Genomic DNA, 72089 nt, shown 5'->3' on the forward strand with positions numbered 1-72089 from the left:
AATGTATTTGAGGCGAAATGCAATGGCTACTTCAGGAGTGTATGAAAGTGAAGCTGAAAAGGCTAAAAGTTAATGCAAGCTGAGCAGAGAGCGCTATGCACAACATGAGGAAGCCAGAGAAACGAGCTGGTGCTAGCTGGGTGCTAGGCTGAAAGCTAACCCTACCAGACCCTACTACAATTCCTACAGCTATCTAATGATCAGTCCAAAAGACCAAAAGACAAAGAAAAGATTCAGCCACCTATTTTAAGCAAACTGAGAAAAACCAAGGGTTGTTTTTAAGGAGCTGAATTTCAGAAACAGGAAAAATGCTTTCAGTCTCGCACTGGTCTCAAACAGGTCTTTAACTGAGTCTTGGAGAAATATTGAGATTTAGTCTGAATGCGGCATGTCATTGATTTTTATGGACTCTGCGCTCCTGTATCATTACAGATTCCGTCTCTTATTACCTTCTGTAGAACAAGCTGTAAAAATAACCTCAGGTTATTTTCATTCCATCATATCCTGTGGAAAAGCAGAAAAGGTTTTTTTTTTTTTTTAAATATGGAGACGCTCAAGGATGCATTATATAAGTCTGTGACAAACATTTGTCAAATCCAGAAGACCAACCAAGGGACTCCCCAGAGGCTTGGCATCACTGGCAGCTTTAGGCAATTCATGTTATAAATACGTAGCTGCTGATTTTCTAACTAGAATTGCATCAGTACTTTAAGGGGGCTATAAGGTCAGTTTTTTGGAGGTGGCGACAGTGCGTAAATCGAGTTCCCACTCCCATATCAGTCATTTATGCCATGATTTCTTATCCCTGTGTGACTCGGGTCATAACTTTTACAGACGTTACTATTTATACACCATAGAACAACTCGATAAATGCACGCAATGGCATCTTTGTCTTTCACAGGGCAGTGAGTCAAACAGAGCCCACAGGCTTTAGTGCAGGTATTAACATATTTATTACACAGTAAAGAGTACAACAATACCAGAATCATACTGCAAGGATTCACAGACTGACAGACCATTGATTATAGTCCCCCAAATAAATCAAAAAAATGAAAACAAAAAGAAACAGAATAAACAAGAAACCACAGTTCTGACATAGTAGACTCAAAAGCTCAAGAATATACTGACAAAGTGTGATGAAAGAGCACACCCCCAGTGTCAGTCTACCATTAACCTGTGGTTCATGTTTCAATTAAGTATTGCACAACAACTTTCATTTATTTGAGTTTTTTTCTTTCTTTCTTTTTTTTTTTAATTTTTAATTTTTTCACAATAAAAATTTCTTAGAGCCCTACGCCCACCCCGCCCTGCGCCCACCCGGCTAAACCAGTTTGCTTTATTTCCTCTGGTCCTTCCATTAGCCAAATGTTTAAATCGCTTTACAAATTGCAAAATGCATGTATATCTCCCCCCTTTACATATTGGCAAAAACGGGCATGCGCAAAAAATTCACCAGCCTTCCTTTTTTTTTCAAACACACCTCATGTTTAGTATGACTCTAGAACATGAACCTAAACGACACTGACAAGCGGCCTAGCGTTTCTTACAACAGAAGAAAAAAATGGGGGGAGGGAGGGAGGGGGGAAAGGAATATATCACGTATCTCACTCGACCACTTCTTGAATTATACTGTATATCAAATGGAGTCAAAAGTCGAAAATCATTGTTTTTTTTTTTTGTTTTTTGTTTTTTACTTCAACTTTGATTTCTTACAAATCAAACCCAGCGTGATCTGCATGTGTGACAAGCATAAAGGAACGTAAAAAAAGTTTTTTTTTCTTTTTTTTCAGCATATTTATTCTATTCATTAGGTTTTCTCTTTATGAGGTCTGCATTGTTACCAAGTAGTGATATGGTTTTGCAGCTGTATGAGCTTTTAACTTTGGATTTTAGTCCTGTTCTCGCGTGCCCATTTGGTTTGACTAGACCAGTTTCTGCTCAGCGACTGGTGCTCTAAACATGCTGTCAGAGGTAGAGTGAGACTTTTTGCCACAGAGAAAAAAAGGTCGTAGCAAAACAGACATATTGGAGAGGGTTTCTAGGTTTTTTTTTTATTATTATCACTTAACACTTTTCCACAGTACTTATCGTTTGTTTTACCCAGCTTGCCCTGAATACACCGACCACACGAATTGTGTACATTTTTTTTTCAAATGCAGTACACTAGTGTTTGAAGACAGCTTGGCTGCCTCACAGCTTCTGTGATGTGAATGGGTGTCACACACCGTCTTCTTTTTTTTGTTGTTAACTTTTTGGATTGTTTCACCTCAGTGAGTCTAAAGCGAGGGAGAGAGAGAGAGAGAGAGAGAGAGAGAGAAAGAGAGGGAAAGGGAGAAAGGGAAGGTAAGGAAAGGAGAGATAGAGAAAGTCCAGAGACAGCTCAGATCCAGCCTTTCTCCTAGATGTTTTAGCACCATGGTTTCGGGGAGAGCGCTCCCAGTGCCAAGGGATAAGTGCTCCTAAAGCCCCCTTTACTTTCTAAGCCATTCCTGACGAGGTTTTGTTCTGTTTTGTTTCAGTTGTTTCGTTTAAGTTCAGGCATTTCGTTTTAAACTTCAGTGGTTTCTCTTACTACATTACATGGCTTTACTGTATCACATGAGCAGAAGCGCTTCAGCGTTTGGATATGTTCTTCATGAATATGTGCTGCTTCAGTTGGACTATTCCAAATCCCCTCATTGCCGTGTACCCTTCTGGGGTGATACTCCAACCAGTTAAAGCTGATGAAGCAAAAAAAAAACAAAAAACAAAAAACCAAAAATAACCTTCAACACGCACTAATATCCGTCTAGGAACACACTGATAATGCAGCTGAAGGAGAACCTCATTAGAGGTCCGGGTGGGGTTGGGTTCTCTGATAGAGCGGGTTAGTGCCTCCTCCTCTATTTATTGCTCATTAGGTCAGACTGTAATCGCACATGCAAGTAAACCTTGAGCCATCTACAACTACAGTGGCTTCAGTGGCTTTGTCTCCATTCAAGCTGAGCATGGCTGGTCTTGGCTCTGGACAGGAGAGTGTTAAAGGTTTTAAAATGGAAACGTCACTGAAGTTGGTTTCCCCTGATGAACATGTGGATAAAACAAAGAACAAGTCACGGTGCATTTGAATGAATCTCTTTTTTTTCATGTTTTAATATTGGATAAAATCAGGTTTTGGTCCTTCATGTCTGTCTTTGGCTGTCTTCCATGTTAATTCTTTTGTAATACTGTGTTAACCTGGTGCTTTGCAGTGTTAAAGCTGTCTGTTTACACCTCTGCATTTGGAAAGTTAGTTTTCTTACTGTTTGTTTTTTTGTACATTTTCTTTTTCAATTTTTTATATAAAAAACAAACAAAAACCCAAACCAAAACAAAACAAACAAACAAACAAAAAAACATACTACAACGTTCAGTAATGTGCATGCACTGTTCATAACTAGTCAAAGCAAAGTTATGACTTCTTGCTATTGTGTTCAGGACAAAAACGTTACTAACGAAAGCAGGTTGTGATACTATTTCCCCTTTTTCTTTTTCTTTTCTTTACAGGAAATTAAAGTCACAGGTACATAAAGAAGCACTACAGAGAAAATCTGTGAAGTAAGGCTCTCTACTGAGAAACTCCAAAAAGAAGCATGCTGAGAGGAACTTTGTGACAGTGCAAGTACATTTATGTACGTCCCATGTACAAAACATTTATGTTAGCATTCCGTGTAACATGCTAGTTCTCAGAAAAGATCGGAGTTAGACTGAAGCAGCAGCTCTGAGAGATAGCTCTTGTCTTCTTGTGGACTATGGGAAAAGCCTTTTTCTTTTTCATTTTCCTCTTCTTAAAGAACTACTAGGGAACTACCACGAACACTCACAAATAGGAAAGCAGCTCAAGATAGTATGTCATTTTGCACCAGCTAGAGGGATGAGCCTAAAGGTATGACTGTTTGTTTTTTTTTTTTTTTTTTTTTAGTATTATGCATTATTATCACAATTGTCCAACACATACAATAAATAACCATTGGAGACAGTACAGGACATGAATGTTCAACACAATGAAAGCTAAGAGGGGGCAGAAATAAACAAGGGTTGATGGTAGGGCCGGAGCTGGACAGGACAAGGAGAGGTTCCTCTCCAGAGCAGAGCAGAGGAACTTGCCTGCAATGTGTGTACGGGCCATTTTTCAGCCCTTTTGTTCCAGGCCGCTGTCACAGTGAGAATTTGACAGTCCTGCTCGGATGGGCTGATGACTTCACTTCCGGTCTGGGAGCGCCTAGGATCGGGACCCAGGGGCACCTTTCCTTCATTGGCGGAGCTGTGTGACGCTTCACCAATCACGTAGGCTGCTCGGTCCTCAGCGCCTTTACATTCCTTTGTGAAACAGACTTTTATTTCTCAGACCACTGACCTGGATACGATCAAATGTCTTGCAGAAGCTTGGGGAAAGAAAAAAAAGAGGGATGAACATCTGTGTTCTTTTACAATCTGCTGCACATCTGCACACTGTGCTGAGGGTCTGCAGAGTTCAGTAAGTAACCCAGAGATGCCATCCATCTTCCAATCCACGGTGTCCTGCCCTGATGCCATTCATGGCAAATATATTTTTTTCCTTCATTATTTTTGTCTTGATTTCATGGAACGTCTTTTTTGTGTCACATATTTGTGTCTTTGTTTAAAACAGCTATATAGTTAATCCCTTGGTTTGTTGTTTGGTAAAGTGTCGTCTTTCAATGAGGTCAACCAGTTTCATATCCCAGCTACTGGAGAGGGAAAGGAGCATTGAGGACAGGAAACAAATAAAACAAACAAACAAACAAACAAACAAAACAAAAGTAAAAAAATAAAAATCAAAGGGGAGGTCAAATGTGCTCATCCAGAGGTCTCAGCTGTCTACTCAGTTTCTTTTTCTTCTTATTTACAGGAACGTAAGAGAGCGACGACGACAGTAAACATTAACAAGAATAATCAATAGTAGCTATAGTTACCAATAAAGGACACTGAGAATTTCAAACAAAGAATATCTTTGCGTTCTCTATCATGGCAAGTCAATATGACCCGATATGGACCTCCGGTGGGTGATCGTTCTGGAACCAGTCTCTTTTCTTTGTTAGCATGTTAGCTTTTTACCATCTTTGAGCAAGCGAGGCAGAGAAGGCAGTCCCAGTGGGCTGTGTATGATGTGTGTGAGCTGGCCTCTGGCTTTAGCGCGGCGTTGGCTCGATGGTGGAAGGGGTGCCGGGCGTGGCTGAGCGGGGTGTGGCAGCCGAGGGAGTGTCTGCAGGGCTGCCGGCGCCGCTGCTGGGGGTGGCTGAGGAGCTGACCGTGGCGGGGGTGTCCCCTTGCTGCTGGGCTTGCAGGGTCTGGCCGCATACGTGGTGGTGCTTCTCCCAGTCTTTGTGCTGGCAGAAGGAGCCGCAGTAACGTGCCGTGTTGCAGCCACTGCAGGTTTCGCTCGCCTTGCGTCCGCAGTTCCAGCAGCTCTGCAAGGGAAAGGGGTATAGAGGGAAGATATAGAACATGCTTAAACAAGCATTCCCTTATTTTAATAAGCATTTCATAGGAAATAATGGTACAATAGGATGTCCATTCAGAAAACCAATAAGATGTGCTACATTCTGAAAACTGAGATTTCCCATTTGTGCGTTTTTAATTTAAAAGAATTCTAGTTCATTTTTCCTGACAAATGGCTGCACTGAGAGCTTGGAGACAATAAGGGGCAAAAAAAAAAGAAAATGACTCACAATGGAGTCATTTGACCCTGTTCCACATGGCAGAACATGAGGACATATTTGGTACAGGTTAACTCTGAAACGCTCAGAGATCCCAGCGCTGCTCAGGTTCCAGGCAGGGCCTCTTTGTGTATGTCTTCAGGCCAAATAAGAGCAATTATGGCAAAGTTCTGAATGTAGAGCAGAAACAGGAAGCCAGAGTTATAAACAGCTACCGACGCGATCCTCCGGGGAGACGTGTGCATAAACACGGCTCACGCAATTAAACTCAGATGTGTGCGCCGTTTCCCCCGCTAACTGATTAAATGAGCCGAACCCCCCACTGTGCTCAGTAACAGTGCGCTCCTTTCCCAATATCCTCCCTGACCAAATCGGTACCACCTTAAGCTTCCAAATGTCTTATCCCTGCCTCAGGTGACAAATGACATGCTGCCACATTCTGAATGACAGCAGCCTGCATGAGGAAGTATCTAGGACATGCTTTCGGTCAACTTCTCATCCACCATAACAAGATCCAGAAAACAAAAGCAGCCACTGAATAGATTCCTATGAACACAATCAAGAGTGTAACACTTTAGAGCACCGGACATGGTGACATTCATTAGAATAATCACACACGTACCCCTGGTATACCCCTGGTATCAAAATGGGTTTTGGGCACAACTAGATATTGATGGGCAGGTGTTAAACAATTCAGTCTCATTAAAATACAGTTAAAATCAGTTCTGTTGAACCACCTCCAAACATAGTTAACTAGATTCTAAATGTACTGTTCTGACAGCTTTGAAGAGTGTGACAGCTTATACAGAGAATGGGAATTTGATCACCTTGTTAAAGACAGGTGGTGTACTGGTGGAGGTCATAGATGTTTCTAACATTTTATCATTTTATCTTTAACATTATTTCATTTACCTCGCTGGAATCTTCCTGCTGGTTAATAACCGACAGTGCGTCCTCAGCTGCTTGTCTCTTAGCCTCAGCCACAGTGCGCTCCATCTTAGCTCGCTCAGTGCTGATCATATCATGGGCCTTGCGTTCGGCCTCAGCCACAGCCTTCTGCAGCTCAGACATGGCCTGTCTCTTCACCTCGTTCACAGCCTCTTCTGGAAGAAAAGCCACAGGGTCATGAAACACCTACCCCAACCTACATAACCTCTTTGCTGATACTGCCAGAACCAGAGCTGACCATTGCAATAATCTAGAGCAAATTGTTCTGTCATAACTAAGTATAGCACAAAGCCAACAGGGACTTAAGCTACACCAACAAAAAACTCTTCCACTAAATAGATGGCGGATTTAAATATGTAAATCCAAAATGTGCATGAGTTACTTATTTAAGGTGGACATACTTAACCAAAAACAACATTAACTGTAATTATTTACTTTTTTGATCCACCATCTCATTAAAGTCCTTTTTGAAGACTAATTGCAGGATGTTTAATTGATGTATTGGTTTGATCTGTGAGAAAACCAACAAAGGGCATTTTGGGATTAATTAGAAACATCCATTTTGGTTTGAACATGACTGGGATTTTCTGTTTGATGAAGATAAATAAACAAGAAAAATAAAACAATTGTTTTTGTCTTGCTTCAATAAAATGTATGAAAAGTTTTGTCATAAAATAACATATCCTGACAACACTGCCTCACAGAACAGATTACATGAAGAGTGGTCTACTGATTTTTCACCTACAAAGCATATAAAAGATTTTTTTTTACACTTTATCAGTGCTTGCGTTTTGTATTGTTATTGCATTGATGTTAAATACTTTTGACACAGAAATCCATCTGAGCAGCAAGACCAGGAGATGGGTTTATTTTTTGTTGTTTTCAGCATTCAAAGCTGCACCTTGTCTAATTATATATGTAAATCAGGCAATTTATATTTAAATTATGCATTTCAATTGTGCTCCCAAAGGCCCATGCAGTGCAGGATATGAAAACTGGTAGGACATAGCATGGAAAGGATATGAATATTCATTGCCTAGTGTAAAGAGGTGGTCTAAAACAAAGGGCTGATTCTACTCGCTGCTCACTTTTTAAACCAGAACAGGTACTTGCAGCACACTCTGTGATGTGTTTTTCATCTCTATGAATAGGAATGTGTCGAACCCGAATTCCTTTGTTTACCACGTACATTAAATACCAAAGAACAACGAACAGGGACATAACCGTTCAGCTAAAGTGTCTAGATGCATGTGAGTGTCGTTTAGGGACTAAATTGTCATGAATTACAGTTATGTAGATGCCTCTTGTGTTAGAGAAATAGATGCTCGTGGTCACACAAACCCTCCTCCTCAATCATAAATGTGATTGCAGTGTGATTGCAATGTGGAATTGCAAAATTGGGACCAATTTTCCTCCGGACTGGACTGAATTGTTAAACCGCGGTGGTTTGGTGCATCCAGTCCTTCGTTTGACGGGCTGAGGTCATGGAAAATTAACTATATTCCCTGTTCCTTTTTTCTGTGATTTTATTCCACTGTTCAGATGGAATTTCAATCTGCAGTGATTCGTGCAGGGTGGTAGTACAGTGTTCTGATGACAATGCCTCAACCAAAATATAGTGCAGGAGCATCGTTTGCAATGTTTTACTTTTTTTCTAATTGGAAGACATTAGTTTGATTGCTCTTAGGAGGCCTTCACTTAGACCACAGAGCTAAGATGGCAACTGCTTTAGCAGATGCCTTTAAGTGAACAGAAGCCAGTGTAAACAATCTCCTGTTACAGCATCCATCAACTGTCATAGTTCACGCAAATCACCTACGCTTTAAACAAAGCCTTTTAATCATGCTATCTATTTTTTAAATGACGCACAGATAAAATGGTGCCGCTGAGAGAGGGGAGCCAGCCAGCTCCTCCTGCTCTAATAGCAGAAGTAGTTAAGTGCACTAAAGCTTGGGAGCACTAACGCTCTCTGATCGCTTGCTTTATGATCTAACGTCACCACTAAAATGTGTACAGGCGCTCTGCTACAATAAAGCCTAGCACTGGGCTGCTCAGAGTAGGAGTCCACACAATATTCACACTAGAAAGACTCTAGTGCTTAAAACTCAAAAAACATGGACAATATTTCAAAATTGCAGAGATTTGAGAGTGGTCTAAAGCACAGTGTGACACAAATTCACAAATTTCACCAGCACTGTGAGCTGAACTGTGAGCTAAAAAAGCTCCTTATTACCAGTGGGACCCAAATTATGTCTCTTCAAATTTCCTTGCGAATGTGTGTAGAAGTGAGTGGGGAATTGGAGGGAGCAATAACAATGGGGCAAAGGGAGATTATTCACCTGCTTTCTTCCAGATCTCTTCAGGAACGTAGCCAGATACTGGCCTGTGGAGCAGCTCTCGGTGGATCTCTGAGACACAGAAGGAAGACCATGGTCTGTCGTTATTACTTGCCTAGCACTGTAATACAGTATGTGGGCAAAATATCTGATGTACAGTACCCTTCATGCATTTTAAAATGAGATTAATGTGATCTTGTTTTAAACTGTAAATTGTCTATGCAATTTAGCCAGTTTTGGTTTTACTTCCTTGCTCGAGCCATTTTGTCAGTGTAGCCCAGTTCAGACACTGCTCATAGTCTGACTACTGCTTACCTGTAGGGTTGCTTTCCTGGCTGGCAGGGCTTTGCTGTCTAGACTGACTGCTGCTGCTGCTGCTGGAGCTCTTCTTCAGGTCCTCCGCGTCGCTGTAACGGCGAATCCAGTAGTTCAGTTCTTCGCGGTCTGCCTCCTGACACCGCCTTAGCACAGTCAAGGAGCGCCGCGTCTTCTCCACCATGTCCATGATGCAGTTTAGCAGCTGTGGACCACACACACGCTGAGTACACGTGTATAGCTAGGATCAACAGCACAAGCCAAACTACAAAACTGGGTAATTATAATAAAATAAATAAATATAGTATATGAAATGCTAGCTGCCTTTTACATTGTGTGAACAGTTTATGACAAATGGGCCAATGGAAATGGTCCACAATTGCCCAGAGCAAAACCCTGATGCATTAAAATACATAAAGTTTAATAATGTTTCTCGTTCTCTTGTAAAGTTTTTACTTTGGAGGTGGGTTATGACAGCAACAGTGTGTAGTATGTATATGCAGACATTCACATACACAGAAGCACACATTCAGAACTGACTTTTCATTTTGAATAATCACATTACGTAAAAAATTAAATGTCTACCTCTCTCCCACTCACATACACACATACATACACGTACGTGCTTTGAATAGTAATAAAAAATGTTATTACTTTTCTTACATGGTCAAGGTGCTTCCACTCCTCGGCCCATTCTCTGTCTGTAAGTCTGTGATCAATGACCTCCTCCTGACGTGTGCCTCCATGCATCCCTGCATGAGAGAGAGAGAAAGAAAGAAAGAAAAAAAGAGAGTGAGAAAGGACAGGACTCATTACAACTGATTATCATGCTTTCCCATTTCTCCTACTGGCCCTCAGCAGCAGAGTTGTTTCAGGAACTCGCCAGTTTCAGAGCTATCACTCAGGCCCTTCATGACACTTACCATCTCTCACACACACTCATGCACTCCTCACCGCTCACACACTTACTCGCCCCGCACCCCCATCATTCCTCACTCTCCTCCACAGTGCTGCCCCGTGGGCACAGTCTCTCTCTCTCTCTCTGTGAAATTAGGCCTGCCAGGCTCAGATATATCTCATTCATACATCATACAGAAGCACGCTTATGTATTTTTAGTACCCTATTTGGGTGTGATTTGTCATGGTAGTATATACAAGATCATAAGTATTTGGACAGTGGCCCAATTTTTGTAATTCTTCCACCACAGTAAGCAATCAAGATGTGAGTGACTTTCATCGCTTTAATGAAAAATACTGCAGTTGATTTGAGGTGCTTAATTTACATTTGGTAGCTGTTTATGGCAACTCTCAATATGTAGACCGATCAGGTGTTAATGCAGTTAAAGTAAAGGTGGTCATTACTAGGCTGAAAGAACAAACTAAGACTATCAGAGAGATAGCAGAAATGTTAGGAATGGCCAAATAAAGAATTTGGTACATTCCTAAAAAGAAGATAAGCACAAGAAGCACTGGCGAGCTCAACAATTCTGAAGGAAAAGGCTTAGAGGATCACAGACAACAACTAGTTGCGGAACTCTTTCTGTGGTGAAGAAAAGACCCTTCACTAGGTCAAAAGCACTCTCAAACTTTTAAGGTAGGGATTTACCAATTGATTTTAGAATGTTTGAAATGATTGCTATAATATTATATAAACTACTGAAAATCTGAAATCAAATTTGAATAATTAAAAAATATTACACTAATCACAGTGTCCCACAAGCCCCTCCCTTGCTGAACATACCGAGGGGCCTAGGACGTTCACGGAGCTCTCTGTGATTTGGATGGCGGTAACTGTCTCTGTAGTGGTGGGCAATGGCCATGTCGTCCAGGCGGTAGTGCTGCGGAGGGGGCGGTGTGGGGTGAGGCAAGCCGTTGGGCTGGTAGGAGATCCCGTTGGAGGGGCTGAAACGCTGCCCAGGGCTGATGGTGCAGGGCCGCTTGCTCGGGTGCTCTGGATGTGGTGGCTCCCTCTCAAAGCCATTCTCTTTGGTTCTATAGAGGAAAGAAAAGACAATTAGAGGGTTAGTTTAAGTTTAAGTGATTTCCTTGATCAAAAACAACCAATTTAACTTCTCTGTTATTTGGCAGGTTTTGTAGTTGTGTTAGTGTAGTGAAATTGCCCCTGATGTAAACAGCCAACATGTAATGAAAGAAAAAAAGGGTTTTAAATGACAGCAATAACAAAACACAGAGGGAGTTTTGGTTCTATTGCTGGTAAAAAGCTGACAACAAGCTGACACTAAGAACAGTGTAATGTTCACGTCTGTTCTGTTCTTTACTTTAGTCTGAGTTTACTTTAGTCTGAGAGCGACTTGAAACTACTGCAACTTCACCTAACTTCAACTAAGACACTGTTTTCTGTCAGTTCCAACCCTCTACATCATGGCACTTTACAAGCAGAGGAGGTGAGCGCTGTATTTTCAATATAAAGGATGTTTTGATGGTGTGTGGTCTGAAGACCTTAAAGGGTGTTCACTCAGTCAAAGCACACTTGACACACTCGACCCTACATAACCCTGCTGGGTGAAACCCCTGGAGCTTTGGCAAAGCAACGTCCTTCACTCCTTTCATGTGTCAGTGCGTGGCCATGAGTTAAGTGAGCACTTGTTCTGATACTTGCATTTGTGTGTGTGTGTGTGTGTGTGTGTGTGTGTGTGTGTGTGTGTGTGAATAGGATGCGTCTGTGCTTTGAGGCTCACCTGCCAACGAAGTGGAGGTCCCTGAGTTACCACTCAAACATACTGAACTTCCTAATGAGCCACTTTGGACTCCTAATGCTCGTTTACTGATGTCCATATGCTCCACAGAGCCCCCTTCCCCCAACACACATTGCTCCACACCTAGAAATATGACTGCTGTTTTTCTACCTGCCCCTCCTCCAGTTTTCATTTATGGTAGTTTCTAATTCAACATTCTCTGTTTTCCATCTTACAGGCCTCATTCGTCATTCATTTATATCTTCACAGACAAGCATGGAGCGTTATTCAAAAGATGTTCCAGTTTTTCCTCACTTTTCATAAGCAGTTTTTTTTATTAAACACTCCAGCCATTGGAGGACTATATCTTATAAAGGCAGCATAATAGCTGATTCTCAAATATGTGTCGCATCACACAAGATTCTCTAAGCTGGGCTCATTTAAATAACATTTTTCCCCCTTTACTTTTCACACACACATATATATATATATATATATAGAGAGAGAGAGAGAGAGAGAAGTTATGAAGCACAATAAAAAATTTTATTCAGATAGGTCTCCTCACATTTCTTTTCCAAATGAAGAGAAAAGCACTATGCATGCATTCTGGGGAGCACTCTTCTCTGTAGGCGAACTTTCTAGCCCCTTTGATATTAATCAGACTGCAGTGACCCTCCATTGTACTGCGTGATTAAGAACGGCGTAGATCCCATTCAAATTCCAATATTATGTTTGCTCTCCTCTCTGCTCATAGTGCGGTGAGGCAAAGCGAGGCGTGCAGAGCTAAGCAGAAACAGAAGCGCTTAGCCAGCCGGATGGGAACTCAGCCTCATCTGTATGTGTTATCAACCATTTCCCCAGGCTCACCTCGCCAGGCATTAGAGTTCCCGCGAATATGCAGGTATTACAGAAAAAAAAGCATAGGAGGACCGCATGCTTGGGCCTTAAAACCACGGGGACTTGAGGTGATATGTATTAATATCAGATACTATTTTTTAATAAAAAAGTACAATTTATTTGCATCTTTTTAGTGCTAAGAAAGAGGAAAATCTCAAGCTCCTGGGAGTGGTTTTCATATTAACAATTTGACTGTTTTCCCCTATACTTTCTTATTTTTTCAAGAACACATGCAGATTTTGGGCCTGCGTTAGTTTTATAGTGCCAATCCTAACTGGCCTGCATGACTCAGTGCCCATCCTGAGTAAACTGAGTAAAGGGGAGTCACTTTAGGCACAGAGTAAGAGAATATGGACACCCCCCTGCACACACACATACTCAAGTCTGTCTGTAATCTCCAGATGTGTCTCTCTCAGCCTCTCCTCTTTTGAAAGTTTTTGCCTCATTAAAACACGCTGCAGGGAAAGCCAATGGCGCATGACACTGCAGTGTACAAAGACTGGCTTACAGTACACCCCAGCAAAGACTATCCAAGCTCACCCTTAACACCTCTTCTGCTCCAGCAAGTACAGCCATAATCTTCTAGTCTTCTAATGCCAATTGGCAGTAAATATCCTTCGAGATATCAACCTCCACTTTAGATGCCACAGTTCTCTATTTCGATCTTCATCCATTACATATTTGCCCCAGCAGTGCAGACTGACCTGTCTGGCGTCCTCCTCTTGCCGTTCTCGTTGACATCCAGCAGCAGCTCGGAGGAGTCGACGGGGGAGGTGATGCTGGTGTCCAGTAGCAGCTGCTCATGCTGGGCCAGGTACTGCGCTGGGTTCTGTTTGGCCAGCCGAGCACAGTGCAGCAGCTCCCTCTGCAGTAGCGGTAGGTTGGCCTGCAGGGGGAGATAGTGGTCAGCTCTGGCAGCTCTGCTAGTCAGACAAAAGACAGCATGTCACCATGCACTTGGCCACATTCCAGTGTTTTTACAAGCATTGTTTACCCATTACAGTGATTGTGGGGAAGCTCTTTGGAGGTAAAATGTACGGAGCCACAGGCCTTACTTTGGTGCTTTCTTGCTCAGCTTCGTCTCGCCTGTGACCCTAACCATGCATTAGTGCTTTTAGTCTCCCCACTGCCTGGCACCGGGGCATGTAAAAATCACAGTCAACATGGAAAGTGCCATCTTCAAAGCAGGTGGTTTAAGAGTGGCCAGCATTATCTCTCTTTCTCTCTCATTTCCTCCCTGTCTCTCTCTCTCTTAGCACTGATTACTAGGAGGTGAGCTGGCTTTCTCCAAAAAGCACTTGGAGGCTTTGCCACTTCAAAGCGTTGTGGAGGAGCATTTCTACAGCAGATGAAAGGTTTTCATAACTATCTGTCCAGAAAGCAGTATGTGCATTATAGCACCCAAACAGCATATTGGGTAACTGTGCAAGAGCACTCTCTCTTTTTCATTTTTTCCCCCTCTTTCTCTGTAGGCAACCACAGAATGCCATTTCAAAGATGTCAAGCCCATTAGGACAACTCTGAACAACTCTTCGTAAAACATGCATGAAGCATGTTCCTAATTCATTCTCAAATATCACTTTTGGTGTATTGGCTCAAACTAAAAGGACTGTATTTAGGGCCTTTCGTGGAAACAGTGACATAAGCTGAAAAAAGGCTGCCCCTGGTCAGTGGCTGGCTGAGGTAATGGTGCGTTAACAGCTTATGATGGTAATTACCAGAGGGGAGAGAGATTGCTTTGACTCCCATGACCTCAGACTTTCAATAACTGGAGGTCATCACAATTAGTGACAGGTCATCCTTAGTGGCAGCTTGTGTCGTGAATTATGTATTTCGCAATTATGAACACAAAATGTCCATCCACAAGGCTGTAAAGGCCTGTTCAAGCACTACATGTCCAAATGTTTGTGGACACCCCTTCTAATAAACTGTCCATATGATGTATTTAGCCACACTGCACAACCACCATCATATATAACAGAACAGCTGAGAGCCATAATAAATGTACTGTTTTATAAAGAATGCTTAAAAGCTCCTGTTTAGCCCTCTGGTTTTGTGTGGTCCGTTAGAACACAGCTAGTTGGAAACTGCTGTATCAAAGACAAGCCACGAAGCAATGAGCCACAGATCTGTGTAATCTTCACTTCCTCCCGCTGCATGTAGTGGAACACTACCTCTGCCCTGCTGCGTGTGTTTCAGAACAGGCTGGCATGGTGCTTCAAAGAGACACATAGAAGAATCTTCGTATTCCAGCTAAATCTAGCATCTATGAAAACACCCATTTAGAGAAATCAGATGCTAAATAAATAAATAAACAAATAAATAAATAAAAAAAAACCCTATCAACACAAAGGCAGTCAGCTGGTATTGACTCCAGATTACATCATTAGCATGGTGCGCATTGCCCTTCCAGTAAGCACTTCTCTACAAACCCAACACTGAAGGGAGGGTCGTTAGATGACATTAGCCTAATGAAAAAACGCCTCTAATGCACATTGTTGCAGCTGCGCTTCTGTGCACTTATAAAAGCCCCTGTTCCCACAGCCATATGGTATTTGTCATTAAAGGCTCCTTTGAGGAAAAGCACTAAAATTAGATGAGAGAGACAGAGGAAGAGAGAGGAAGAGAGAGAGAGAGAGAGAGAGAGAGAGAGAGTGAGAACACAAGTTGCATCTTTGATAGCACCCCTCCTGACTGGATGATACAGTAACCATATGGCACGGCACGCAGAGACGGAGCGGGGGGAAGTGTCCCTGTATGCTTCCCTGCATCCGTCAGCGACCAGCACAACCCCTAATGGGACCAATTTCTGCAGCACACAGCCGCCCAGGGCTGCCAGTGGACAAGACGAAATGCCGAAGAATGCCACTCGCCGAGAAAGGGGCCATGTTCTTCTCTCATCGAATAAAGGGACCCCATTCCATCATGCTCTTATGTAGTAAACAACAAGCTGGACTCGAGCCATTTCTAACAACCGCTTATTTCACTGTTAAAGGGAGAGCGTGTGTGTGAGTGTGTGTGCGCGAGTAAAACAAGACTGAGAGCTTGTGAGGATATGTATGTAGGTGTGACTGTGTGTGTGTGTTTGAGAGAGCAGAGAGACAGAGAGATAGAGAGAAAGGGAAGGATGGTGAAGGGGGAGGGTATGAAGGTTATACAAAAAGGAAGGTGTGCTGGTGTGCTGTATAACAGCTGTCACTTCTAAGCAGATGAGGATGAATGAGTGCAGGGCAAGAGCGAGGGATATAGTGATATTCAAACACCGCTCATGTGACTCGCACCGACAATCAAGCACCGTTTGTCTGTTTTAGCGGTGGTGTCACGTAATAAATTTTTTGATACAGATGTTTTTTTTTTTTAAACAGATGTTTTACTGTTTATTTGCGCATTTAACATTACAAAAGTATGAGGACTAAACAACAACTCTCCCAATGTAACATGCTAGCCACAAGCTAATATGTCAGCAATGAGCAAATGCAATAGCCACAAGCTAACGTGCTAGCTGTGATGTAATAGTACAATATAATTACAATTTAAATAGAATTCTAGTGGTTGTGAATTTTGACGGTTACTTTGCAGGATGGGGGCATGGAAGGCAACATAAATGACCTTTAATGAACTAAATCTGTATAATATATAATTAAAGGTTAATAAAATAAAAACATTTAATGCATAAAAGCTATATCAGTGGGTATCCTGTCCTTTCGGCACACATGTATCACCTTTGTTGATTTACCCCAAATGCTGTGTTCACTATACTATGTGGACAAAAGTATTGGGACACCTGCTCATTTATTGTGCCTTCTGAAATCAAGGGGATTAGAATTTTAGATTTTTTTTTTTTTGAGATTTTTTTTTATTGCATTCAGTGACCACCCCACCTCAAATTAGCACCATCATTTTTTTAAAGTTTAAAATCCTAAAATACATGCACTGTTACAGCCATGTATCCCTGCAGGGCACATATTCAGTGACTTCTTTATTTTTTCTGCATTTAAAACTGTACTGAATCGAGACACATCAACTGCAACTGAATTCTGAATGTTGTGTATCGTCACCCTCCTAATGATAAATTATGGTAAGCTGTATTGTTCCACCCTTTATCTATTTGTATGCAACTTTCTTCAAATACTAAAACTTCACCCTGCTCTGTTCAATTTCTAAACACAATTCTACCCATTTGCACCCGTGATCCATTTATTTCTTTAAGCGTTTCACTTTAAGTGGCCTAATATAAACAGACACAAGCCACTCTGAGCTGTAATGAAATAAGTAGCCCACTGACAAATGGAGTGAGACCAGGGCATGGGCTGGTGTACTTCCAGAGCAGCTCAGCGGCTCATGTTGCTCTGCTAATGGTTTCAAACGCGTGCTGCCCTCCAACATCTACCCTGTAAAGAAATCGATTACGAAACAGGGGACTCCATCAGGCAGTTTGAACAAAAAAGAATACATTGTGCTCTGAGCCAGAGCATGCACTTTTACACTGGGGAGCCCGTGTGGATTCACATCCCTTATTTCCACATGAAATATTACCAGAAAAAGAGACAAAAAAATTAGCTCCCAGTGAACAGGAAATTTAAGGTCTTTTGACTCCTGGGGAACTCATGTATCCATTTATGCCCGTTCTTTTCCTTCCCTGAACTCAGAGACAGAAAAAAAGGAAAAGAAAACAGAGAACAAACTAAGAGAAAAATGCACATCTGTGTCTCAGCTCCAGAGCTGTTTAAATGCTTTCCAGATCGCTGGCTTGTGCAATACCTTCAGAAATGGGATGACAAAAGGTCGGAGCGGGAAGTTCGTTGCTTCTTGCAGCTTGGAGTGGAATTCCTCTATGGTTAAAGTGGAGTTCTAGAGAGAGAGGAGGAAAGAGGGGAGGGAGGGGGGAGAAGCACAAGCATGAGTACATGTGGAAGACATTATATGATAATATTACTTATTGGAGGCAAAACTATATCCTGCTGCAGATTGAATGATTTGAGGGTTGAATGGAAGGCATATGGAAAGCCACGTACGTGGACGTTTGCCTTAGCCGCTCCTAATGTGTGCAAATATTGACCGCGCCATGAGTGTGAACACACACGATAATAACACCAGTCTTAAACCTATAGTGCAAGTTAACTGTGCCTCTGGTGTCTGCCTAAAAGATACAAGATAACGTACGTATCGTAACACGCATGTAGCAGGCTGGGCACTGCCTTACATGGGGGTGGAGGAGAGGCGGTTTGATCTGTTTAATAAGGATATTGCTTCTTGCTAGTCTCTGATCTCTGCCGAGCTGGCATATATCGCCCCTTCCAGCTGCTCCATGCCTGCCGTGCGACTCCTATCGCAATGAGAAAAAAAGGGAAATGACTAATTTCTATCTCCCACTCTCGCTGCTCTATCTCATTTTAACAGACTGACAGGATGGTGACACTATTTTCAATTTTCAAGATGTTATTTCCAAGAAGGAGCGCGAAAAAAAAATAGGGGAGTGAGACAGAGAGCGAGAGAGAGAGAGAGAGAGAGAGTGAGAGAGTGAGAGAGGGAGCGCATTGGAGAAAAATACACAGCTTTTTCCTCATTTCCCAGACCTGAATTTTGTTACATTAGGCTTACATCTGTTCGCCCAGATTGCAGCGGCCTGTTTTGACAGCCAGAAAGCCTCCTGAGCTTTTCTCCAGCATCGCCGGCGCTAATTAAGTGTGTCACTCTTTTCAATAAGGCAGAGAGGGGAGCGTATTAAAGAGAGCTATGGAAGCCAAGGGGACACAAGGAAGCCTCTGCGTGTAGACACTGTGAAAAATAAACAAACACACGCCAAAAAAAGAGCCTTCCTTCAGAGAGGCTAATTAAAGCAGCCCTCCTCCGGTACAGGCAGTTATTTTACCACCACTTATTTCATAACTAGATGTTATTCGCAGAAATACTTTCTCCAGCCATAGCTGCATATTCCGTCAGTTGGATTTGGAGCCAGGTACAGTACGTCGCTGGACCCAGCTGCAGACGTCTATATCCAATTTGTTGGATGAGACACAATTTTTTCCCACAGTTTTTGGTGCCGACAAGACAAAATCTTAATAAAGTGGAGGAATAACACCACAAATCCATTTCTATTGTATGTGTTCACCTTTATGAGTGTGTATGGGTCTGTATGTGTCATTAAGGCATATTTTATGCAAGTTTACATTTCAGTATTTTAGTAGAGGAGGAGAAAAGAAATGTGCTTGATGTTATAATGAACCAAACCAATCAGACCCATGTTTGTAATAGAGAAGCATCAATATTTTATAATGATTCAAATTCCTCTAACATTCATTACATTTAAGATCTAAATGCAGCCGAATCTATACAAACAGCAGTCTGTGGACTTACCACTAGGCCCAACACTAACGTGCGGACGCGCTCGCCAATTTCAGGTGAGATGTCATTGCCAAACTGCTGCAACGTGGTGAGAAACCGCTTCAGCTTGCTGAGCTGCCGTGCACCACAGGCTGGCGGCAGCTGCTGGTTGGCCAGAGAGGATGAGGATGAGGACGAAGGGCCGTTGCTGAAAGCATTAGGTGGGGAGGGAGCTCCATTTAGTGCGGTGGGAGAATGACTGGTGCCGTTTGTTACTGAAAGGCAAGGACAACACAATCACATGCCATCACAATCAAGCCTGACAACAAATACATCAGTCAAACATGTCTGAAGCTCCTTATCTAGTCTATTAAAGAGCCTAAAAAGCACTGAAATCAGCCATCAAGCAATGTGTGATTGGGACCCACAGACAATGCCTTCCTCTAACTTCCTATAATCTCTAGCAACGCAGCAGCATTTGCTTCCAATCAGCCCTGGTGGCCTTAAGGGTGTAGCCATGTGCTCTTGTACTGCACATCAGACATATGAAATGTAGCAGGGGAGAATGCATGTGGTCAAACGTGCCCAGTGTGATGATGTGAACCATACGCGAGGGGGGGATCCAGCATGGCGTCAACGTCTCTCTAATGAGATTAGGCTGTGTGATAGCCTCGCCTGCCTGGCCTCTCTCCAACTGCACAGAAACGAGATACTTCAGCTGCATCTGGTAACAATTACATGGGGGGAAATCAAAGCGCTTGCTTTGTTAAACCTTCAGCATGTGTAATTAGAGTCTGCCTTTAAAAGGCTCCTCATTGCTTTGGAGCCAGCTTGCTGTTTTTTTCCCCCCTTTTTTTCATAAGCGCTAATTGCAGAGTCCGAGTGATCTGTTTTTTAGGGATCTGGCACCAGAGAGGGAGAGAGGAGCATGTTAGCGCTGCTGACAGCACAGCACTACTCAATTACCCTCAGTCAGGGTTGTGAGGGAGCGGTGAGCCTGGCTTTGATACCGAGTCGCTCAGGCAGTCCCCTGGGTTCTCATGCGTGATGCTCTCTCTCAGACACCAGTCAGCAGCCTGCTGGAGACAGCATGGAGCGAGGCTGCTGCTGCACGGTCCTTCAGCGTCGGCCAGTAAATCATCTGCCTTGAACAGGTGGAACTTTTTTAGTGTGTGTTATGCATGTGGGCAGGGATATAAAAATGCATGGACGCACTGGAATGTTATAGTTGATATTGAACAAAGTATCTGCTTATGTTTGGGTCAAAGTGAAATTCTCAGGCTTTATACAAATGATAAAAAGTATTAGCCTATGAACTGTAATGATAATATTCCCTTATGTTAATAATTCCTCCAATTACATCTTTGTATTTTAAAACATGATTCTTCATTGTATTGTGATGAAATTTGACATTTCCGGATGTTTTGACAGCTTTCAGTTCTTAATGACTGAAACCCAATGTAATTAATAGGTGTGGTACTCACGTGTGGTAGGCGTGAAGGAGCTGGTTCGGGGAGCTCCCTGTGTGCTAGGGGGAGGAGGCATGGTGGGTGGAGTTAACCTGGACTGTGTTTTCACATCGGCAGGTGAGTCGGGCATGGTGGAGCGCTTCTCAGTGCGATCTACAGCAAAACAAAAAAGAGGGAGAGAGAGAGTCAGAATTCAAGCTGTGATGTATATATTTTCCAGACACAGGGCATCCTCTTTCCTTCACACACAAACATAGAAACACACTTTCTTCCCACAAACAAGATCACGTGTATGTGTGTGAGAACATAGGGGGTGTGTGGATGGGGGCAGAGCTGTGGCAGATGGGGGGACGGAGGGGGCTGGAGCAAGAGCGCCGTGAGAGAGGCAGTGATAGCCTAAGCCTGTTAGATAAGCAGGGCTTTTAAAGCTCACTCTTCAAGCAACGCACCAGCTCCATGACGACTGCTTTAGTCACGGCCCTGTGGAGCCAGTCGTCTCAGAGAAAATGGAGATGTCACACTCGGGCCCTAAAGTGTGTTGTTATATTTAGGGGATGGATTTCTGGGTCAGCAGTGATGTTCTTCAGCTATGTAGGAATCACTCAAAGGATTGATTAGTTTCTTGTGCCTTATGAGTGAGTGCACATTACACAACTGCAGCATCTGATGAATCCAAGGCCTTCTTGCCAAGAGCTCAATGCTAGTGAGGAAATGAGAAAACAGATGCACTCACATCTGGACTAAAGACCTGCAGACTAGCTCAAACAGCACATGACATCATAAATTCCAGCAAGAAAATGGCCAATGTAATAAATCCCAGTTGTGCATTAAAGAAATACTCCACTGATTCTTTAACAAAGCTTGGTGTTGACCGCATGCACTCAACACCTTCTAAGAGCTGAAACAAGACATAGCAACAAAACTAATGGCGTCTTTAAGACCTTAAACACAGCCAGGCAAACTAACATCAGAAACCAGGCGAATGGCCCTGGGGGGCTAAGCTTTCTAGATCCCAAAGAAAGGCCATTCCCTTCATTCCAGAAGACCCCTAACAGAGCAGAGGAGATAAAGGTGGGAATTTCAACTCTGCATGACTGCCATTTCCCACGAACCTTGCCTGTGGATCTATGTGTGTGTTTGTGTTTGTGAACCTTAAACACATGTGTGAGCGTGCATGGCTAATCTGACTCATACCTGCTTCCCAAACAGTCTCAATCCCCTCTGCTGATAACCCTCAAACAGGCAGCCAGTCTCGGCAGTGAAAAATATTGTGAATCTTTCGTTCTCTCCACCCAGTACTAAAGCACTGCTTCTCATAGACACACAAAAAAGTAAAAGCACAATATTGCTTTGGTGCAGCCTCAAACATCTGTAGTATAAAGAGAAATTTAACCAAAAAACTACATTTAGCACAATGAGAAACCGTTTCTACTAGGTCTAAAGTGATTACATTTGGAATAGTTAAAACTGACATGATCACCTATGCTGGGATGTAACAATACATAGAATTGAATTGGAATGCAGTCTACTGTATGGTATCTAGCATGCTGTGTGTTATCTTGGACCAAACATATTGGCTTATGGCTAGATTAGATCAGAACACAATACAACACAGCTTTTGTTTCAGCGATTAGATTTGTATTATGATTACTATTCTAATAAACTATTCTACAAAGTAGAAACATTAACATATTAACAATAACATAAGGTACATGTTTTACGGTATATGGTGCAGTTTTATGGTATTACAGTTCAAGGTATTTTACAATTCTTTGTCTTGTTACTGTTTTCCTTCTTCTTATTATTACTATTAAACACTGACGTAAAACTATTTTTTTGGTTGAACAAAATATTAACAAAAGCATATAGTATGATATTTGCTATAATTAATTTAATGAATGATTACAGCCCTACATATCTAAACTGTTTTGATTGCATTCAATTTTCTTGCATTCAATGTTTTTTTGACAATTAAATCTGGATTTGTAACTAATGAATGATCTAATAATAATCAATTATATATATATAATAACTTATGAAAAAATAAAGTGTAAAATCTTCTTTTCTTAGCTATTTGGTAGGATTACTTAGATTTTTTTCTCAAGCACGCTTAAAAAAACATGTGGACAAAAGTAAATGTAAAATATGAGATAAGATATGGGCATGAATGGCTTTTGAGTACAGCCATAAGGAGGGCTTACATTCCCATTATTCTACGTGGAGACGGTCTTATGAAAAAGGACCCTAAAAAATTCTCTAGTCAGGCTTTGGCACTAACATATTCCATTCTAAGCCAGGCGTGGATCAAATGATCTAATTTTGGCTGTAGTGAGGCAAGAACGCAGAGCTTCTGATGAAAGATCCTAATTGGGGTCTAGGGGAATGGTGATGGAGAGGGACAGGATGCAGCACTGAACCTTGATTTAACATTAAAATCTCAGCATGCGGCCAATCATTCGCACTGAAATGTTAAAAACATGACTAGCTCTGTCGCTGATGAGTCACTTGAGCTGCCACTGTTAAGAGTTTCAAATGAATAGAAGCAATATGTCCAGTACATATGGGAGCATTTAAAATACCAACAGCCTGTGTGATTATTGTTATTAGAAAGCCTCATCAAAAAGATTCAGCAATATAAAGAAGTCAGACATGGCTGTTGGAGACAGACGTGGACCAATCCGACTCAATTCAGCCCTGGAACCGGCAGCAGCCCTGGGCAACTTCAAAAGCTGATTTTGCGTACACGTGTGTAATTGGGGATTAACACCTGGGTCAATGTTATGATTGGACTGCGGAGCAGAGGAAGCAAACACAACCCTGAAGCATGAGAAACTCATCCCTATTCTGTGCCTGACAGAGATGGATGATAAAGTAATGGGTTAGGCTTTAATCCACACACCCCGACAAACACACGCACGCACACACTCACAGACACACAAAGGAACATGGAATGAGAATCAGACCCCATGGAGACACAGGGCTGAAGGAGAAATAAGAAAAGATGGTGTGAATTTACAATTTGTTCTCCATCAATATCTGTCAGCCCGGAGAAGCAGGCCCACACGGGAATGTGTAACAATGTGAAAATTACATCTTCCCTTTATTCCGACATATTCAGCCTGCATAATTCCTACAGCACATTCACATTTAATATTTCATCTCAAAGGGTTTAAATGTGATGCGCACTTACAGCGCACGCTTTCCCTTTGTTTGAGCAAAGTCCTAGTCATCATAATACCGTTCCCTTTTCCCTTTCAGACACATCAATAGCATGTGAAATAAAACCCATGGAAAATTCAAGAACAGAAAGCGAACAGAAAAACGCACCGAAACATCTGCACTCTTTTGGCTGTAATCTCGCTTCATCTCCACCACAGTGAGAGCAAAGTGCAAGCAGACAATGGAGCAGTAATGATATGACTCATTCTCAACAACATCTCACTAAAAACTCAGTGTCTTACAAAGACGACTTGTGCAAACGCACAGTTGCAGTTATGGCTTTTATTATACTCAAAATGATCAGATAACATCATAAAAAGGCATGTGAAGTGCTGCTGAAGTGTCCTGTGTGCACACAGCCTTACATTGCAAGTGATGAAGCATCTAAATGGGCACTTTTTTGTAGGGGAATTTTAAACAGGTTTAATCCCTCGTCCTTCGCTGATTTGATAAGAATTAATCGGCATAGAGTTAACGCACAGAGCGCGTTTGTTTGCCAGTTACTTTGCCTTTAAGAATGGGGGAATCGGCGCTCGGGCCGCACAAATGAATATTAGGCGGCCTGAGATGGTTATTGATGCAGCAAGAGATTTAATGCGGCTCCCAGGAAGGCCGATGAAGTGCTTTCCATTTTCCCGTTCGCCAAGGTCTTTTATTACTTTTCACAAGAGCGCTACAGTAATATAGATCGCCTTTAAACGCCACAGCGAAAGGAGCCTTAAAAAGCAGAAACAGCCTCATCCTAACTCCACGCCTTGTCATTTTTCATGAGCAGTGAGTGCCAGTCAATAGTGGCTGCACTCAGGAGCCATTGGTTTCCATAAACAGGGCCTCTCTTTCCTTGGCAACCCATACTGCAAAAGTGAAAAATAAAGAAGCAAGACCTCACACTGTCCTTGTGAAACCCAACATTTTATGCACATGCTGAATATGCCGCTTTGCCAGTATAACCTATACAATCTGTTGTATACTACTCCAACACTATATAATATATAATATATAATATATAATAGTAGTATATACACCATATATATGGTATGATACTGAGCTTGTGTGAAATGTGAGTGTTAATCTGAAACCAATACTAGCAATTGCCCTGGGGGCAGGTTGTATTATACTCTATACGATCTGTCGTATACTATAATACTACCTGCCCCCAGGGAAATCACTAGTATTGGTTTCAGATTAACACTCACACTTCACATCAGTATCTCACGTTTAGTGCTGGGTGATATATCTTCTATACCAGTTTGCTGTTTTTTGGTGTAAGACAACCTCACAATATTGATTTTTAGCCTTATTGATGTTGATGGATAACCAAATGTTATTTCCCTTCCATACTGTGCCATATTGGTGAATGAAATACTGTTTTAGGGAAAGTCTCTGAGCTTGCTGAGCATTTTAAGTGATAATAGGTTGTGGTGGTGGTAATGCTGGACGATTTTCATGATTCATTTGGTAAATTTGAATTACAGTTTAAACATGATTTTCAAAATGGTCTTCGACTCCCAAAGCTCACACTAAAAGACAGCTAACGTTAGCCGCTTCATTTTTACAGTACGGCCTCGTATGACAAAAGTAGTGATCGTTGGAAAGCAATAATGGTGGCTTTTCATATCGCAGGGTTGAGGGGTTCATTAGGTTGCTGGGAACACTTGATCCCAGGTATGAACTGCCTACCAGCAAACATTTTGCGGAGACAGCTTTGCCACGGCTGTATACGGCTGCATGTGAAAGAGTCAGCAGAAAAGTTACAGAAAGCTGTTTATTATGCTACCACGACAGATCTGGAAACATTGTAACCTGAAGTTACAGTAAAAGAAGTAAAAGTTTAAGCGTTCTAGATGGTGATTTGCTAATTTGGCACAAGAACATTTTCCATAAAAAAACTATGCACGAAAAACTAAAATCGAAATCATAATCGAGAATCGGTCATAAATGTGAAAAAAATCTAGAATTTTTATTCCCCCAATATCGCCCAACCATAGGTGGTGGTATTAAGTATTTGTGTAATTTGTTTGTTACTTATTCCTTCCACATTTGTTGCTTTTTAGGTAAATGGCTGCCCTTGCACATCAGTAAAGGGTAATTGGAGAGCTAGCTAACTGTAGGAATAAATGTGAAACAGCAGAATTGAATACGCTCTGCATTTGTGTACTCTATTAGTCTGTGTTTTTTGTCTTTCAATCCATCCACTCCCAGAGTGACACTGGCACTGTTGTTTTATGACGAGTTCCCTGTCAGTAAACCTATCTGAGAACTAATAGCACCCCCCTTTCTGGACTGAACTTTTATTTTCTAAAATATTTTAGTTTTATATTAAAACATGCAAAATAGTACTTGAACAGCTACTTACATACAGTCCAGTCAGAGCAAGCCAGGTTTGCAAGATAATCTTTCAGATATGTAGGTATACATATATATATATATATATATATATATATATATATATATATATATATATATATATATATATATGGGAAATATTGTCATACTGAATGTTATCAATATCACCAGCACTACCCAAGTTGAAGTATCTGAAATATCCAATGGTGCATATATTAGCCACTCGCACACAGTGGCAACTGCTCAGATCTGGAAGAATGTTCTAGACCTTCTGCTGTGTTTGCTATCTGTCCCTTGCAGTCATATATGGATGGAAATCAGAGAGCAGCTGTGAGGGCTGCTACTGAATGATCCTCCTAACAGGATTTGAGCTGCTGGATTGGGCTTCTGCTATCTCTCTACCTCAGTATGGACCCACCAAACGATTGCATATCTCCACTTGAGAATCGCTCAAGTGAAGAGGCAGTTCAAACAAACAAGCAACAAAAAAACAAAAAAAAAATAAAATCAACCAAATTCTATAGCTAAAACTGAGTCAATTCAAAATATATTTTTCCTTCTTTTATCAAAGTACAGACATTACAGCTAAGCCCATCGAGCACTGCTAGAAACCAATGGCTTCAGTTTCATCATCCTCCGCTAGCCCGAACTGGTCCTTTTTATATAACCAGTCAGCTTCAGATGGACCTTTTTCCACTTTACCATGAACAGCTAAAGCCTCGCATGGTCTGATATCGCATGCTTTGCCATGGTTGCATATCTGTTACATCACTCACCGCAGTGACTGCACCCAGTGAATTTGAGGATAGTTAAAATAGATGTCTGTGTGCATGGAGCATGGAATGAAAACAAGTTCATAAATAAAACACGATCATCATTTTACTCAACACATATTAAAATGTCTGTACAATAATATTTTATGCGATCCAGGCACAGGCGCAAATTTAAAAAGGATTTAATATAGCCGAGAAGCCAGGTCCTCCTCCTAACTGCGTTGTCATTTCGAGAGAGTTAGGCTCAAACTAGATTTATCCTCCCACACAGCAGCTCTTGCAGTTTTCACTCACCTTGAGTAAGTTAGTGGAGGAAAAGATTCATGAAATCTAGTCTTCTCTGATAAAAGTAGCTTATATTAGGCCTGCTGTGAGCACTTTACACACATCCGCTCTCTTCTTCAAGAAAGATTTCACACGCTTTCTGTAAAACCTGTCCTAACCGGTCTATACTAAAACCTACATGGTACAGGTCAGTGGGAATGTTTCCCCAGAACAAATGCATTCTTCTTACACCTATAGCACTCTAGAACTACACGGCACTAAAGATGGTTCTTTGACTTGTAATAATTCTGTTAATTCTGAGTCTGGTGTGGCACAAAACATTTAAGTTGTTCTTTTTCATTTCTTTTAAAAACGTTTTAACCAGAAAAACTACCTTTACTATTACTAAAAAAAAAAGCAATTTGTTGTCTTCCTGTGTCTCAGAACAAAGAATGTGCTATCAGTCATTCTCCCAGCACCAGTGGTCTTTAGCTAGTGGGTGGGGACTAATAATGACTAAAACAAACAAGAACATGAAGAACCTATGAAGAACACCACTATTTAGAGGATGTAGTTATATTATATATTAAATATGTAGTTACAAAGATGTTGTCTATATGATATCCTTGCAACAATTACAAATATTTAAAATTTTGATGACAGCATGCAAATTATCCACTTTTGGCTTTCTGTCACATGTTTGCGCTACATGTGATCTGCTCTCAGCAAGGAGCGCTATTAGAAACATGTTTCTGTCTGCTTTGTTTAAAATACTAACATGTAGCTTGTGTAGAAGCCAACGATTTCTCATTAGCATCTACTTTTATTTTGGGCACACTGAAAAAAAAAACACCTGTCCACTCCTGTCGACCTGTGAATTTCGTAGTTGTTAGTCGTAGAGCATTTATATCTTGTATCTTGTCATCATTGATAAGTGGATAACTTCAGATATTTAGACCAAGCTGATGTGGTAAAATGAATCGCTTAGATGTTTAACATCTGCAGCCTAGCATTAGTCACCTGGCTACAGTTCTCTTTTTTCTTAATTTCCCATAATTAACCTTCGTTCTTTTTTTATGCTCCATTGCTTTACCACTGATATGCATCAGAACAGGCGGTGTGTGGCCGTGAGTAAATCTTCTTTATTATAGTAAATAAAAAGCTGCATATTGGTAAATGTATTTTCTCTTTTTGCCAGCACTCAGAAACATTAACTTCATCAGTACCAACCTAATATATCATTTGATGCTGTGCTTTCTTTGGAAAAAGCCACCCACTACTACTTCTCGCTGATGCAAAAAGCATGACACAAGAAAGCTACAGGGAGTCAGTCAACTGCGCGCTAATGTCGACAAGATGGCAGCAGTTCAGTGAGAGGCCGCTTCCCGCGAACACGGCCTCACACTCATCACAGAGAGGTCAGGTGGTGAGAGAGGGGGAGACGGAGGGCACCTCTCGCAGGAAACGCTTCACAGAACACACCCAGCAAATATAGGAAATGACAAGACAGCAGCATCGTTCCAGCCAGACGCTGCGTCTCGCTCTGCACAGGTGTGCTGTACCAGACAAGCAGGACAGTACACTAATGCAGAAACTCATATGGACAGATGCAGGGGATAGAAAGATTGAGAAGTGTGAGAGGAACATTGAGTCGTCAGGTAATTGGAATTCAGACGCTGTTTCGAGTAGCTGAAGCTCAGGGTGAAGTTGGAGGCTTGCATTGGTATGCAAGTGCGCTCTTCCCCTCCAGAATACATTATGAACCTGCCGCACGCCTGTGCACCATGCAATCATCTCCGCCAGATGGAACAGCGCGCCGAGCGCGGCCCATCAAACCCCTTCTGCTTGTCAGAGAAGATGTATGAACGCCCCCGCCGTCCTGGAGCTCATTCCCCACACTTATTCCTCTCACTCTCCCTACAGCAAGGCCTGTCCCCTTGGACCTCTATCTAACGCTGTTTCCCCCACCCCTCACTCACTCTCTCTTTCTCTCTCTCACCCCCTCCCACCCACCCATCCACCTCCCTCGTTCCCGCTCTCTTCCCAAGCCCTCGCTTTTCCAGACCGCTCCCCAGGCACGCTTGTTTCCTGATCCTCGCTTGGCCGGCGCCAGGTGGTGCGCCGTCGTTCCATTCCGTCCCATCAAATGACGCGAGGGCTGAGGGGACCTTCATCAGCCTGTGCTCACTCAAGAGTTACCAATCCACCCACCGACGCAGCTCCCAGCAACCTGGCCACTTTAATATTTAAAGCGCCCGCATGCCTCCGCTGCCTGCCTTTATTTCCTCCCCGTGTCAAACTCAAGACGGCTATAATGTCTGTAAATCCAGCTAGCTCAAAAACTGCTGCTAGTGTAGGGACTACAGCTAAAGAGGACACTAAACGGTCTGCTCTTCTTGAGTACCAAAAACATGTGATCAAATACTGATTTAAATATTCGACAAATTGAAGGTTCTGACACATTTAAACATTTTTTTAAACAACTTAATTGCTTATCATTGTGCATCACTATCCCTAAACTATACAGAGTCTGTAAAATGGCCCAAATCTTTATTTGTCACTTTGATAACTACATGAGTGTATTGGTTTAGGCTGGCATATTATATTGCTCTTTTTCTTAACAATAAAATTGTTTCAGAGGGTTCCACTTTTGGTGAGTGTGAATAATGTTTATAATGGTAAAGAATCTTTACATCAAGTGAAGTTTTGCTCATCATACTGTAAAAAACATAATTCAAACATGCTATTCAAAGAAATATTGTTGTTATTATTATTACGTAATGAATAGTTTTACAGTAGTTTCTGAATCATTATTATTGAATACTAGTGTAATATAAGAATGCAAGATTAATAACTGAATAATAAATAAAGGCTCAGTGGTTTGAGCCCTGAATACACTAAGCAGATGTGACAACTCAATTCGTTGTGAGGAGTCTTGTGACGAGGTGTTAAAAATATGAATGACACCTGCCATTTCGATGTGGGGGCCATGATGCAGTTGAGTGCAAGGGCAAACAGCAATGTGTCTAACTGTGCTCTAAATTTCATTCTGGTTCCTGTGTGCCAGTGACTCAGTACTAACAAATCACTGGGTAGAGACAAAATCAACACCTTTACATAACATTACACTTGTTCATCATCTGATGGTGGTGCAGGCATAGAAAAAATAAACATCATTGAGTGGGCATTTACAGCAGGTCTATAATAGGGAGCAACACGCTCCCAGTGCAGGCATACAGGGCAATGACAACATAAAAACTTCTCTCCACCATAAATATGGGCGATGGAGAGAGAACCATCTGCTGATGCGCTTCAAAATAAAGACTCGTGTCTGAAAATAAAAGAAACTGACCAATAAAACAGATGCAGCGTTTAAGGGCGGAAGTCTCTCGTTTTTTCTTGGTCTTCGTCGGAATGGATTTATAGTAACGTCTGTTTTAACCATCTGTTGAAATAAGACCCTATTGGCATGAAGCATAGAGGAAGAAAACAAGTGTTGAGGAACAATAAAAGTGATTCACAGTCTCTGTTATGCGTCCGTTGAAATCTCAGAGATTTGTGCTGTATCTTGTTGCCAGGCAAAAAAGGAGCTTTGTAAGTGCAAGACTTCACGGGGGAACTCGGAAAAAATATATGAAAATAAAGACGACTTGTACTGTAATCTCCCTTCTCTCTGCCTCATCTACGAACACACACACATAATTGAAATGGGAATAAGATTTTGCAGTCACACTACAAGCAATCCTGCAATTTCCAGCATGTTTTGAACAAACAGAAAATAATTATTTACTCACTTCTTATCTGAAGAGGCAGAATTGGAGCATTTGTCAATAAAAGAGCTTTTATACTGAGATTAGTGCTTTCAAACGCTAATCTGAAACTCATCCAACTCTCAAGTCAATGACTCACTCAGCTTCCTGGCACCAGCGGATGCCAGCTGAAGATCGTGAGAGAGAGAGAGAGAGAGAGAGTGAAGGGAGGAGGGGTGGTTGGGGGGAGTACACATGCAATGTGGATCAACACCTAGACACATGGCTTTGTTTGGCTAGGCCCCAACATGCTGTCCAGTTCTTTTTTTTTGTTCTTTAGGACCCCATGAACATTCATTAACAGAGCAAAGTCTGACATTTTTGTCTGGGATTTACTCACACTTCCGCACTGTCATCGAAGAATTTCATCACTGGCTACATGCTTACCAGTATGGAATCTCTACCCTACCTCAACAGCCCTGGACTATCAGCCCTGGCAATACTAGCACGTAAACATTTACATTCATGGCGTTTAGATGATGCTCCTATCCAGAATGAGATACGTTTGAATCATTAGGTGAACAGGTAGGTTACACAGGTAGGTGGACGTAGTGCAAAAGGACTACGTTCAGCAGCTAACATGGCTCAAATTTGTTCACACAATCGTTTTTGATTTAATTTGATTATACAAAACTCTAATTATACACTACACTGGCTTTCCCAAACACATTTTTATACACCAAGATGAACCTCGGCTGGTCAAGCGAGCACAGAGCACTTCTGCTACCACTCAAAATGACCATAACACTAGATGCTTTTTGAGTAACTGAGCCCAGATCAGTTAGGCTATAAAAATCCATTCATCTATCCATCTTTTATTCTGCGTCTTTTTGGTCAGGGTCATGGTGGATCGGGAGTCTTCCTGGAATCATTGGGTGCAAGGCAGGAACCACATACACCCCCATTCGATCTCACACTTACACCTAGGGGGCAGATTAGCATAGCTAGTTCACCTGTGACATGTTTCTGTGAGGTAGGAGGAACCTGAAGTACCTAGAGAAAACCTATGCTCAGAAAAAAGGTGTGTTCATTTTTTTACATACTAAGTCCTTGTGCAAAATTATCATCACCCACCTTCCAATGCAACCGTGTGAGCTGCCTGCCTCAGTCTACTGTCTCAGTCTACTGGTTATGGTGGCTTTAGTGATCTAAAGTGATGACCTGGCAACAACTGCACCGCTCGCGTAGCCTCTGATGTTAAGAGAAGTCATGTCCATGGCTATAAATGCCAAATCAATTTTCGACAGATAATAAAGAGGCTCATGTTTTACATCAGGGAAATGCTATTTTACTACACCCAAAAATGTGACCCAATAATATATGACCCTGCTAACTGAAAACACAGCTACGTGATAAAGGAAAAACAGAAGGGAATAAAATGAGAGCCTGAGAGTGGGGAAGGTGGGGGGGGGGGGGGGGGGGGGGAAAGAATAAAAGACCTGGCGGCAGGATGACGGTATATTTCTGCTGGGACCTCCGTCTGCAAGTATTTTGAAAATATCACATGACAGAGGCCATGTGTTAAAAATTAGAGCGAGTTAAGTCCTCTACTCAGAAAAATATGTAGACAATTTATGAAATGCAGTCCAGGATGGAGATTTACTAAGTAGAACCAGATTCAGAAAACAACTAACCCTGCCCCCGCACACAAAAAACATCTCTCTCTTTTTCTCTATGTCTCTCTCTCTTTCTCTCTCTCTCCACCCCCTCCCCACCATGAGACCTTAAAAAGGATTTGAGTCACATCTGGCAGGCTGGAGAAGCAGGAGATGGTGGTGGGTGACCTAACGTCAGGGCACTTCCACCGTGAGTGCTTTTGTGTGTGTGTGTGTGGAGGGGGTAGGGGGGGTGGAGGGAGAGGCAGTGGCTAGTTGGCTTGCTAATGGCTTGGAGTGGAAAGGACTGAGGCATAGCTTCAGGCAGTAGCTGCACCCTAAACACGCTGGCTGCCATCACGACTCCTTAATGGCTAAATGCACTCTGGAGAGGCCGTCTCCAACACTTGAACTTGGGGCAATGGCCTTGTTTTCATTTGCTCTGTCTATTAAACTCAGCTTGGCGAGTTGGATACTATCTCTTACTGTATGTGAACTCCATTTGAACAAACAGTCATGGTGAGGCGGTATGTTTGTTATGGCTGCAGGAGGCCTGTGGACAACAACATGGCTTAGTACAGAGAAGTGAACTTCTGACCTACACTCTTCAGCATCAGTGTAGGAAAAAGCTACAAGCTACAAGTTAAAATCTGACATAATATGGTGACACATAGGGATGGACAATGATTCTTTTTGGTAAAAATATCCAAAACTGTACAACACTGTTGTATATCAATGTTGGGCTACTGTGCTGAAATATTAGCATTTTATTCATTTGTACATATGTAAATAATAAATTAATGTGAATAAATAAATGTTTTTCCAAAGTACCAATCCAACTGTATCAGCAGATATGTACATAGAAATTGGCAACCAGTGTTATTTATGAGAAACACCAAAGGCTATATAAGCACTAGTAGTTCCCCTTTGTGGTGCCTTCAGCCTGCTAAACGTGAGTAAGTCACAAGCAAACATTTTTTTTAAAAAAAGGGATTGTTTTTTAAGCGATTCCAAAGAAAAAAGTTTAAAGAACCTTTATTTGACGTGTAAGGTCTTTTTTTTTTTTACCAGTTTTTCCAATTAGGTTCTTCACACCGAAAGTGTTTTTCTATAGCACTGCACAAAGTATCCTTTGCACAATTAATAAAATACACTAAATCTGGAATGCTAAGATGTTTGCATACATCCTCTAAGGCGACTCATAAAATCTTTACATAAATATAAATTTGCTAAAAGTGATTCTTCAAAGACTCTTCCATTGAAGAACCACTTTGACCATGATTGATAAACCTTTCAAAGCGTGGCTGTCCATAGAATCATTTTCTAAAGGGGCGTACAATCATGAGGAACCTCTGAAAAACCTCCAAGTCACCAATGAAAGCCTTTTTTTAGAACGATACAGCCAAGCCAAGAACAATTTAGGAACCTGGGTTTTAAGGAGCGTATGCACAAGCATATTTCCCTCGCTGAGACGTTGTCCGCTGATTGAAATATGTTCACGCAAACTGTATAGGCAGATCTGCAGTAGCGTTTTGGCTAATGCGGGAGGTAGAAAGCGCAGGCAGTAGCAGAGGGAGCTCTGAGAGCTCCAGTCCCTGCCACAGATGGACGGCACTGAGTCTGGCACGGCGCCAGCGAGTGAACAGATTGTCCGTCGCCGAGGCCTGGAGGAACGGTAGCTCCAGTGCAGATGGGTGTCCGAAATAGACCAGTGTCAGTTCTGCTCAAGTGTCCCTGACCTGGCACACGCTCTCTCTCGCAGCTGCTTCCTCCAGACCCCTCCAGCACACACACACACACACACACACACACACAAACACACACACACATACTCATATACAAAAACACACTCTTCAACTGAATACAAAGCCATTCACATATTTTCTAGTGCACTCTCCACACATGCTTAGCACACAAAGCAACTTAGTCAGACACATCATATAAAAACATTTTCACATATATAACAGAACATTCTTAAGTGCCTTACACCGAATACCATGTGTGTGTAACGCGCAGTACCTTCCAGGTACATCTTACAGCATCTTACAACATATGTGCATAATTATACACGCATATTTGTCACATAGAAAGATACATGCCAGGGTCTGGGATTTTATCGGGAGGAAAGTACAAACAAACTGCATGTAATGATTCAGACTAACAGTTTAGAGAGAGTGAGAGAGTGACATAGAGCTAAAGAGCGAACGCGTGTGACAGAGAAAGAGACAGAGAGTGTGCGAGAGGGTGAGTAGCGGGTGGGAAGGCTCAGGCTGGCAGAGCCACAGTGCCCATGGCACACAGGAGAGCAGCATGGCAGGCAGTGCCAGCAGAGTCTGTCTCACAACACCATCTGTGAAGACCAGAGAGCACGCAGCACTGAGCGCTGCCTACAACCCCCATATACACACAGCCTGCCAGCTGCCCTCTCGCTCGCGCTCTCTCTCCTCGTCCTCCTCCTTCTGTCTCCGTGCTTCCCCATCTCACTATTCCACTTTGCTTCTTCTAAATGCAAGCATTTCATCTCACTTTCCTCCACCCATTATCCTCCATTTGTGACTATTATCTCATCCTCCGGACAACACTTTGAGAGCAACATAACATGAACTGTGCTAGGAAAGTGTACACATAGAGCCACAGTGAGATACAGCTGGTGCTTCAGTACACTACTTCAATTCTTTTTTACATCATCGCCACCTGTATAAAACACTACAGCAACACAATTACTTCCAAAAGTAAGTAAACCAAAAGACAAAACTGATGTTGATATAACAGCCTATATTTTATTCACATGGCAACTGAATCAAGTACATTTCAATGCACCACTTTTTTCAGTGCTCAGTACTCCCACACACCAGATAAGCTTTCATCCTTTAAATGATATGTGAGCAGATTCAGTGTGTAGGCAAATGACACAAGAAAGACTTCTGAAACATGTATGAAAGTCAGCATATAAGAGTTGAACAAGCATGCTCCACAAATGAAAACATATCAGCATATTCAGCCCTCTCACACAGTATGGTGCAAGTTCAAGTATGGTCAGTGTCAGTAACACCCTGGACAAAAAGAGCCAAAATGCATTCAAAGTGGACAGTGTTGCACTTAAACCACAAGTACAGACACAAAAACGCTACCGGGTTTAACACACTGCCACATGCTGCTAACCTTTACTGAATTGCTACTTAGAATGTTGTTTTGCCTAGTTGTTTGTCCATAAAACACCCCTAAATTTCAGCCAGGCCTAAAACTGCCCCTTAAACAAAAGTAAAAAAAAAGAAAAAAGTTCCTACCCTGAGGACGGTGCACTTAAAGCTGTCCCACCTCACCTGGCATGCTGGAGTGATAAAGCCAGCCGGGAAAACACAATATCCTCCGCCCTCTCTTTCTCTCTCCCTCCCAGGCTGGGTGCTGGGTGAGAGGCAGATGGAGAGCTGCCACTAGACTCTCTCCACTCTGTGCACAGGGACGCCCAGCGCTAACGGGGGCACGTGTGGCCACAGGGGCCTCGCGCTGCCATCCACACATACACACGCGCGCGCACACACGCACTGAATCCCAAGGCTGAGACAATGACAGCTAGCACACATTGCCCGCCTCCTCTACTGTCTCCTCCCAGCTGACCTGAAGCAGCCATACACTACTGAGCACACTCATGTGAGGAAAAAAGGGGGAGGGGGGGAGAGTGTGGAGGAATACAGAAAAGGAGTGGTGGAGACCAAAAAAGCAAACTGAACGATACACAGATATACACAGGTCACAGGATGGAGGATTGGAGGATGTGTATTAAAGAAAGGACTACAAAATGCTGGTCTGAACTGAATGCTGAGGAGATAACTAGATTGTGTGCCAACATAACACTGTAATGCAATGATAATTATCTAGCGGTTAATGACATTATTAAGATATTAAATTAAAAAATACTTCTGGATTCCAACTGCCAACTAGGCCTTTAAAGCAGCATTATGTGAGAATTGGTATTTTTGCTTCTGGACTCCCTCAACAGGTGGGGAGTGTAATTTACAATTGCAGAAAATACACTATATGGACATATTGGGAGACCTACACAGGCTTTATGACATCCCATTCTAATTCCTGTGACAAATTGTGTCCATTCATCCAGAAGACCATTTGTGAGGGCCTTGCTCACAATCTCCGTTCTAGTTCATTCCAAAAGTGTTTGAAGGGGCTGAGGTCAGGGCTCTGTGCAGGCCAGTCAAGCTCTTACACACCAAACACATCCAGCCATGCCTTTATGTAATGCTGTTCTATGCACTGGAATAATACAATCATCCAAAATGTCCTGGGACATTTAGATAATTTCCTGGAACTAAGGGGCCTAGGCCACAGCATTATCCCTCCTCCACCAAACTTTACAGTCGGCACAGTGCAGTCCGGTAGGTAGTGTTCAGTGGCAGTGTGCTGGCCATCTAAATTTTGGCATTGTGCTTTTTGAAGTAAGGCATGCATACATTTGCTTGGCCATGGAAATCCATGCTATGAAGCTCCCGGAACAGTTTTTATGCCGATGTGAAAATGCAGTTATTGAATCAGCAGAACGTTGACGACATTTATGTGCTACACGCCTCAGCATTCAGCGACCTCGCTCTGAAACTATATGAGGTCTGCCAATTTGTGGTCGAGTTGCTGTGGCTACTAAATGCTTCCACTTCAATACCACTCACAGCTGATGGTGGAATATCTAGATGGGAAGAAATTTCCCCAACTGACTTGTTGCAACAGTGGCATCCTATTACAGCACCATGCTGGAATTCAGTCTATTACAGCTTCAACTCTAAAGAGCAAGAGCTCTTTAGAATGGCCCATTCTTTCACTAATGTTTGTAAAGGCAGACTGCATGGATAGGTGCTTGATGTTAAACATCTGTGGCAGTGGGACTGACGGAACACCTGAATTCAATGATTAAGAGGTGTGTCCCAATGCTTTTGCCCATACTGTGCACAAATGGCACTAAGAACAATGTGAAAAAGATGTGATAGTGTAGAAGGAGCATTCGAAACCAACTGTTTTGACTATAATTATATTCCACGCTAAAAATAGTGTGATTGTTGAACACTGCGGTATAACCTATTGCCACATGTCTAAATGAGACTAGTGCTGGGTTAGCCTCTTCTCTCATATGCTTCACATTAGCTGTACTGCTCCAAAAACAACCATGCTCGGGCCACTTCTGTGATTTCACGCACATCTGCTCCTGCTTACGCAAACTCAGCTCAAATTTTTACTACTACACCCAGATAAAACAACATCTGAGGCCAGTGAATATGTGGCATGTACATATCTGTGAGGCTGTGAAAGAATGGACCTTCTGCATCAGATTCCTGTATTAGAACGATTACAGCAGATACCAATGCACAGCATGTACAGGCCTAACACATCGCCTATATATCTAGGCCAATGAAAATGTAGGCTTGCTGCGTTCCCCATCTGTAAGACCTAAGCTGCATCCTTCCTCTAAAACAACACCCCCCCCCCCCCCCCCCCCCCCACATCATGTCAGTAGCAGATACAGCTGCAGTAGCAGCAGCCTCATTAAAAAAAGAAAAATCAATTTGGAGAGTCCTAACAAAGGCATTCGTCTGCTGCCGCTGCTGCTGGGTTCTAAGTCTCTAGAGTGGCACTCCTCCCCCCTCTCTCCCCCTATCGCTCTCTCCTCTCATCCATTCTCCCATCTCTCTCTCTCCCTTTCTCTCTCTCCCTCCTTCCTCCCAGACTGCCATCACTGCATGTGATTAACATATGTCTGGGCTTTCCGTCCCTGTCAGCTTGAAGGCATTTCTCCCAGCCGCCTTAAACAGCAGATGAGCTCCATGTGGGGAAAACACATGAGAGCGAGAGAGAGAGAGAGAGAGAGAGAGAGAGAGAGAGAGAGAGAGAGTGGGGGTGGGGGACTGAATTTTTCCTCTTCCTCCATTTAATAGCATACTCTCTCTCTCTCTCTCTCTTTCTTAACCTCTTTCCTTCAGCCTCTTACCCCAGCATCCCTCCTAACTCCCTCCCTTTCTATCCATACGCTAGTCTCTTCCTTATTTCTTCTCTCTATCCTTCCTCTGAACAGACATTTTTCATCAGAGATACACAGTGATAAAAGAGCAGCTAAATAGTTCAATCCAGAGACGTCAGTTAGTAAACATGATAAAAACAAGGCATAATAATGGTTTTGTTTAGAGCTGCTTAGGATACAGATTTTAGTAATAGTGCTGTGACAATACCAGAATAACTGTACCTTCACCGACTAATTAGAATTACAGGGCAATTAAAAGTAGCTGCAGATGATGTTTATTTGTAAACAAGGCAAAACACCACTAACATTAATGGGGCTCAGTTTGCTCGTTTGGATTCGGATAAAGGCCTAGGTTCAAAAATCATTCACTTAAACAGTAAGGGCTTCCAGCACTGTAAACAAGCCTAACAGAATCAAGCAACCTGCAAACCACTACAGAAATGCAAATGACAACTGCCAAAGCCTTTACTTACCATGACAAATAAAAAACGGACCAGTAGCATGTATGTCCTGGCATGTGAGCCTTTGGGTTAGGACTGTGTTATCATGTGTGAGAAAATCCTCTCCAGTCATGTGTGGCTAGCACTTACACCTCTCCTCAGCACAGTACAAAGCCCGAGGCTCCCCATTATTCCTTACTTCTAACAGAGCACAATGCTAAAGAGCTGCTACCCTGTTGGCCTGAGTTAGCAGCAGACATACCATGCTAAACAGCCAAGCCTTTAGCCTTTTCTGAGCCAGTGTAAGTGTGTGTGTCTTTCAGAAGCCAGGGAGGAGTGGAGACTGCACATTCGACCCCGGCCTGATAAACGGCCACATTAAGCAACTGACTGCATTAACAGACTGAAAGAGTAATAAGAAGACAATGAGAGAGTGGGGAACAGTGGACTAAAGAGGTTCCACCGAAGCGTAGTGTTTTCTTCTTTTTAACTGAAGGTGCTAGCCTTTACCAGGCTGAATGGGACCTGGTCTCTGACTTTTGTGTTGAGAGCTTAACAACCTGAATGGCTCCAGCTCTCAACTGAATGCTTCCAAATAGCCAAAGTTTCATATAATACAACAGTAGAGAGTAAAGAGCAGGTAAAAGATACACATTGCTCTGAAGCAGTAAGACAATATCTAGGATCGGTATACCCTTTATATAACTGTGTCTTTAAGCACTGCTTTAAGCAACTGGCTGAAGTTAGAAGACAATGAACGAGGGCATTCGAGGGAAGCGTGGATTCCACTGATGCTTAGTGGGTTTCTTTTTTTAACTGCGGGAGCTTGCCTTTACCAGGCTGAATGGGACCTGGTCTACGACTTTTGTGTTGAGAGCTTGACGACCTGAATGGCTTCGGTGCTCAAAATAAGGAGCCAATGAGCTCCTGATGAATAGTGGTTGACTGCCGACGCCTCTCTTGGCCCTGCTCCCATGAGCCAGGGGGGCCTGGGTGGGTGGGACAGCAGTGTTCACCACATTCACAGCCAGTGCCCTGCCACATTCACACACATTTACCCCAAATATCCTCACACACTGCTTGACCTGTGCTGAAGGGAGACGTGAGAGGGCCGCTGTCCTTTGTGGTCCGCCGACGCAGAACAAAGGGGCAGAATTAGTCTAGCCTTTCCTCTGCCTACTCCCTGCCTTCGCCCAGCCCAAAGGGCTCGATTTTCCACACAGCTGGAAGCCATTAGTGCTCTATGACGAGCAACCCGCAAGCGGGGCGGCCAAAGAGTACAGTGCAGAGAACGAGACGGAGAGAGAGAGGCAGAGAGTGGAGGGGGGCATCTGTCTAACCGAACCCCTAATGTGCACAAGTGCCCATTAGGAAAGTGAGAATCGCAGTGTAAATGGCTCAGTTTCAAACACGGTCTCAGCCTGCTTTGAATATGTAGAGGCGTACACACAAAGACGCAGACAGTCCAAACACAAGAAAAAGAGACACTCTCATTAAACACAAAGACAGTAGTGCATTTGTTAATTTAACAAACTACCTGAGAAATTCTGTCAGACGTGTAGATCTAACCTTCCAGTCACTGTATTTGTAAGCCATATATTATATATTATATTTTGAGTGTATAAAAACAGTCTCAACCTGGGTTGGTAAGGATTAGCATTCTGTAAATTACAATGATGGCGATGAATAAACATTTTTTTTACTTCTCTGTCTGCCTGTGTTCGCTGTTCTGAAGGCACTGACAGACAGATGGCAGGAGCAGACGCGCGTGACCCTTTCTGCTCTTGTGCTGCACAGTGAGAGTGAGTGGCCGATGCATAGCATCTCGGCTGAGTTTGAGATGTAGAGGCATCTTGTCTAACCCACCATTCTTCATTCTCCCTGTCCGTCCACCGTGCTGCTCTGAGAGTGTGAGAAAGTGAAGCAGTAAGAGGAGAACAGGGACAGCATGTGTGTGTGTATACGCGTATGCATTTGTGTGTCCAGCTCTTCAGCCATCTGTCCACTCTGGTGTCCCTGGGTCTCAGAGCAGGCTGTGTGTGAGGGCTGTTACTCTCCCTCTCATTCTTTCTCTCTTTCCCTCTGACTCCCTACTTTCTCTGCAAGGCCTTGCTAATCAGCTCTGCACTCATTCCCTCTTCACCTATGGTCACCCTTCACCCTTTGCCGAATAAAAAATCAACCAACTTCCTATCAAACTGATCATAGTTCATCAGCTAATATTTAAGGCTGTATTAGCAACGTGAGCCAGAACTTCTCTCTAGAGCTTTGCTCTGCTCTTTTTCTCTTGAAATTACACAGAATATAACTTAAATAGTACTGTAAATGTAAAATAAACATTTTTCATAAATATCGCTACATTAGAAATTTAACACTGCTGCGTGACATCAATACCTATATACCACTGTAGACGATACATTGGCCAGCACTACCTGCACTGTCACCAAAAGACATCGCCCGATCTATCTGCATTTGCAACGCTTCGGAGTTGAATTAGCTGCAGTACAGGATGCAGGCAGTTGTGCTAAAGAGAGCCTGTCCCTCTTCTTCTGCTGATTCATGAAAGCCAATTATCTCATCAGTCACAAATCAGCTCTCCCGTTTGAACAGGAGCCAAGTTGTGCTAGCTGTGCCGTCGCACTGCTGCCGGAGGTGGGCTGAGCACCAGCACTTCTCTCTCCAACACGCACAGCTCGTTTATCAAATCAACCTCATGTTTGATAAAATTCTATCTAGCATTCATAGAAAGAAAAAAGAAAGAAGGAGAGGCATGCAGAGAGTGAGAGAGAGCGAGAGGGAGAGAGACATGACTCATCCTTGCCATTCTTGCTCACTAGGTGGCGCTAGCGGTACACACTTCACTGGATAAACCTATCCTGAAAAAAAAAATACATACACACACAGACACCCCCACCCCCACCACAAACACACGCACACACAGTCTCATTGTGTTAGACTAATTCCTACATTCGCATGGTGTGCACACACACACGCGCACGCACTGCTCTACTGCTCAGCACTTTCATACACAGAACTCCAGGGAGGAGCTCAAAGAAATCCACAGTGAAAAAGAAATAACGCATACCCGCAAACAAGCGGTAGAATTTCACTGAAGTGTAAAAATTCCTGCTCAAACATTTTCTCTTTCATCCATCTTATTGCGAGAGAGGACGGCTGCTGTGGCATGTCAGTCATTTTTTTTCTTAAGGTTATCTGCCACACACACACTGATGCGAGAGGAAAAAAGGGGGCAGATAAGAGCGAGAAAGTCTCATCAATCTGTTATTTTTCTTGATATCCTCCTCACTAATAACAAAAACGAGAGCAAAAACAAAACAGGAGGAATCTGTCAGTAGGGCTGTGGCTGGCCAAAGGGAGAGAGCGAGTCCAACAGGAACCACTCGTTCCTGGCCCAGCCCTGTTCCACACAATGGCTTGGAGAATGGAAGGAACCGCGGGCCCGGCAGAGATAGGCTGCTGTCAGGAACCAGGACGGACAGGGCCCGGCCTCGCCGGGCAGGATGTCGCTGCCGTGGGACCGCGCGGCCCCTGATATCCCCCTTTCACACACTCTGTCCTCCGGGCTGGCCGGGATGTTTTGATCCTCAGGTAATTAAAGTCGGAAGCCCTGAGGGTGGGCGAGCTGGTGGCCTGACCCCCACTGTCCTGCCGGAGAGGCCGGCCTCTCTATCTGCCTTCCGCAAGCCCTGCCTGGGGCATCAACAAGCCTGCGCCAGCCTCCCCTCCCACCTATATCTCTGGCACTCGCTGTCCCCACTGAGGAAGACCCAGGCCAGGGAAAGAGCTGCGGCGTGCTCAGGAGTTCCCCTGCATGCCACTGCACTCCAAAAACACTGACCGGACAAGAAACCACCCTACCCTGCACTGGAACTGAAAACATCAACTGTAAACACATTTTAGGTTGAGGCATGGTCCTACTAGGAATCCATTCTAGGTATGCAAGATAATATCAGAATGATATTGTTATCGGAAGATAATTACTTTAAAAAATGATAAATGGGGTCCTGGGTGGTCCAGTGGACTAAGGTGCTGTCACAATGATCAGAGGATACATTTTTAGATTGGTTTTGATTTCACACTCATCTGAGGTGATCAATGCATTTCCTAAATATGATGAGCAAAATGTGAAATGTGATGCTGGGCTATCTGGTAAAAAAAATATGTGCACCTACTTCCTTTTACTGCATTCATAACCCTCCACAAACACAAATCCAGTTGTGTTTAGTCCCAATTTCTACATTAATTTTTTTTTTTCATCATCGGCGGGAGCACAAACATTTTACACACACACACACACACACACACACACATAGATATGTATAAGGGTTCTTTTGTAGAGGTAATGGTTATATTTTTTGAACATATTAGATACTGTCAGTAATTACACTGCTACTGACATATGTAGTGCAGCACATCCTAAATAAACATCATTATATTGAGAGCTTTCGATAGCAACTTTTGGACATCTAGTGCTACTAATGCATTTTATCTGTGTCAAAATATATTAGTACACACTGTGAAAATTTCAGTATGCTTGGTTTGTCCATAGTCTTAGCTAGCCCTGTGTGTGGTGAATGGAACAATTTATTGGAACTATTCACATTAAAAAATCTGGATTAGTCAGATGACCTCATAAGTCAAAGACAAACTTCACACATGCATATTCAAATAGGTTATACACTTAGTGCCACAGCAAACATATGGCACACACTGAAGGTCAGCTGAAGAGTGTCCCTGAAGAGCAAGAGATGAAGGCTTGTGCCGGAACTGGCCCACTGACCCGACGGCCTGACCGAGGCCAGCTCTGCCCCGCTTCACCTCACTCCACGCCATACAGCGCCTCCAGCCGCCCAGCCTGCTGCTGTTGCCATGACAACAAGCACTGCAGATATGTGGTGAGGTGAGCAGCCCTGCCGAACTGCAGGAGCACCCGCAGAGCAGCGCCCATTGTGTGTGTGGGTGTGTGTGTGTGTGTGTGTGTGTGTGTGTGTGTATACAATACACTAAATAAAGTTAGCATCTCCACTGGAGCAAGAGATAGAATGAAGGAGATAGTGAGACAGAGAGAGTTAACAGCTGCACGCGAAGAGTTGAAGAAAACGAGAAGCGCATTGCCATTAATAAAATATGGCAGCAGGCGCAGCAATGGATAAGTTATGTTCAACCTCGCCTGAATCAAAATCGCCTCATGTCTGACTCGTAAAATAAAACACTGTCTCCCAGCATATGTGCACCATTAGCATCCCTCGCCCACTGCTAAGAAAGCCTCTTAGCCACTAAATCAAACCCGCAGACGGCATGGGGGCTGTATGGATGGGGGGAGGGAGAGGGAGAGAAAGAGAGGACGAGAGAGAATAAGAAAGTGAAGGAGAGATAGAGGCCATGGGAAGGAGAGAGAGGGAGAGAGAGGAGTGAGTCACCAGGCAGATGATTTCAGGTTTTCGCTGTCTTCCACTCCACAAAGCCATGGGAAGCCAGGGTTGCAAGGCCGCTCGCCACAGCCGAGATAAAAACAAAACCAAACAAAAACAAAAACAAGGCAAAACAACAACAACCCAAACAAACAACAACAAAAAGAAACTGATTCTCATTTTGAATTCACTGTAAATCACACTAGGACACACACACACACATAGCAAGCAGCCTTTCCTTCCCGCTGACATATGAAGCAGTGAGAGTCTCGCTGGTAGTTTGCACGTCTCATGACTGTGATTCCATATCAACACAATGCTAATTCTGCAGGAGGGGAAGCAATAAAAGTCCTGGTAAGGGTACATAGCACATGTGTGGCTCATATGGCTTTCTGTTGTTCAAATGCCGAGTGAAAAAAAGCACACGCATACACACACACACACATGCTGCTAACTCAATCTGCTTTCCTTCAGGCATACTGGTTGGAGTAAGACATCGAAAAAAAAAAAAAAAAAGCTCAAGTACAAAATTGGTGACTTTTCCAGACTTTCCTACTGGAGTAGTTGAAAGCAATGCTACTCACAGAGCCAATAAATGATAATGATCTACAAGAATGACACGTTTTCCCTGTCCCAACAAAGCTGTAGCTGCTTTAGGATTGGTGCAATTACAATTAATTCCTAATTACTTCAATCACACCACGGCACCAAACAGCCAATAAGGAAAGCTATGAACCCAGTGACACTACGCCGCTAAATGCAGTGTAGTCTGGGCCTTCTAAACTGTCCATGAACCATAATTCCAGGAAGGAGTCCTAAAAATGCATTACAGTGCTGAATATGGTATACAACCACAATCTCATCCACTCACTGAAATTAGGAAACAAACCCACACGTCTAAACATGATCTCATGTGATCCCTCTGACTTCAACTGCTCCCTTTTCCATTCCTCCTCTGCTTTCTCTGCTCCTCCCTGCTTCTATACTTCTGCGGCTTCTGGCACAGAGGGCCGTGTCTGTTCAATAGCTCTTTCTGTCTCTCTCACAGACACACACATAACTGTCTCTCTTTTCCTCTCACTCTCCTTTTGGCCCCCTCTTTCACATTGAACCTGCTCCTCCTCTGGTTTCCTCTGATGTGTCCAGACTAGTCCTGGCTGGTGCTAATATAGGCCTGGCCATCAGTCTTTAGTTCATGACAGTGGCAGACAGATGACACTCCACCCTGTTACATGTACCCCTATCTTTTATGACTTTCTCTGTCTAACCATTCACGCTGTCCACCCACCTCCCCATCACAGCCCTCACCCAAATTCTAATTGCCTCTCAAAACAACAGGTACCTTGTCTCATGAGTAAATGAAGCTACTTAATGTGTCGAAAGTGTTGAATAGTTTGTATAATCTCCATAGAAAAGCACTGGCAATAGAATTGGATGCTCCAGAGCAGATACACGGTCTAAGGTCACCCTGCCCAAGACCAAAGGTCGGCTGAAAGGGGAATAAAGCCTCCAGCATTGGGCTGTAAATCAGTAGGAGTGCAGTATGTGTTCTCTAGAGTGATGGAACACCTTTCAGTACGTTTGGGATGAGTTGGAGTAGTGTTTGTGATCCGGAACTAATCATCTAACATCAGCACATGACCTCGCTAATGTCTCTTGTGGCTGAATGCTATCAAATGGTCCCAGTAACGCTTCAACATCTTGTGTAAAGCCTTCCTAGAAGAGCAGAGTCTGTTACTGTAAAGTGGGACTTACAAACTCCCTGTTTTTACTTTTGATTTTAGAAGAAACATCAGGTGAGGTGTCTACAAACTTACAGTGTACCTACAGTGTACAGTTCTCTCAGCCACAGACAGTGATCGTAGATCAGCACTGTTATTCTAAAATGCTATGTGAATAGCATCCCCAGGGTCAGCTCTTGCCGTATTTGATCCCCTCTCCCTCTCACATCTACATTTCACACGCTGTCGTGCGGTTTCCAGTCGGATCAATGCCCGCCTCAGTCTCTCACAAAGGCACTAAACACTGACTGAAGCCCATTCAATAATCACACTGACCCGCGTGTGTGCATCTCGTGCAGGGGGACTCCAGACTCCCAGCTTGCCTCTCGGTCCACTCCTCATCGACCATAATCCACTCTGCAGCTTAACTCTATTTCCATCTCATCATGTGTGATAGTGTATTCCCAGAGGCCCTCTAGCTCAGTCACAGAGAAACCACTTCCCTTTTCATGGCACTGAGGAGCTCCCCTCTCATCCCTCCAGCCCACCATCACCACCTCCCCCGCCCCCAGCCCTCGCCCAGAATGCAGATAAATAATTGAAAACAAGTGTGGGGATTTGCCAGATTGTAAGCTTCCTTTCATATGTTAATTACGTACAAACAGTTGTTTTGAATAAAAGCATTCTTGTCTCTCCCCGCCTCTTCGGTCCCCAAATCCTACGGGGAGAGAAATATGGTGCCAATCGCAGATAAACCCCAACTCTACATTTATAGCTCTCTAATCCATCACACACACACACATACGCATAGACACAAACAAACACAAACATGCAAGCGCCTCCAGCACTCAGCTGACGCAAAGGGCCTTTTCAGAGAGTAATGCTCGGTGCCGTGTGGCAGGAAGGGACCAGGCAGGAGCCAAAGGGATCTTAATAAGCGTGCCCTGTGCATGTCTCTTCAATCTCTAATCAGCCGTTGACTTTTCCGTTTGCGCCGTCATTAAAAGCAATAGCCCGAGGCCATGCGCTCCAAATGCATTTGTCTCTTTAGCAACGAGGGCCTGGCGAGGCTGCGGCGCGCGCGAGAAGCGGGTGTCAGTGATGCGTGGTGTGTCCGCACTCCAGGTGACACACGAGGACAGCGGCTTTATCTGCCCCACACATCTGCCTGGAAACTGGCATTCGGCAGGCTGCCGCGGTATAATCACTGCCATGTGGCCGTGTAGCAGGATTAAATGAGTGAGCAATTCAAATACTGTGACTTGCACTGCTTGTTTTGATTGCTGTTGGACAAAATTTCCAAGGTGATGCAAGAGAAATATAAGGCACTTGGCAAAATCTGCAGGCAGCACTGTCAAACCCCCGAGATAAGTAATGTCCCACACACACATTATAGTCTGGGAGGAACTGGTGGGATGCTTGGTGAAAAAGGAAAAAAAAAAAGGGTTAACAAACACAAAATTGCAGTTGTACCATTAAATTCTATCCCTGTGCAGCTGTGAATTATTATGTGGACAATTTAATACTGCCAAAGAGGAAATAGCAGATTAAGATCATATCTTTGCAACACTGCCAAAGTGTGCGCACGTTCCTCTGAGAAGGGGAACAGCTCGAAACAGACGCATCCTTTCATGTGCCAAATGAGACGGCTGCGAGCGAAGCAGAAGGACGATGCTGTCTTCTCTCTCTCTCTCTCTCTCTCTCTCTCTGTTTAAAGGCAGGGGAAGTGCAGACAGGGCAGTACTGTTGGGGGATGAACCGTGCCTATTAGACTTACGCACCCCTGAACACCCTGAGAGCCAGTAATCTGTCCAGTCTCTGAGGGAATATTAAGACCAAACCAAAAAAAGCGAAAGGTCTTTACGGTTATGGAAAAAATGAAGCGAAAAGAGAAGGAAAACACGTGTCAATACACAAATGAAAAAAAAAATTATTACATTTCATGAATGGTATGGGGGTAATGGTTTGCATATGTGGAGATCTGCACTCGGAGTGGTAGTCAAGGCTAAGCTAATAGTGCTAGCAGAGCTGGGAACCCTTGTCCTATAAAGAATACTTGTTACTGAAGTATGGCGCACAAAACCAGATGTTGATAAAGAGACATAAAGACAGATGGAAAAGCGATTACTGGCACACACAAAACACCCCGAAACAACTTAAAACATTTCTGACCTTATAAGGCAAGATAGATTTATACGCTCTGCCATTTTATTGCTTCAAGAGAAACCCTTCCATGTTCGGAGTATGGTCTTAATCTCAACTCCGCAGCACTGCTCACCACAATCTGCACTTATTTAAACACTGGCACTGAAGTGTATTTTGGAAGGGATAAATCAGAGAGGGACCACAAGGGCATGAAATAACACTCAGTGCAAATCCATGTGGCAGGCGTTCAGAGTTCATCCATACCTCCCTCATCTCTGCACGTTAAAAGATGCTGGTCAGCAAATTTACTACCAGCGCTCCGCTCTGCGAAACCTCGAGAAACTTAGCTGAACCAACCAGATCTTATCGTTCTTTGCAGCAAACATCTGCTGGGTTACATTAGCTCTGATAATTGCTGTTTTCACTGTACATCAGCCAACACCTAGATCATCTCCAAATGTGTAATTGTGAGTAAAACAACTTTCTAAGAGTAGATCCCAACTCCCATTTATTGTTCCACACTTTTAATTTCTGTTTGCTTTAGTTTAAGAGGATGGAGCCATCCTTGCTATCAAACACACAACTGTGTGAGGAGATGGAGTGGTTGTATGGGTCAGGCAGCAACTGCAACCTCAGGCCTTTTGTGGCTGTGTCACCCACATAAAGGTTAATTGATACACTAATCCTCTGGGTGGGTCAATACAACATGGATCACTGTCCTCCACTCTCTTCATCCAGATCCCTAATGATCTGCTCTGTCTAATGAAAACTGTTGCTCAATGTAAAACTGCTAGTGCTGTATAGTTTACAGAAACCTTGATTCTCTGCAGTAAAGTGATTCGCTAGTCATTGTAATTTGTAGAATTTCTCTTAAAAAAGTGCACTCTCAACACTGGGTAGCAATAAAACAATGACTGTCCATGTCTCCCAAGGAGTTGTGGCAGGCCTGAACATACACTATATGAACATGAGTATTGGGACACCCACTTATTCACTGTTTCTATCTAAATCAATGGTATTAAAAAAAAAGATCCTGTTTTTTGGAATAACTCTCTCTCTCTTCTGTCCAAAAAGTCTTTGTTCTAGATTTTGAGGCAGTGCTTGAATTTGGTTGCATTCTTGAATGTAAAAAATGCTACAATGCTACAAAATCCTGTTAGTCAGGATGTTGAATGAAAACCATCCCACCTTATCCTAAGTGCTGGATGGAGCACCTGACATAAGGCTTGGCCATGCCAAGAGATTCATGTTTATTGTCTCCAGAATCTCCTATTAGCAATACGTCTCTACAAGCTTTGCAAGCTAAAGTAGCTGAATGCATACACTTTGACATGGTTTCCATAAACATCAGGATATAGGGTAGAAGTGTGGACCATGCAGTGATGAAGGGAGTAAAACTGCATTGGATGACATAACTAACATGATGCAGGTGTCATCACCCATCTCCACAATGTACATCCACTCTCACATTGCTACATTGTGTTGTTACACCTCTACTTTCCAGGGACTGGTAGTGTCTGTGTCTTAGCTATTTTAGGCTGGTGAAAAGCTCCTCTGGGTTAAAACAGTTGAAGAAATCCCTGGGAATTGGCCAACCGACATTCTAACTCTTCAGTCATGTCTGCAGTGCAGTGCATACTTGGTGCACAACTCGTGCCGGAAGCCCTGACCATCCTGGCAGGGGGAATTCCTTCCCAGCAGTTTAAAAAAAGGCACGCGAAAAACCGTAAACAGGATCCATGACTTGCTTTGCTCTCCACTGCACGCTTTCTATGAAGTTCACATACAAGCCTCTGAGGGCAAGCACTTAAGATCTTTATCATCTTCCTTCATTCACCAACGCAGTCTCACCTTACCAGTCTGGAAGTGATCCCACTTCCCTCGTCTACTAGCATGTCAAAACACAAAGAAAAACACTAACACAATATTTCTGCAGTAACATGGCAGTGCATCACTATTGGCAGCTCTTTTTGATGGCTGACATACTGTTGTGTTAAAACGGTCTCTTCAGTCTTTTTCATGGCGAGATGGTGATAACATAGGGAGATAATGTCAAGTAATTCACCACAATTCTCTATTCATTTGAATACATGTCTAATACGCCAGGGGTCCTGCTCCATTCCACATCAAGCGGCAACAGCCGTTTAACAAAATAAACACACACTGAAAAGGAGAGGTTCACCCCCCCCCCCACCTGCACTTCTCTTTACTGCCTGTTTTCCGCCTCTCTCCATACCTCCCCCTGCCTCCACCACTTTAGAACTGTTTTATGAACTGACTCTTCTGCAAAATAATTGACGTCGGGCATTCATCTTCAAGGCGCATGCTGATCGTTTGGCAACAACACAATCTTCCTGTGAGCTCGTCCATATTGCTACTGTCCCACCAGTGTCTGTGACACTACCTGCCAAGCGCAGAAAGGCCCGATGGCACCCGCAATCCTTTTTTTAAACCAATTCAATGACAAAAGGAGGGCCTGGAAGATTCCCAAAACAAGATTCCCATTATTAGGTCGTTATTTAATATCAAGTTAACCATTACATCAGAGTAAGAATTCCCAGTTGGGAGTTTTAAACATGGTGTAATGCTTTGAAAATCACTGTGTATGACAACAGAGTTAGCAAGGGATGAGGAAAGTTCTATTCATCCATCTTCTTCTAGCTCTTTCTTGCTCTCACTTTTGCTCTCCCGGCTCCCTCCCTCTTTGTCTCTCCTTTTCTCGGGTGCTGTAATTGACTGAATATGTCGATATGTGAAGTGAAAACACAGGGACCTACTGTCTCTGCTTATTGATCCAGAGCTCTTGAAGGAGTCGAGCCTCAGGGCTCAAAACAAATCTTAATTACACTCCATTTTACTGGGCCGTAGAGGCCGCCCTTTTCATAAAATACATATCAAAATCCATATATCACGTTTATTAGGTAAGAGCAGCCCATAAATCAGAGATCGGGAACTGGATAGTCTGGACGCTGTGAAAACACAGATGAGGAATTACTAAAAAAATGTGTTCTACAGCATAATGGTACACTAGCATGACTTTGAGGGCAAATAACACTCCTAACAACCATCACCCACATACGAGTGAGCTGTAGCTACTATTTCTGTTGCCTCCTCTGCAGTTTGGCTGTGTTTCTTACTGACCATTGCACGGGTAGGAAAAGAAAAAAAAAGCACCCATTTTATGGATGAGTTTTATGGACATCTAGCAAGAGGCTTAGTCCATCCCTCAGCAATTGTCACCTCGTAAAGAAAAGAAAAAAACCCTAATCAAGCCATTACACGGCCCACATTCTCCATCAATCAAGCCTTTACACAGATATACCAATACATAATGCCGGTTCTCACCTTCTCTCTGACTCACTGCGGCCCTGGATCCACAGACCAAACCCAATTACAGATAACAATGTGCTAATCTCTGTTCCCAGGGAGCAAGGAGCCGGGCCTGGAGAGGGTTAGAAAACTGCCGCAAGGCTGACACGCATGCCAGATACAGCATGAACCACGGACCCTGTCTTTCCTCCCTCTCTCTCTCTCTTTCTCTCTGCCCTTTCTCACACACTCAACCGTCCTCATCCCGACCCCACCCCCACCCCCCTTTCTCCCCAATGCATTTGCACGCCTGCATGCCCATGCGCAGCCTCATGCACACGCCCCTGCCATCCTAACACCTTCACCACCCTGAATCTTTTACCCTTTTACAACTAATCTTTAAATGTAAATTCTGTGACAGGAAAATAGAGGAGGTGCGAGATAACAGGTTACATCTTCACTCCTGCACTGTTATCGCGTTCTGCATCACTGAAAAGCACCTATTCAATAAGATTAGCTTCTGGCAGAGTGCACGGCGACACACCGCGGCTTTGTATTCATTAAACACACATCCCCGGCTTATCTGAAATAAAAAAGGGGCTTGTCAGGATGGCACATTGTATGTGAGTCTGAGGGGAAGGCAATGTGCATTAGGGCGATTACAATATCAGCCTGGTCCAGATGGAGGCAGGAAAATAAACAGAGAGAGTGAGAGAGAGAGAGAGCAGAGGGGGAGAGCGGGGGGGGGGGGGGGGGGGGTGGCAGGGAGGTGGTTTTTTGTATGTGCGTGACTGTGTGAGAGAGATTGTGCATATTATGTATGGATACAAGTGAAAAAGTATGTGTGTGTGAACGTTTATGCACATGTCGGGGTAAGAACGATAGAAAGAAAGAGACGTTAATTGGAAAATGAGTATTGGATTAACAGGAGAGGAAGGTAGTGAGGGAGGGAGAGAGAAAGGGAGAGAAAGAGAGAGACAGCGTGTGAGCAAGGGCAGGCAGCCAGGACACCTGTCAGCTGGAGCAGTGGAGCAGTGGGCTGTTTGGTTAACCCTGGACCAACGCTGGCTCCTCATATACCATGTAACACACAGTAACTCTACCACAGTGGCCCTTTCCCAAGATGTTTAGGACCAGTATTTTACCACAGTCTTACCAAAACCTCCATTATGTTGGGTGTTTATTTTTTAGATTCACACCATTTTAAAACTCCTTTACTCTTTGTGAACATTTAATGATGAAGGTAGCTCCAACAGAAATGGTCTATAATGAACATAAATATATTTTTCCGTTATCGCAAATTAGAGATTTTACAAAGTTACTTTTGAGATGATATTATCTAACAATTCGCTTTATAGATTGTAAAATGGGAAATGGAAATATTTAAAGATAAAAGTATTAGCTATGATGATGCAATGTGTTACTTTACAACATTACATGTAAATTACAGTACATTACATTTAAACTCCATCCTCACACCCTACCCCTCGCTCCTCTCACTTGACGTCCATGTGTGATGAAATTCTATAACCAGCACTCTAAATTCCTCTTGCGAATAAATTTGTAAGCCATCAATGTCTCCTATCGATCCAAAGCATAGGTTCTGGGAGATGGCATCCACATCAATAATTCATCGCCTGCCCCGTGCTGCAACTGATGTCGAAGCAAATCGACGGCCCTCACAAAAAGAGGGCTTTATCCCCGCGCACAGAAACATCTCCCAGCCTTCACTTCCAGCCGAGGGTCGAGTGTGTCAGCAAGTCCGAATGCGGTCCTCAATGAATATAAAGAGCCTCATACATGACAAAGCTAGGGGGAAAAAAACTGATGCAGGTTTTTTTTTTGCAGCATACTGCTTTTAGGGCATATTCCCTAAGAACACAGTCTACAGGGTGAACATGGCTGTCATTTCAAACAACAGGCACAGGCATTCGTCTTTTAAGATTGTAACAACGGCTCTCTTAATCTCACTATTCATACTCAATGGATTCAACCAACAGACAGTTTTCACACAGCCATGCTCAATGCAAAGCATTTTCTCATGGCTAGATTTGCAGTAAATGTAAACTTGGCAGTGATAAGCCTGGCTGCATAGTTTCCCAGTCAAAGTGGACAAAGACGAATAGGCAGACCGATTAAACAGGCTAAGTATTGGTGCAAGATTCTGATGGGAAAATAAGCTAGTTTATTTAGGAGGTTAACGATTGGGTGACATCACTAATGAAGTGAGTCCCATACTGCACTGATACGATACCTGGCACTTGGCCAGAACGTCTGCAGTCTGTCACATGAAACACATGGTAATTACTTAACAGTGAATGCATGCAAATCAGGTGGACGAAATCCATTATATATTTTCCATTATAGTGTAATAACTAATAGAATCATTTGTCTCGTACATATTTGGCAGAAAAATGCGTTTCTGGATAATACCAAAAAATCTTTTTCATTGCTGCTTCTTTAAGCTTTTTTAAAGAAAATAACAAGCAGTTATTTGGACAAATAAATGTGCTAGTTAAGGTGCTTTGGAGCGTTACCACAGAAGAACCGCTTTTGGTTCCCTAAGGACCCGTTCAGTGGATGGTCCTTTAATGAACTGTACAGTTTTTATAGTTTAAAGTTTAATAGCACCTCCACATAATACTACGTTTAAATACCATTGGAAGGATATCCTTGAACCATATTTCCAAGCTGAGAATATCAGACATATGCTATAAGACAATTAAGTAGGTATGGATATTCACACTTTGGTGCATGTACAGCAGTGCACGCTGATGGTGTAGGCGCTGGACCAGCAGGCTGACCCTCTCTTCATTAGGCCATGGCCGTGTCTGGTTTCGTGCGTTTGACCCACATGGGGCCACTGAAAGTGGGGGAGAGGGGAACAGGTGTGAGGCAGGCCGGCTGGTGGCTGTGCAGATGGCCTCAGCCAGAGGATGATGCTGTCTGCTTCTACTGTCCCAGACCTGCCTGGCTGTGTGCTGTTTAAACAGCCTCATGGCCAGATAACACACACTCTCACACACACATGCACAACACTTATTTACTGAATACTCACCTCCAGACAACCCGCCTCATGTTTAACTTTAATTAAAGCTCTTTACCAACTCTGCCCCCGTGGTCTTAAAACAAACAGACACTGACAGCAGTGAGGAGGTGCCCAGTTCAACTGCTCATCCGCACTGATGTACATAGTGTACATGCATAGTGCATCGCGACCTGTCGTATAGTGCCAAAGCTATAAGGTACTACACAGCAAGTACGACCGAGGGCAAACAGCTTAGTCTCCACACAGCAACCTGTATACTGTAATACACCAGTACCACGTTTCATTTCTAACATCAGTATGTTTTATCACTAACTGATTATTAGCAGTGACGGCTTTTTCAGGTGGAGGAATCACCTGAAATCAAATGAAACAGTCACAACTCAAATGTAAGTGGATTTCTCACAGCCTATATTTTAGTCCAATCCCAACCGTGAGAACGGGAACACAGTACAACCCCTAAGCAGCTCTAACCAAACACCACACATCCTTTTAGTTTGCCTGAAAAGAGGCAATGATCACCACAGAGACCAAGTTCCCATGAAGAAAAGAAAAAAATACCAAAATCGACCTTTTCATTTCAAGCAGACCAAACCCCACGGCTTGCTGTAATTTCTCTATCTATATCTCCATCACCCTCATCCGTCATGTGAGGATAACCTGGGAATAAAGACCAGGGCTGCCTGGAGACCATATTTGGACGGTTGAGAGGGCAAAGAGCTTTCTGCAAATGCAAACGGTGCCTCAGACAGTCGGTAGTGGGGGCGGCCGACGGACCAGCAGTATCTGTGAAGCTCCTTCTTGAGTCCTCTCATGAGTCCTCTCATGAGTTCATATTTCCAAGTTTCACAGGAGAAGGCTGACCTGTACTGGTACTGTGACAGTGGGCAGTAGTCTGTACGGTTAACCGCTCGTCTTCAACGCAGCACTAGTTGGAAACTCGTCAGGAGCCTCATTTCACTCAACACGCTTAATCTGAGGAGGACTGGAGCATTTAGCCAACGCTAGGTTTACAATGTCACCTAAAGCCCACCTAAAGTGTGACCATAGGTTAGTGTTATCTAGTTTGACTGGAAATTCGCTTATACTTTTATTTCTTTCAGACACAAACTATCTATTATATCATTTTGTCAAGATTTTTGAAACACTATAGCTAGCGCTATATACTACCCTTTTATTATTTTTTAATAACTGTAGCGATAGCTAAGGAGTCTAGCTAGAACTAGGTTCTAGCTAACAACTTCAAACTAATTAATTTAATGAAGGTTTAACAACAAAAGTAAAAAGATTCATATAAACATCTGATCCTACACATCATTTTTCACATCAGCGTATTAACGTTAGCTCGCTATTTCTGTCAGCAGGCATTAACGTTAGCTAGCTCTTTAACAGTGAGTTAAATAAAGCGTTTCACACATTCTCTCATATTTTAACCACAACAACTAAAGCTAAATGTTAAAAACGTTAAAAAATGTGTTAAAAAAAAAGACAAGCTAAGACTGACTCTACTTACACTGAAGAGAGGCAGAAATTCCCACCATGCGTTACGCCGTTAACGAGGGCAAAAATATTAATCCCCGGTTCAAACGGTCCGGTAACGTTTCTTTTCTTCTCGTTAGACGAAGCAGACGAGTGTCAGTCCCGTCGGCTTCAACCGACTCTGGCGAGTAACGGCTCCCTCAGCCGCGTCAGTGTTGTCCGTTAAACTCCAGCGAGGCGACGAGCTTCGAGCTCCGGCCCAAACGTTCCGGTCCGTCACGGTACTTCTCGTCTCGTTTCTCTGTTCAATCAAACGCGGCTCGGTTCGCTCAGTCTGGACCGTTGTAACGGTCACCGTCCCGATACGTCGGAGCTGTCCGTTAAACTCCAGCGAGACGCGAGCTCGCGACGAGACTGGAGAATCGAGTTCCAGTCCGCGCGCGACGAAACCAAAGCCAACGCTGTTGCCCCGCTGTGGGGTTATAGCTAGAGGAGGGTGGCAGGTCGATGTCTCTCGCGCTCGCGCTCGCGCTGGTCTGGTCCACGTTTCTCCTCTTTATTGCCCTGCGGTGGCGCGAATTACAAAAAAAAAAAACAATGCACGAGACAGGTTTCCCTGTGCTGGACGCACGAGCGGTCAGATGCACGGCTCGGTGGATGCGCGCGAGTGGAGAGTGGCTCCGTCCGTGGCGCGCGGGCGCTTTTGCCTCTTGCTTCAGTCCGCGAGCTCCTGGAAGCTCCAGGTGCTGAGGGGGCGGGGCTTCGCCCGGGGAGGGGCGGAGATAACAGGCAGCAGCTGTGGGGGCAGAAAGAGTGGACTCTGAGAGAGAGAGAGAGAGAGAGAGAGAGAGAGAAAGAGAGAGAGAGAGAAAGAGAGAGAGAGAGGTGAAGAGCGATTATAAACTGCACAATTTTTGTGTGGAGAAGATGAACGTGTGTATTTTCTCCATCCATATCTCTTTGTCCATCTCCCCTTTCCTCTCTCTCTCTCTCTCTCTCTCTCTCTCTCTCTCTCTCTCTCCCTATTTCTCTCTCTCTCTCCCTATTTCTCTCTCTTTCTATCTGTTCTCTTTTTCATTTGCTCTCCGTCCTCTGTCTGCTTCTCTCTCACCCCCCCACCCCCCCCTGCAATAACTCAAGGCAAACACTTTCCTCTTCCATCTGGATCTCATCTTGTCCTGCCCAGCCGGGGAAAGCAGAAGCTTCGTTTACAGCCTGATGATAACAGCCTCTTTCACACAGACACTATTGAAGTTAATGCATCGCAGACATGCTCCCCGTCCCTCTCTTAACCCTAACTTAACCCATACGTTGTATATTCCAATTTAGGACACGCCACTTTCTTATTTCCACAGCGCTTTCTGGCTTGCCTCAGTGTTTGTCTTTATAGCCTATTTCCTATGCAATAGACTGCATGCCCGAATAAGGCCTCTGGATGCCTCTGCTCAGTGTATTTTCCTTCATTTAGCCTGTTAGGAGCTTCCAGAGCCTCTTCTAAAATCAAGGGGATTAAAATGAGTTTTTCACCTTTCCTTTGCTGCAATAGCAGCCTCTACTTTTCTCAGAGGGGCGGTTTATACTAGATGTTGGAATATTGTTGTGAGGATTTGATTGCAGCCACAAGAGTCTTAGTGAAGTCTGATATTGGATTATTAGGTCTGGATCCAGACATCACTCCAACCTATCCTAAAGGCATTGGATTGGCCTTTATCACTCCAGAGAACATAGTTCCACTGCTTCAGCTCAATACTGGAGGCTTTAAACCCTTCTAGCTGTTCCTTGACCTTGGGCGTGGCGACCTTAGGCGCATGTGTGGCTTCTTCAGAGCATCTCATCATATTGGCAGTACTTTCCTTTGCACCTTAAAGTAGCTGAGATCCACTCATTAGAAAGAGTGTCTGGATTTTTTGGACATACTTATGTGGCAGCATTTCTCTTTTTAAGTGCTATAAACAAAGCAGGCCACTACATGACAATCATTTTTGGCTTTAGTCTGGTCCCCTGTATCTCCTTTAATCTGCTTGTGATGTGACGTATTGTGTCCTGGGAGACCTGTGGAGAGGCCATACCTGCGAAACCAGCACAAGCTTTCTTGTAAGAGTTTTTTGATGTGCCACTCATATTCTTTGTTCTTCTCAGACAAAGCCGTCTCTGCGAGTCTCCTCTGCTCAGACGGAGAGAGAGAGAGAGAGAGAGAGGGGAAGAGAGAAGGTGAGGTCAAAACAGCGCAAACACACACGCACACACCCCTGCACTGCGTTATCACAAAGACTCACTCTGCTCCCTTTTGTGCCCAGTGTGCGTTCGAGAAAAGCTGCTCTCAACAATCAAACAGCAACATCTTGACACCGGAGGCGCAGGGATGGTGGTTGAGGAAACCTGCAGGGGAAAGGACGGGGTTTTGAGAGGCTGCCGCGGACACTGATAACACCACCGGAGAGCAGGAAACACACACTGCGCTGTTTTTGCTGCTGGTGGAGTTCCTGGAAGTGGGCCGCCCAGGGCGATGGGCCACGCACACACAGGATACCTCGCCTCTACAGGGGGACAAACACACACACACACAGACACACATGGCCGTGCAGGCTTCCTGCACTTCCCTATCTACCGGAGGGCCACCTGCGACCAACACACACACATTCACACACAGATTTGTTTTTATACCTTTATGAGGACAAGGGGTCAAATATATGTCACATAATATGTATTGTTTATATAGGGGTAAGTACCTAAGTGTAGTAACAATACTGTGCTGTCATGCAAAAATCTTGTATCTTTATTTTTGTCAGTTTTCACATTTTGACGTAATATGACTTTGTCGTTTATTGGTTCAAAATGTTCATCCAAATGATAAATGGACCAATAGAAATTCTTTAAAATGACTTGGGCATCAATATAAAAAGATTTCATTCCAATTCATTTTGAAGAATTTCTTACAAATTTCTTACAAAGGTTTTTTCCTTTCCTCCTGTTAAGTTGATATTTTGGTATTTTGCCCCATATATATATTTATATATATATGATATGTCCAAATGTTTGTGGACACTCTTCCAATGAATGCATTTAGCTACTTTCTGAATACTTGAATCCGTTCAGCTGTGCCCATCGCTGACACAACTCGTCTAGTCCTGTAGAGAAGCACTGTCAATAGGACGCTCTATAACAGACCAGCATTTACCTACTGGCACCATACCTAATACCAGGCGTGGGCTAGAGGGGTAAAAAGTCCCCCAGCATTGAGCTGAAGAGCAGTGGAACTGTGTTCCATGGAATAATGGTGCTTCATCTAATGCTTTTGGAATGAATTGAGGAATTGGAGATGCGGTGGGGTGGGGATGCGGTCCTGACCTCACTAACGCTCTTGTTGCAGAATGCAGAATGCAATTCTCACAGCTTGTAGAAAACCTTTTCTTCCCCAACAAAAGCATGATAAACCATTTGTAATACCATTAAAAAGCAATGAATAAGCAGGTGTCCCAATACTTTTGTCCATACAGTGTATATACATATGTGTAATAATCATATGTCCCATATGTGTGTGTATAATGTCCCCAAGATGCACAAAAACAAATGCACACACACACACACACACACACACACACACACACTCTCTCTCTCTCTCTCTCTCTCTCTCTCTCTCTCTCTCTCTCTCTCTCTCACACACACACACACACACACATAATCAGGGCCACTATCTTGGAACTCTATAATAATAAGAACAGAGTAACGGCAGCCAAATGGGTGTGTTGACAAAACAAATCTCAGTCCAGCTTAGAATAAGTGGCCATTTGAGGCAGCATAACACAACACAGCTTAAACCTGCGCTGATCCAGGCAATACATCGTCATCACAGGTTGACACCAGTATCACGAACATACACAAAAACACACACATATACATTTTGGCCTTTTGCAGACTTTTAACACACAGCTCTGTGCTGAATTGCTATGTCTGCACATGTACAAAACCCCAGACGCAGTCTGAATACAAATGAAATAAACTGTTTAATTTCTTCAAAACACTTCTGTATATGAAATGTGCATCTGTCTGCATTAATCTGTGTTTTTGTGCATAGATCAATGCCAGCTTTACAGATCTTTCCGGCCTAGAACAGCGGAGAATGTGAGGGGGCGAACTCAAGGTAAAGCTTTGTTTTTGCCTCCTTCACGATCTTACAGAACTAAATGTATCTTGATGTAAAAGTCAAAAGCATCGGTTTTATGGCGGTGTTTCTGTGTGTGTTCAAGCTTCAGAGTGCATTTCAATGCACAATGTACTTTCACACATAGCTCACCAATATTTAATGGACTGATGGAGTGTTAACATCTCCACTCCATAAAACTACCAACGAAATACACAATGTGTATCCCCCAAATGAATGAAGTTCTTATCCACTTCTTGCTGGTCAGGGCCACAGTGGGTCAGGAGCCTACCAGGACTCATTGGGCACAGACAACTATTCACTTCCACATTCACACTTAGGGGAAATATAGCCTAGCTAATTCATCTACCATGAGTGTTTTAAGGAAGTGGGAGGAAATCGGAGTACATGGATTACTTAGGCCATGCATTGATTGCCTATAGGTTACAGAAGCAGGTTTGGGACTTTTTTGGAAAGTTTGCTCACCTGGACTGGATGGTGGGAAAAACAGCACTATCCTCTCCCTCAACATTTATAGCTGAGGTGACCTTGAGCAAGGCACCTAACCCCCAATGGATTTGCTAATTTGTCAAGAGAGTTAGAGATTATGCTGAAGAATTCTGAAACAGTCCTGCTTCTTCATTATCTCATCCACTTTGTGCAGTTTACCAGCCTAACTGGCAGCAATACAGCTTCAGAGATGGATGCTACATCCCTCATATCTAACATATCTCATATCTTTGTCCATGTGGTTACTCAGATAACATATCCAAATTGGGTCTGTATGGGTAGCCCAACTGGGAACCAGAAAGTTATGTTCTTGGGTTGCATGTTGGCCACACATATGTATGCGCACCAAGGTCAGTGATGGGACAGGGGGGGGGGTTATACATGGGCCCTATCTGGGTTGTACACTGCACATTGGGCCTCGATGGGACCCATGTGAGATTAAGGTGGGCTAAAACAATATGGCCCATTTGGGTCTTCTTCCAGAAATTGTCATAAAGGATGATATTAATCTTGACACTCATGACACTCAGACACAGACAAAGACCAGAGCAAGTTCCAAACCCACCGTTCCAGGTCCCTGAAGATATCTGACACATGCATGCCCTACCTCAGGTGCCACTGTGCCGGCCCCTAACCTGGAATGCGTAATGGCGTTAGCTGTGAAAATATTCTCAGAATGGGGCGCTTGTGCAGAGATGCAGGCCGATTAATTTTGGATAATCCTATGCACACCGTATGGCTGCTTCAGCTTCCACGGGCTGAGGGAGAAAGCGCTAAGTGGCAGGAAATTGACAACTGCGTCTACCTCCGTGATAATGCAATTACTGGGCCCTTCTCTAGAGCCTCTGCCTAATTCACAAACCAGCCCCTGTCTGCAGCCTCTATATTACAGGATCATTTTTCACACTTTGTTCCATATTTGATGTTGCTGACGCGAATCAACAAATCATGTGATTTACGGCCTGGAGCACAGGCGGCTGTGCTCACCTCCTCCTTGAGAGAGGTAACAGATAAAAACAGGCGGACCCTCAGACGTGGCCCGACAGAGCTCGCTTTGTGCAAATGAAAAGCAGGACGAAAACAAAACCGGGTAGTGTTTCCCCACTGGAACTGTAGCGAGCTTGATCGGCCTAATGTGGCAGATATATAAGTCTGGCAGGGCTGAAGTCGAGGGTGAGCTGTGGGATTTGGGGGGGGGGGTCTCAGTGTCTGCTGGATTCGGGCCTTTCTACAGCTCTGTTTGAACTGTGCACATGTGAAAAGCATCACACACATACACACACATCTGCTTCCCAACACCCTTGTTTCCCTTGGCGATAAAAGTTGACAGACAAGACACATGAAGTGTAACGTTGCCTTGCTTGTCAGTCACACACACACACTTACAAACACACACACACACACAAACTGCATGCGCTCCCAAACGTAAGAGTAGCCTTTTTGAGTCATGCTCACTGAAATATAAGGCCGCAGATGAGAGACGGCAAATTAAATTGCCAAGACCTGCCTTGTTGTAACAACTGGAAGTGCACTCAGTCAAATGACTTTTCCATTTGTAGCAGTGGAGGAACAGTGTTTGCAGAGCCGGCGAATTAAGAAGCCAGATACAGTGCTACACACACACACAGAGGCGTCTCTCACAAACACTCCTTAAGGAGGTTAGAAAGGCTGATAAAGAAATATTTGCATATGCATTCATCCTCAGCACATTTATCAACATCATTAGAATTCACTAACATAAAATAGAAAAAAAAGATCATCTCTAAAAAAACGCCTCTCTCGCAATCTCATTTGCATACAAGATTACCCTCTACATGTGAGTGAATATGTAAATATATTAAATAAAAATACAATAATTACCTTGTAGGGGCGAGCAGGGCACAACCTATCCCATTTGTTTCTGAGTGCTAAAGCATTTTTAACGTATTGAGGCAAGGTGAATCAGTTGTTTATACAAGTAACCTGCTCTCTCAGTTACAAACGAACCCAAAATGAACATTCCAGCGTCTTCTGTTCATGAACAATTCAGCCAAAAACAGCAGGAGTCCAAATGATACAACTCACCCCATACGAGGGGTTAACCGGAACAGGCTGAGGGGTTAGTTAAAGGTCTGTTAAACTGAACTGAATGTCTGACCTAAATACATCAGCATATCTGCACCCAAATGAATATGATTAATGAAAAGAAGCTGTGACAAATGCGACAGCTGTAATTTTGACCACAAAGGGCTAATGTCAGAACAATACACAGTAGCAGTGTGAGAGGTTTACATACACTCATCATGGATGCGAATGTGAGGGCAATACCTGCCCAACCTGTACATACATTAAAATTTAATTTATGTATAAAGGCAGTAAAACCATACAGCTGTATTTGGTTAAATTCCCCTTCATACGTTAGCAAGCATCTTAACAAGATGCTTTCGGTAGCCATCAACAAGCTTCTTGCAGTAACCTGGTTGGTTATTTCCTGGCAGAAATACAATATATTTGTCCAAATGTTTGTAGACACACCATTCAATGATCGTATTCAGTTATTTTAATTGCACCCATTGCTGACACAAAAGTCCAAATGCACACACATATTGCTTGGCTAGTTCTTGTAGAGAAGAACTGCTAATAGAATAGGACTCCCTGGAACATGAACCTATTGGCGCCATGCCTAATGCCAGGCATGGACTAGAGGGGTATAAAGTCCTCCCCCAGCATTGAGCTATGGAGCAGTGGAGCTGTTTTCTCTAAACAGCCATGATCCATCCAATGCTTCAATATCTAGCAGAAGGCCTTCCCTGGACAGTAGATGCAGTTTCTCCACCAAGTAGGAGAACCTCCTTTTTAATACTCTTCAGTTAAGGTCATGACTTTGGGGAGGCCGTTCCAAATCTGAATGTTAGCCTGCTTTTCGATTCGACTGCTGATTATTCCACAGCCACCTTTGATGTGTGTTTGGGGTCATTGCCCTGTTGCAACCCCCAATTGTGTTCAAGTTTCAACCATCTAGCTAATGGTTTGAGGTTATGCTAAAGAATCCCGAGGTAGTCTTTCATTATTCCACCCGCTTTGTGAAATGCACCAGTTCTACTGGCAACAAAACAGCCTGAGCATGACAGTGATGCTACCACCCTCATGCTTGACGTCTTGACTCTGCTCATGAGTTAAGCCATAAGGTGTTGATTTAGAAGCAGTGGCTTCTTTCTTGGACAGCAGCTTCTGACCATCCAAACCAATTCCTCTCAGCTTGGCATTAATCTTCTTCATATTGGCAAAATTAAATATACATACATAGGTTAAACTGATTATCCTGGAATCTGCAGTTGTTTAAAAATGGCTCCAAGTGACAACCCATGATCATCCTTCTCAGATCTGAACTGAGCTCCATGATGTTGGTCAATTCAATGAATGCTGTCAAGTAAGCCCTTTTTATGTGGGCGCAGAGAAGCTACCAGCTGTAGTCAATCATGATCCGCACAGGAAGTTAACAGGAAGTTAAGAGGCTCTGGCCTTGGCAAGTTTGAAGACATGTTGGAACTTTCAGCTCCACTGAATTAATAATCTAAGTGAGTGTGTGTATGTTTGACCCTCTATGTATAATTGTGACCCTGTGTTGAGTTCTTTAAGAGAGTTATGGAGTTCAGTCATTGGCAGACTGCTGTAACACAGTGGCACAACAAGATTAAAAGTATGTGAACTTGAAATTGTTTAACACTTTAGTTTGTGTGACCAACTTATATATAATAGTTGCACACTTCCATATACTAACTCCTTAAAAAGCCTATGGCTCGCCAACAGGGCTGAAAGTGTTATTACAAACTTCTATTACCAGAGAATAGCCCCATCAGTTTGTACAGAAGACCCTGTAGTTACTGAGTAATACACCTTGGTAATATTCAGAGTAGAGTCAGTGTATGAGGAATTTATTGTGTAGTGTTGTAATATGTATGATGTATATTATTGTGGTTATTGTGTAATATGCATGATGTATTGTATATTATTGTGATTATTGTGTAATATGTATGATGTATATTATTGTGATTATTGTGTATGATGTATTGTATATCACTGTGATTATTGTGTATTATGTATGATGTATATTATTGTGATTGTTTTGTAATTTGTATGATGTATTGTATATTATTGCGATTATTGTGTATTATGTATAATGTATATTAATGTGATTATTGTGTATTATGTATGATGTACATTATTGTGATTATTGTGTATTATGTATAATGTATATTACTGTGATTATTGTGTATTATGTATTATGATATATTGTATATTAATGTGTATTTCTTATGATGAATATGCTATTTTAAGTCTATCAAACAACCCCTTTATTCTTTTAAAGAGATATAAAAGTAATAGTAGCATCAGAAATCACACACTCCAGTTATAATGTAATATTAAGCAAACCTGAAACTGAAGAGAGCCCACTGTGGGCCAGAGATGGCAGCAATAAATACATGCAATTTAATGTCATGAGTGTTGAGTAAGCCTCCACATGCAGCCCACAGCATACGAGACAGTAACAAAGTGCCCGATCTCGCTCACACTCAGTGATGGCGGTTGGTTATACACAGTAGCAGTCGGGGATAAGGGAGTCCAGCAGACAAGAGTCATGTGCAGAATACATCTGACTTTCTGAGCGCCTGCTGGTGCTCTGGGACGTCCCACCGCTGAACAGAACTGTCTGCGTTTGGTGGTAGTGAAGCGAGGGGGTTAGTGAAGAGAGAAAAGCAAGAGAAAGTGATTTTTTTTTTTGGGTGGGGGGGGTGAGAGATTCACTGCAGTAGCTGGCTAAGGAGAGAAAGCAAGTGTGAGGGAGAGAGAGGCAAAGTCAGAGCTATCATTAGATGTTAACATTGTTGCAGATACAATTGAGAGCGAGAGGAAGGCATATGAAATTGAGAGAGAGAAGGGCAGACAAAATTTGGGGAGAGAGAATAGTAGATACAATTGAGAGAGAAAGAGAGAAAGAGAGAGAGAGAGAGAGATACAATTGAGAGAGACATATAGCATTGGTAGAGAGAAAAGCAGATAAAATTGAAAGAGACAAAAATTGAGGCAGATAAAATTTTGAAAAACAGAAAGGCAGACAAAATTTAGAAAAAAACAACAACCGAGAAACAATTGAGAGAGAAAAGCAGATAAAATTAAGAAAGAAACGCTGATAAAATTGAGAGAGAAAAGCAGATAAAATTAAGAGAGAAAAGCAGATACAACTGAGAAAGATAGGCAGATTAAATTGAGATAGACAAAAATTGAGGCAGATAGAATTTAGAGTGAAAGGCAGATAACATTAAGAGAAAGACAAGATAAAAGTGAGAGAAAGAAAAGTAGATACAATCGAGAGACAGTGATTGAGGCAGGTAAAATTTTGAAAAACAGAAAGGCAAACAAATTGAGAAAGAGGGAGGGAGACAGGCGAACAAAATTGAGACAGACAGAAAGGCAAATAAAATGTAGAGGAAGAGAAAGGTAGACACAATTGAGAAAAAAAAACGGCAGATAAAATTAAGAGAGAGAGAGAGAGAGAGAGAGAGAGAGAGAGAGTGCAGGTAAAACAGAAAGAGAAAAAAAATCAGATACAATTTAAAATGACAAAATGACAAAAAAATCAAGAGGAAGGCAAATCAAATTGAGACAGAGGAAACTGAGAGAGTGAAAGGCAGATACAATTAATAGCTAAAGGCAGATACAATTGAGAGTGCGAGAGAATGACAAAACTGAGAGTTTGAGAGCAAGAGAGAGAAAAAAATCTGAGATTTATGAGAGAGACAGAGAGAGAGAGAGAGAGAGAGAGAGAGAGAGAGAGAGAGAGAGAGAGAGAGAGAGAGAGAGAGAGAGAAAGGCAGATAAAATTAAGTGTGAGAGAGAAACAGAAAAGCAGATCATTGAGAAAGAAAGTAAGACAGAAAGAAAGAGGAGTGGAGAGAGCAAGACAAGAACTGAAAAGGAGAACAGGGAGGGAGAGCGGCAGAGAGAGAGAGAAAGAGAGCGAGAGAGGATGGAGAAATGATGCTGCCAAAAGTTGAGCTGATTGGCAATGTCGCTTCTCGCCATTCATCAAAGCCTGAGCTGCAGACTTCCAGAATCCTTCAGCAGATGGAGCGGCCACTCAGTTTAAACACCTGATATGAAGCCATCCGTCATGCTGTAACGCGGCAGTTGGGGCCGCAGCTGGGCTCCCTGCTCGGCTCTGGCGGGACGGGCGCGCAGCCTGAGTGCCTGAGTGCACCCGTGATGGACTGGAGCCAGGCAGGCTGCACCGCACCACACACACTCTCCCCTGATAGCGTTCACACAGCCCTCCACTGAACCATGGAACAGGTGGAAGAGAGAGAGAGAGAAAGGGAGAGAGAGAGGGAGAAAATAAATGCATAGCGTGCTGGGGGGTGAGTTAGAGCAGAGGATAGAAAAACACAGAGCTTTCTCTGCTGAATACCAATGATACTGAAGCCTCTGTAGCACTGCATGAAAATATATCTACTCAAATAATCCATTCCAAAAAACTGATGCCCTGAATTCCCTTGATTCGACTGTAGACTGTATTTTATGTATTTTTATGTAATTTTGTACTTTAGGAAATTAGCAGTGTCTTTGTAGTTTTGCAATTTTCATTTTTTTGTACAGTTGTTTCTCCTTTGTATCAACATTTCCTGAAGATTGGACCAATAGAAATGCTCGGAAATGATCCTAAGTTGTGAGGTGGGGCCCCCATGGATCGCATCAATGAGCCTTAGGTGCTCATGACCCTGTCGCCAGTTCACTGGTTGTCATTTCTTGGAACACTTTTGGAAGGTACTGACCACTGCATACCAGAAAACCCCCACAAGATGTTCTGACCCAGTCATCTAGCCATCACAATTCGAGTCCTTGTCAAAGTGTCTCCAATGTTTATGCTTTTTAACACATCATCTTCAAGAACTGACTGTTCACTTGCTGGGTAATATATCCACCCCTTGACAGATGCCTCTGCTACCTGCCTAATGACTTTGTTTAAATTTACATGGACTTTTAACTATCTGCCACTATTATTATTACTACCACTATTAACCATCATTACTCTCATTATTCTTACCATCACTACTATGACTACTATATTAGTTATACTATATTATGATTAGTATTTTCCTTGCCACTGTCATCTTTGGCTTGCTTACTGTTTTTTATTTTTTATTTTATAAGGTTTTAATGTTTTGTTGATCTCTTACTGATTCTATAAAGTTCTGTATATATATATATATATATATAGTGTGTGTGTGTGTGTCTGCAGAGTGTAAAAGCTGTCATTAGGAAGAACTCTGCTCCAGGCTGTGTGGAAGCCTTGAGTCTGAGACCTAATTTGTCAGCGAAAACAATTAGTGGGGAATGATCCGTTACATCGGTTTTAATGAGTACAGTCAGGTCACTCCACTAAAAGTGGCAACACAAAAAGGTCCCGTACGCCCCCTACCCTCCGACGCAGCAGGGGGGTTGATGAAGTTGCAGATAATTGAAAAGCAGTGAGATGCATTTCCATGTTTCTACGCTACAAATAAATTCAGAAATACGTAAGATTCTTCACTGGTGAGTAACTGTGAGTGTTCTTACTGATAGGTCTGCCTGTCGGTGCCCTTGGCAAGGCCCTTACTGCATGGACGGTGGGGGCTGTAACTATGGTAACCATGGATAACACTTGACTACATCGGATTCTAACTTTTGTTGCTGCTAAATGGGATTTTTTGCTTTGAGTTCTGTGTTTTTTCTTTTTGCGCGCCAGGTGTCTGTAGGAGGCCTCTCGATTGTCCTTGTTGTTACTAATAAAACAAGACTTACAATGAAAAGAAGCAAGAGTACTTTCAACTGTGTGGAACCTGTCTGAAATAGTAAAGTCTCAAACTTCTCAGAGCTGCTTAAACACCTTCACATGTGTGACTTAGCAGATACAGTCATTTAAACACACCAAGAGGACACTCCATTAAAACCTTATAAGAAGGAAGAAATATAACTCTGTGTGAAGAAATATCTATTAAAAATCATTGATAGGAGTAATTTTATTACTACCTAAAATGCTTAAAATGAGAATCCGATGCAGCACATCAGGTAAAGATGATTAAAACATGGTTAGAGAGGATTTTGGAGAAGCCTGTCTTATTTAAACCTGTCTTAAATATGCATACTTTTAAAAGACTAAAGTTGGACATTGTCTCACATCTAAAGACAGTTTGTCATTACTGACAGATAATTTTTTAAAGACAGGGTCACTATACTTTTGAGATTATTTCCCATCATGCTCTTTATTAGAAGAGAAACTGTTGAACAATGGAGCAGAAACAGAAGCAGCTTTTGGCCACAGCTGCCAAAAGACTGCTTCCTGTTGGATGCTGGAGAGAACTCACCCACTGGTCATTCACTGTTTTCATGTCACAATTTTCATGAGCTGATACTAAAGACTTGATTAAATCAAACATTGTTGTTTTTTTTTTTAATGTCAAGATGAGCAAAATGACTGAGCTAAGACAGCTTTCCCGACAACCTTACACCAAACGATTGAGATGACAGGAGTGAGCTACAACTCATTTGATTGCATGGCCAGCATAAGTTTAGTTTACTATTGATGGTTGAAGCCAGTGGTTTCACCATGGTGAGATCCAAAGATATCTCCGAGGCCTTCAGAATTCTTTCAGGTTCTAGATGCATATAAGTCTGGGAAAGTATTTTAAAAGAGCTCAGTGCAAATAGAAATCAGCTGTTCCACTGTTCAGAACAATTGAAACAACAGGTCAGGCCATCCAAGCAAGTTCTATCCCAAGAGCAGACCACAGGACACGTCAAGAGGTCTCCAATAATCCTAAAATCCTCTTGCTACAGTTATTGTCAAAGTACAGCATCTCCCATCAGAAAGAGACAGCACTAGTTTGATTGTCATGAGTCATGAGGTGTGCAGGGAGGAAACCCTTGCTGTCAAAAAAATGATTTAGGAGGTTTTGGAGCTTGTGATATATTTGCTCTGGCTTGACTAATTATGGAGGTACTTTATGGATGGCCCTTTTTTAATGCCATCCTTGCTAACATTAAATGCTAATTCTGCTGTTAGAGATGGGGACAGTTGCCTCAGCAGCTTGTCTCTCCCTGTCCCCACTGCCCATTAACTGATGTCAGGCTTTAACTACACGGAAAAGTGCTCTTTAAGTCACGGATCACTGCCTAACCTTTATGAGCGCAGCTTGTCTCGGGCACGCCTCATAATCACTCCATCCAGCACCTTCATCTTCTCCGGACCTGCTGGCGATCAGAGGGGAAAAACAGCCCACACTCTAACGCTTACACTCTCGCTGCCTCCACTCACTGCTCTCAAATGCGCTGCACTGAACGGCAGAGAGACACTACATGCCCAAATGTTTGTGGACACTCCTTAATTGAATGCATTATGTTACTTCCAGTTGCACCCTGTACTGACACAGATGTGCAAATGCACACATACACACACATTGGAAGTACTGCCAATAGAATAGGACTGTCTGGAGCACATAAATATGAACCTATTGGCACCATGTGTAATGCCAGGTGTGGGCTAGAGGGGTAGAAGACCCCCCACTAAGCTGGGGAGAAGTGGGACTATGATCTCTGGAATGCTGGAATACCTTTGGGAGAAGCTGGGGATGAGTTGGGGATGAGGTGGGGTTTTGATCATCCAACATTCTAACCTCACTAATGCTCTTATTGATAAATTCAATCAAATCCTCACAGCAAAGCCTCCCATGGACAGTAGAAACATACCGTTACTCCAACAAAAGCAAGGTAAACCCCTTATTACTACCCTTAATTTTGGAAAAAACAATGAATAAGCAGGTGTCCCAATACTTTTGTCTATATTGGGTATGTTTAGAAACCCATTAAAATCACAAATCCTAACTGAACCATGTGAATTACAGGCTGCTCACCAGGTAAAAAAAACAAGTCCCATTCCCAAGTCCCAACAGCAGTTTGCATAATTTCAACTGGGAAAACCACACCGGGAATCAATAACTATGGGAATGTGTCCATCAGTGCATTCGGAATAATCAATGACAACAAAGAGAAGCTCATAGAGGCTTCGGAGCGTCGCCAGGGTCTGCCACGGGAGTTCGTACACTCGACTTAACACAGACAATGACCTATGATTGCTATTGCCTTGCGCGAGAGCAGAAAACAGTGAGATCTGACTTTAAAAAAAATTGATTCTGCTTCAAAAAGTGGGTGACATTGACAACAATGTGGAGCAGAAGGCTGGATCCATTGAAGTGTGGCCACGTCTAGTGTGTGATAGCACAGTAATGAAAGAATGGCTGCTTCGTCTGATCTGGGATGTGAGCAGAGTGACTGGAGCTGTCACACACAAGCTCTGGCATTTTTAGACGTGCGGCCGCCTATGAAAGGAAATGTCATCACTATGTGTGAGAAGCCATTACGTGAGAGAGGTGGAAAGTGCTTGATGGTAATAACGCACTCAGTAATTAAATGAATATGACTGCCAAGTGCCCATGCCACTTTGAGAACAGCCTTCTTTTTTTTTTGCCCAAAGAGATCACGCAATTATTGTCAAATCAACGCACGCGAGAGCCAAGGAGAGTGAAAAATGAACTGCTTGTGCAATCAGGCATGTCTCATTGACTGGAGCCATTTTGTGGGTTGCCATCCAAGGTGAGGGTGACCCTCAGCGTTAGAGCTCAACACAACACATTACAGGGCAACACTATGTGCACTATGCCTGATAGGAATATTTTATGACCAATGCAGATTAGAAAAAGCCTGAACTGATATTGAACCAATAAAGAACTGCTTGGCCTGACTAATATGAATATTTAGACAACAATATCAATATAATCTAATATGGTCAATTGAACAACTTCATTTGTCACTTAAATATGCAGGAATTCCAGTCGTAGTCTAAAACACTACAAATACTGCAGCACGAGAGACAGAGCCTCCCAGAATTATTAGTAAATGTGTTGGTTTCTGTTAATTAAATCTTTGGTTCTCCAATCAAATAAATGATAACAGAAGTGGCATGGAGTTATAACCAATAAGAATTCTTACTTTAGCCATGTAGTAGTCTAGTCCATGCTGTGAATGTCAATACAAGCAATATGACTGCATTTCTATATACTGTAAGTGATATTCTGTATAAACTGGACG

General features: G+C 43.0%; 1 protein-coding gene across 6 annotated transcripts; it reads right to left on the reverse strand.

Moving 5' to 3' along the window:
- Nucleotides 1-929: 929 nt before the first annotated feature.
- Nucleotides 930-57100, reverse strand: runx1t1 (RUNX1 partner transcriptional co-repressor 1). 6 transcript variants are annotated; one of them, XM_072675962.1, is made up of 11 exons: nucleotides 56313-57100; nucleotides 20697-20834; nucleotides 19246-19487; nucleotides 17650-17739; nucleotides 13593-13774; nucleotides 11037-11287; nucleotides 9950-10047; nucleotides 9296-9500; nucleotides 8984-9052; nucleotides 6609-6796; nucleotides 930-5447 (listed from the first exon to the last, which is right to left on the reverse strand). In XM_072675962.1, exons 1-11 carry the CDS (start codon nucleotides 56338-56340, stop codon nucleotides 5169-5171), a joined length of 1770 nt encoding a protein of 589 aa, XP_072532063.1. In that variant the 5' UTR covers nucleotides 56341-57100; the 3' UTR covers nucleotides 930-5168. The 6 variants fall into 6 exon arrangements, with proteins under 6 accessions (XP_072532063.1, XP_072532064.1, XP_072532062.1 ...); XM_072675963.1 differs by having other exon boundaries at nucleotides 6609-6799; nucleotides 9959-10047; nucleotides 56313-57099; XM_072675961.1 differs by having other exon boundaries at nucleotides 6609-6799; nucleotides 56313-57099.
- Between the last annotated feature and the right edge of the window lie 14989 nt (nucleotides 57101-72089).

Source organism: Salminus brasiliensis, chromosome 3 (genome assembly GCF_030463535.1).
Source record: "Salminus brasiliensis chromosome 3, fSalBra1.hap2, whole genome shotgun sequence".
Taxonomy (NCBI): Eukaryota; Metazoa; Chordata; class Actinopteri; order Characiformes; family Bryconidae; genus Salminus; species Salminus brasiliensis.

Coding starts and splice junctions, on each gene's coding strand:
- runx1t1 (XM_072675961.1), bottom strand. CDS start 56,340: ATGGTGGGAATTTCTGCCTCTCTTCAGT. Junction 13,775..17,649: donor TTGTCATCCCATTTCTGAAG/GTATTGCACAAG, acceptor CTCCCCCTGCAG/GCCAACCTACCGCTACTGCA. Junction 9,053..9,295: donor CCAGGAAAGCAACCCTACAG/GTAAGCAGTAGT, acceptor TCTGTGTCTCAG/AGATCCACCGAGAGCTGCTC.